Raw genomic sequence first — 60,948 nt, 5'->3', positions numbered from 1 at the left:
CTAAAGAAAATGCAATGTACATAAAGTATCACCTTTTCTAGATACTACATCAAATTTCCTTAAAAGAGATTGTTAAAACACTCTGTGGCATGCAAGAGATTCAGCATGCTACAATACATACTACTTTAAAATGTCTAAATATACGCTATTGTACCTTTTGTGACCTCCTGGAATCAAGTTGCTTAAGCACCAAAACAAGGAAAGGATGTGATTGATTTCTACTTAGTTTACCTAGAACTCCGATGGAAGTGTATTTATTTATTTATATCAGTTGTTCTTTGCTGATCTTAGCTCAAGAAGAGGTTATGAACCCATGTCATGAAAAGGACCTGCACATCACACAAGTGAAGAATCTTTCTGGAAGAAAGGAAAAACTGAAGTTCCATTAAAGTAACAACAAAAGAACAATTATTGACTGTATATTAATTCATTCTAAGCCCTAGTTTCCCCTAAGCGGTCAAAAAATTTCTGCCAGAATTTCGTAAAACTGATGTATCTGAAACTGCAAGATATATTGCTTTATATAGAAAGCGCTCCTGAAACAGCCTTGGCACAAGAGCCTGCCTTCCAAGAAACTGGATTTAAGCTGGGGCCGGGTGATCCAAAGGCAAGTCGGTAGGACAGTGCTGGCTCTACACGGCGCGGCACCGCCCCAGCCCGCAGCTGTGACCCGGGGGAGGCGGCGGCCCTGGCGGGCAGCGCCCCCCGGCGGCAGCGCAGGGCCCCGGCGGCAGGGCAGGCCCCCGGCGGCAGGGCAGGCCCCCGGCGGCAGCGCAGGGCCCCGGCGGCAGGGCAGGGCCCCGGCGGCAGGGCAGGGCCCCGGCGGCAGCGCAGGGCGCCGTGAGCGTCGGGCGGGCGGTCGCAAGCGCCGACCTGGAGAGTTCCGGGAGAGGGCCGGGCCGGCCCCAGCGCCCCCGGGGACCGCTCCCCCGCGGGAGAGCTCCGATGCTGCTCGGTACCAGGCTGCAGGAGCCTTGGTCTGGCACAGAGGTGTTTGGTGTGGTTACCAAAATCATAAACGACTTGCAAAACAGAACGCTCACTACTGCACACTCCACCAGCAAACTGGGCTGATGTCGGAGCCTCTACTGCAAACACCCAGCCCCTAGCACAGCGACTCAGGGATCCACAAAAGAACTCAGAAACCCAAATGACAACTGCACCTTTGTGTTCTTCACGGTGGAAAACAAATCAAGCCATTTTCAGCCCTTACCCCGGGACAGCTTTTCAGCTGGGAGCGACAGAGTACGGAGTGTGCAGCCCACCCCCAGCAGGACACCACCTATGCCCATTCACGTACTAGTAATACATTTTTATTTATTCTTTTAACTAACGAAGGTTGAGCAGGAAAATAATAATGCTCATCTGCTTTGCTCCTTTCCTCGATTTCAGATACTGAACTTAGTGAAGGGAGCGGGTTCCTGGCCAGTCCCCTGATAGAATCCCAATACAATCGCAATCACCCACAACTCTTCACAAGATGGACACAATGAATTTAGTCACTACATTACCACTATGTGTAAAATGGGTGTATGTTTAAGAGGTTAAAACTACTGCAAGGTTCAATTGCTTACAGAAGGGAATATTGAATATAAATAAGTACATTTGTATAAATACTTCTTCAAAAGGCTAAAGTTAGAGATACCAGATGGAGATCTGGTGCAATACTCTAAAAACGCAGCAACATTTTCCTGTACATGCTGTATTAAAATGGTAAACATGCCTGAATCTATGACTCAGATTACTTGAAACACTTCTAGGAAGGGTCACAATTATGTTTTGTCTGAATATCACTGAATAGATTATTTATGGCTAAACATATTTGTTACAACTAAACCATTAACTTTGATCCTGCAATAAAGCAAATTTAACAGCATTCACTTCATTATCTGGCATTGAGTACTCCACCTCCAGTCAGAGTAGCAAGAGCACGTGAGAAAAATAGACTGTACCAGATCTGCTGCTGCTTCCATTCGGCACCATTCTCTTTCTCTAATCTATTTCTAGTTTCACATTACCTCAAGAATTTCCACAGAAGGGCAGATATAAGGAAAACTAACACTGGCTTTCCTGTGTTGAACAGTTTTGCCTCTTCAGTTCTAAAGAGCTAAAGGTCATAGAAATCCCCACGAGTCACAGTTATACCAAAGTTCAAAGAATTAAAATCATTAACAATGATGTGTAAAATTGCAGTATGGTACAAACTAATCTGCTCTATGGCTTTTAACACAGTAAGTAAACTGTCAGTTGTTAGGCTGGTAATGCCGCAACTTCAAAAGAGCGTGAATGACAGAAGCCATAGTTGATTGTAGGGCACTTCTAAAGGTGCATTTGTGCAGTCACAGCTGCGTGTGCATGCAGACACTGTTGCACAGCACAGCAAATTAGCCTTTAAGAAATCTCCCACCCCCACAGGGCACATTACTAACAGAACACAAACCAGCTAGTTTAATACTAACTTGTGCATTTTTATACCTGTATACTGGACTTGCAGCAAATTCTGGACATACACATAAAACATCCATGGATACTGTGGGAACCAGAGGTGTTTTCTATATACAACAAGCATTCAGGGCCAAAGAGCAGCAGTATTTACTGACTGCATGGAGAATCTGCATTCATGAGTGAGCATGAATCAGCCTGAAAGCTCACTGGTTGAGTCAGATGGATCCTGCACTGACACAGCTATAACTAAGCAATTACACATCCCTTTTCCTGCCTGTCTTAAGGGAAAATTCAGCGTTCAGCCATTTAGTATGTGCAAATTTATGTTAAAGAGAGTGGAACCAACAATTAGCAACTTATTTTTCATATTACACAGTCAAATACACTATTAAAATGAAATCTAATGGCACAAAATGCTTTAGAACATATCTTCTGTTTCCAAGGTGCTAAATGTGGGGTTTTTTTCTTTCCCAGAAAATGTTTTTAATGAACTCTATAAACTATCACAGATCACCAGCTTCACTACTCTTTTTTTCCTGCTTTGGCCTTCTTCGCAACAGCTGTAGAATAATTCTCTCCCTTTGAAAAATCCACACAAGACACAAAGATTGTGCTCAACAGGTTTACTCAGACTGGACTCTTAAATGCTCAAGAAAAAGGCACAGATTAAAAGAGACTCTGATGACTCTTTTGAACACAGCAAATGGAATTTTGTTTATAAGAAAAAAAATACTGCTATGAATTGTATGGGCTGAAAAGTTCAAATATTATTCCCTGTTCCTAATTATTGGCCTTCATTAAAATGGAATTTAAATTAAATTGTATAAACATATGAAATAAAGTCTCAGTATTAGGAAGTTTTTCTTTTGTTTCCTCTATGTACAAATCTTAGTATACAATTTTTACTTTTCATTATACATTTACTACACACTCTTTTCCAAACTGTGAGAGAGCAACTGCAAAGTATGCGTTTCAAGAAAATGCTTTGCATTCAGAAAGAATCCACCTGCTTTCTTGGCCAGCAGTGCCAGTCGGAATTTAGGAAGAGATGACTGGTTAGGGAGAGTATCCACTCAAATGTAATCATCCTCTACGGGTTCACCGTTGACATCACAGTAATGGATGAATATAGCCACCACACGTTGGAATACACCTTTTTTCATCTGGCGCAGTTCAGAGATCTCTTCTCCTATTGTTTCCATACAGATGTCTGCAGACAATTGTCCTTTCCTTCGGGGTGCATAAATAGTAGCTGTGGAAAACACGTAAGAATAAAAACTAGAATCTTTCCTATAAAGAAATTCACAAGGGAATCTGTTTTGCATTAAATGAGAGAAGTCTTGGAAAACAAAGCAAACAAAAATCTTCCACTGAGCAACCACATTTAAGGAATACTGTTCAAGCAGAAAAAGTATTCTGCTTCCATTGGAGCACATTTCAATAGCTTCAATCCTCATTTAATGTACACAAATTTCGCATGTCTGCGAGTGAAGGGAATCCCAGAGCATAACAAAGCCTTGTCCCTGACATGCTTTCAGGTTATTAATTTCACTGATCACATGTTTTATAAACAAGAGCAATTAAGGATAAAGCAGCAGCCTTTTCTTTATTTTGTAAGCCTTTAACATCATGTTTAATCTAATTATTCTTTTAAATCAAATGCATATCAATTTCTTATAATTCAGACTACATACTGAACTATAAGCATTAAATCTTTGAATCAGTTTCAAGTAAAATAAAAATTAAAAAAAAAATAGTTCAGAGAAAGGTATAGACAAAAAAGATTTCTTCCTCATCCTCTTGACCTTCATCTCCTTTAACTGGAGCTAGATAAGAATATCCAAACTAATGTCAATTAAAAATACATTTAATGAAGCAGATTCCAAGATTTTCCTAATTGAGCAGTGGAACACGTTTTTCCCTGCTACCAAGTAGAGTTCTTAATTGAGTCCTAGGAATTGCCCACTATAAGACAAGCTCCTAAATAGGAAGAGGCATATCTACCCTAAGGCACATCATTCCTGTTTCAGAGTTTTCAAGTCCAGTTCTTTCCTCTTTTCTCCCAAGTTTCTGAGTCTCCCATCTCCTTGCTGGACTTTTCAGCCTGCCTTAACAACCTTTCCTAAAGCAAAGCCAGAGCAGTAGTCCAGCTGAGCTTTCAGCAGTAATGCCAGTAAACTCCACAGACCTTGAACTGCTGGGACCCATACATCACACCAGTTTTGTGTGTTTTAATTCTACTCATTCTTCTGGGTATGACAAACCCATCACATTTTTAGGCTAAGCACCAGATTGGCCCTTTGATTTTATCAGTATTAGGGGTCTCCAGCTGGCTGATACACTGTTGTAGTAATATGGCCCTCTCCTCATCCAGCTCCCAACACTGCTACAAGTAGTTATTTATAGTCTACCAAAAATAGCATAAGAATTAGAAAAGAAAAATAAAGGAGCGCATTGTCAGCTTAAGATCAAACAACAGTTAAAGTTCTTTGAACACATGAAAAAAGATTACTCACTTCTCTCATCATCCTCAAAGTCGTATCTAGCATAGCTGTTTGGCTCTGCTGTTCTCAGTGATCTCAACCATGGAAAGTCCGTAATCATGGAGTAAGGGGCGCCATCCACAATGCCTACAAGACAGGATGAGGATACAAAGAGGACAATGTCACTCCTGCAGCATCAGTACTCTTTAAGTACACTGGTCACTGATGCAGGAAAAGCACCTCCTCACTTCAATTCCCCCACTCTGTGCCAACAGTCCTCCACTTTCCTGACAAGAATTATTATTCGTATCTCTTGTAACTTGATGCAAAGTTACTTATCTTAGCAAGAGACCGATCACCAGCTTTCAGCTCTCTATAAACACTCACCTTCTAGAGTGTAAATATCTCGTCCCCAAGGGTACTTAGTGTATTTCTTAAGGTCTTCATCAGTTCGTGTAGCTTCAGGGAAGAACTCATATTTAATAAGCTCTCTATAGAGAAGGAGGAAGAGATTACAGCCAGTAGTGATAGGAAATGTGAAAGTGTGAGGGACAAAAACCAAATGGGAAATCCTATTACACAACCTTTCCTTCACAGAACCTGAATCCAGAGAAACGCTCCCCTAAGACCCTCATGCAATCCCTTTGCTTTTGAGAGTAACCACAGAGAATATGTATGGTTAAGATGACAAACCAATTAAGCTACCTTTTAAGCACAGCTTTCTATCTACAAGGAACAATCCAACATAGCTGCAACTAAACAAAACTTCAGAAGTAAATTTGTTCTCTTTAGTCATTTTAGTAAAAGAACAAGACAACAAAACCACTGGTTTAAAACAGCTGCATGAGAGCCACTGTATACAATTCCTTGCTGCTGAGAATTCTCGTTCCTTAATAAGGAGCTGACAATGACTGCACATCATCTTCCCAGAAACTAACATGATTTCTTGGAGTAAATCAGTCTTTCTCTTTTTTATTAAAAGAAACTTGTCTTCAGATTTGAAGATATTCATCAGCCATCCTTACTACTTCAGTGTTCAATTGCATTACTGCTGGATGGAAGAGAACTGGAGAATTCTACAGTATTTTTCACAGTTACGTTAATCTATGTTTTGTATTAAATACATCTTGACATTGAAATTCTATATCAGAATTCTACATCTAGAATTGAAACTTTGCTAGTCAACAAACCTTTTTTTTATCTGGCTAACAGAATACAGCAAGGCTACAGCCTGACTGAAGCTGTAGCGGCTGAATCAGAACAGATTACCTTTTCTGTAAAGTTACTGAAGGGCAAGTACTCACTGGTTGATATTTGCTATTGTGTCCATCCAGCTTCGAATGCGCACCTTATTGCGGACATTAGGTGGGTTACTGAATTCATGAATTATGCAAATGTGGTATGGATAAGGGCCACTAAATATCTTTTGCTCAAGAGTCAACGTGTCAACCTGTGAAAGGCAGCAGACAAAGACTTGTAATCAAGACAAACAAAGATGTGATTTCAGAGTCAATAGCAGACATCTACCAAGTCCCTCAAATTCTGGGGGAACAAACATGTGCAGTGAAAAGAAATTTTAACAGCATACATAAGCAAATACATGATTAAGTGGAGTAAAACTTTCTCAGTGTAGCTTTGCCAATAAATTTTCTCAAGTAGTGAAATGTGATGGGAATTGTCTATTTTCTGATGTGTTTCACAACTCCAATATGTAAGTAAACGTTCATAAAATTACATAATGATCTAAACTACATTCATGTTCTCAGAATTTGTCTCTGGCTTAGGGGGAGGCATTGGGTTTTGGCTGGGTTTCCCCCCCCCCCCCCCTAATATTCTTACCAGTGTCCTCTAAAGCTAAAGCAAGAGATCTGGTTTCAAAGAAAAGATAGTTTTTATATCAAATCAGCTTTCCCTCATTGGTCAGGCAAACTGAGCCAGAAAAAGCATTACTTTGCTTGGGAGAAGCAGCATCACAGTCTAATACAGAATGCTCTGGTTAGAGTGATAAAGTCAAAAAACACATTCAGGATCTTAAACTAAGCCCTCTTAATTGTCAAATGACCTCAACAATTCAGCTAAACGTCAGTGCTTGTATCTCCTACACATAATCTGGGGGAGGAAAGGGTGGCTCCCAGTAGTGCAACTGTCTTGCAACACTGTTCAGCATCAAAAGAAGATGGAGCTTTCAGCAATTTAATATTCGAAACACTAACTCCTTGTTACTATGTCTAATAGGACATGGGTTAAAGATTTCAGATACCCATACCTATGTCATGCTTCTGCTTATACATAACTACAGGCTGATTTAGGAGCATCTAGGCTCTTACAGTTAGTTATTCAGTTTGGAATGAATTCAATCCATCATGATTTTCCTAATGCAATTAATATTGGAGACGGTAACATTAAGTCTTAAAATTCAGTATCGTCCAAGTTTCAGATTCTGCAGTAAAAGCCTTGATGGACTAAAGTTTTAATAAACAAGTTTCTCAAAGTTGTGTTACTGTAACATTTACATTTCTTGCATTAACTGGAAAACACATGAAGCCAAGAGTGGTGAAATACAGGCAGAACTTCAGATCTGTTCATGATTAAATGAAAGTTGGTTGTGTACCTGCTGCATCGGACGAAGATAAATGATACGGTTTCTTTCCGGTGGCATCCTGAGAATCTGATCCAGAACCTGATCCATGTTTAACTTCTTGCACTGGGCATAATCAAACCGATTGACAACTGGTGCATTTTCTACTTTTAAGTGTTTCAATACACGGCACCTTGTAGCTATAAATCAACAAACAAAATTATTAAAAAAAAAAAATATAATACTGAAAAGATCTTAGGAGCCTCCTGTCAGATATTTTCAAAGCTATTTTGAAAGAAGGCAAACAGTAACAGACAATTACTGAGGTAGTCTGGATAGCTGGCAACAAGTATAGTGAAGAAATAGACTAGCTGTTCATTTTTCCCATATTATGATCAAACTTTTAATTTGTGAATTTGTAAGAAAAGTCCTTTCAAAAGGCCATGTCAAATTTAATCTAACAATAACCTTTTTCTCCCTTTGTTTCCTTTCACTAAGTCCCCTGAAATGGTCTGTGGACTGCCACAATTGAAAAACCACTGAATTCAAAATCAGATACAGAAAATTGTGAGGTCACACAATGTAAAATAAAGCTATTTCCTTTCTAGTAACACTGCTGCTGTAATGAAAATTAGTTCAAAATTAATGTATGTTCTGAGAAGTACTCTGGAATAAAGAAATAATTTCTTCATTTTCTGCTAAACAGAGATACCTCATTTCAGAAGAAAAAGTGTTATTTAGTATAGCTGTTGCAGAAAACAGCAAATGACCCAATGCTTCAATACAGGACTAGTCATACACCCTGGCAGCTGAATCTAATGTAACTTAAGTGCCATAATTTAAAACAGATTTTTATCGTGTCAAGGAGGAAAGTATCATCACGTCAGCTAAATAATCTATGGAAGCACGATGAAATGAGAGAAAAAACAAGGTACTCTCAAACTCATTTCATCAACTTCCAATTATTGTATTATCACTCTTCAATAAACATTGCATCTTCCTGTCATATAATTTCATCTGTTGATTTTCAGATATTAATCTTTATTAAACCTATTATGACTTATAAGGAAAGAGGCATTCAATCTGAGAAGCAGTCTGATTTGCTGTTCTGAGCATCAGTCTGACATTTAGCAAAGCAGCTGCTGAATACAAAATAAGCAGTGGACTGTCTTTAATTCTTTCAGTAATTTCTAATAATGCCAGATGGAGGAGCTACACATGATGTTAATTACATACCATGTATGAACATCATTTTGGGACAGTCTTTCAGTACTAAATCTGTTATTCCACAATTGGTCAAGGTGATTCCAACAAGGTTTTTCGATTTCAAAGTCAGTACCTGGTGAAAATTTTAAAGAAATAAATAATCTATGACAGGGTAAAGACAAAGAAAAAAATTAAAATAAACTGAATTTTAAAAGACACCACAAGATACAGAAGGATATTAACTGGATACTAATCAATATAATACAGCTTCTGTTCACAACAGGTATTTGAGACAACTAAGGCTACTGACAGCAAGGAGGAAAGAAAAAAAGACTGCATGATCAACAACATGACAAAACACAAAAGAAAAACTTCACAAGATTAAAAGAGAAGTCATATCAGAAAGGATAATTTTTACCAGAAAACCTAAGTATCATCTGTCAGGAACTTAAAATTCTCTACTATTCAATTTCTATCTTTCAACCACAATGACAAAAATGTCAATTGTGGACAGTAATACTTGTTTAAACACAGAAGGAAGGTACGGCAGAGAATCATGGTTTGAATTTCTCATACCAATGTATTTTACTAGTGCTATCTCAGATGAAAATCTCCCATGGAGGGTTGAAAATTATATATATAATTTATTTCATTCTCTATGTCCACTACTAGTGTCACAAAAATAAAGCATGCATCAAGCTCAAGCAGAATCATTTCCAATAGCATGAGCATAGGGAGAATGTAGTAAAAAAGGATCTTTTGGGATTTTTATCTGAATTTTTCAAAGTTTTATCACTAAAATTCTAGCAAAATTTAGCAGCCCAAGAATGGCCAATTATAAAAATACGACTAAACAGAGTTCTGTCACAGCAAAGTAAATATGTGTAAGTAGAAAAAAAAAAGCATTCTGCAATGGATTCTTTCAGTTCCAGCAATTTAAGCTGTTTCTTGTAACCACAGATAGTCAAAAATAAATTAAAACCTCACAATACTGTTCTTTCAAAATGGCATATTTTAAGAAGAAAAATCATGCACCCAAAAATACCTTTTATGCTAGTTACAAAAGCTGTAATGCATCCTAGTAACCAGAAAAATATTATGGGACACATTCACAAAAGCTATCTTAGATCAGTGAGGCTAAGTTCTTCACTGGACAGAGAGGGGAAAATAAAAGCAGGCAGGTTCCTCTGCAGCAGAACTCAGAAGAAAAGCTTAAGTTAGATGTTCAGTCACCCTCTGAAGCAATCTCATGCTTGGCTAGAACATGAGCTGCAGGTAAACAGCCTCAATGCAGTGAGACCAGACCTTGCAATTTCTCCTCCCATGACTGATCTTCACTGCAGAAGAATTAACTCATGTTACTTACATAATAAGAGAATCCCCAGCCTTCAAAGTAACAGCTGAGTTGCTACATATCCCATGTTTCTTTTTAACATCCATAGCCTATGCTGTCATTTCAAAAATAAATGCCATAGCGAATGAATTATTCCCCTGCACATCAAGAAGGACACTGTGGGAAAGCAGGACTTCATGCAGTACTATAGCCACGAGCATTTGACAAACTTTACGTTTAGCTTTAGCTTATACTTTGCTCTTCTCAGGCCAGTCAGAGTATCACTGCACCTAACAGAAATTTTCTGTAAATGGTTAAGAGCAAAGAGCAGCAACATCAGTTATAACACATCTGGCTCTACATGGAAGACAAGTTTAGAATTACATCATTGTTCATGAGCATCCCCAGCTGATAAACCTGTAACAAGTGAAGAAAAAGACCTTACTTGAACATGATCATCTTCAATAACCGGGTCACTCGTACTTGTGGACTTGTCAGCTGTCCTTTTCCGCTTTGTGGTTTGCCGTGGCTTTGGCTTAGCCACCTCTGGAAACAGAAAAACAGAAAAATCTTTCCTTTGTTTACATTTCAGGATAACAATAGAGGCATTTCCTAGCCGAAAACATTCAATAAGAACATACATTTCTTACACAAGCAGATCAAAATACCTCCCTGGCTTGAAAACAACTATATCCCTTTTTCTTGCACAAAACCCACTTTCAGGTTTGTTGCTCAGAATCATTCATACTAAATAACTTGAGGCAGAGGGATGGGCTGTTTATAGATGAAAACACAGGAACGCTGAACCTACAAGTTCAACATCACAGAAAGATGTGGAGCCAAGAAAAGAACAGATGAACTGTTAGGTTACACTTGGTTCTCCGCAGCAAACAGAACATTCTTGACAAATACAAGAACCAAAATAGCTTTAATGTTTTAAACAGTAGAAATAATCTCAAACTACTTGAAAATCTGTTCTTTATAACTGTTGCTAAGTTTTTCCTAATATTGCAAAGGATACCCAGGTATAAAATACTTCGATGTTCCCAAGCTGCTTTTACTCTCATTTCATGTGCCAGTGACATTAAATTCCTGCTTGATTTAAAAGATGAGGTTTTGAAAAGAAATTATGATAGACAACCACCCTTACTTTCTATGGTAAGAGAAAAAAAAATTACCTAGAATTAATTGTTTGTGATTAACAGATCAAAATGAGAAATTATTTTACTAAAACTGAGCTTCCTTTGACTTTTGTTAGAACACATGGCATGTTCACATATACAATCAAGATAGAAGTGCAAAATATTAGAGACTATGTATGAACTACTCCATGCTATACACCCATTAACATTAAAAAAGATCCCTCTTCCTACTTAACATCATCAAATTCCACCACTACCTGTGAAGTACTAATTAACATGTGACATTCAGTGGGCCTATTATGAGCTCCAGAATTCAGGCTACTCCTTTAGCTGATCCACAGGTTGAAAGATGTAATATTAAGTACCCATCTTGTGGCACCCATGAATCATCATCCCCAGGGAATTTTTTCAACAGTTCTCGAGTATCTACAGACAGTGAAATACTTCATGGCTATATTATAGCAAAAACTTTCCAATTTTGTGTTGAATTGTTCAAGATGTAGCCCAAGGTGAAGAAATCTTTACAGAAGGTTTAACATAGCATGCATTTTAAAATGTGAAAAACTTGCTTCACTACAAATGCAAACTAAAACAAGTTTAAAAAACCCCTCATTTATTACAAGAAAAAGTGGCTTACATTTTTACTAAAGTGAAAATCAAAATTACACACTTGAGTCATCCTTTAGCCAGCTAGTCTGTGGTGATAATGATTTTAAAATTTTACTGTCTTTAATATCCACTGTTTAATGAGTAAATAATGTAAGAGAAAAAAAATTACTTCTACTATCAAACACAGTTTGTTACAGAAGCCAAAACCAACATCATTTAAGCTAGGATAACAGAAAGCAGTCATATTCAAGGCACATTTTTAGACTATTTATGGAAAAACATTTCCATCTCTAACAAAGCATTTTCAGGTTATACTCTAATGAGTTGTATATCCTACCCTAGGGGAAAAAAAGCATTGTAACAGTCAGGCAGAAGCCACCTCCCTGTCCTGTTTTAAACACAGATTTCAAAGATAAAAATGACACAAGTCTCATATTCTGTCTCAAGCATCAGCTAACGTCAGATGCTTCAAAGAAGAAAGTAAGTGCACAAAGACATACACATAACTGTATGGAGCTGGGAAAACACTTCTGACTTGTGTAGGCTAAATATAGGAAATACTGAGACATTTTTCTCCACGAGCAGAACAGATCTTTTTTCCTGAAACAGGAAAACAGATATTTTCAGAAAGATACCCTAATTTAATACTTAGATCTGACTGATTTCACTTCATGTTTTGGTAATGGATGAGGATAGAGAGGAAATATTTTCTTTTGATTTTTGTGGGCTAATTAGTAGTCATAATGGAGCAAGGCAGAAAACAGACATTTTAAATTTAACAGCAAGATCATTTCTTCAATCTGAGATGCATCTAGCTACAGAAGAATATCCTAGGTGATTTAGGTTTCGTTAACACTTGGGAACATTAAAATAAACTGGAAAGACTAGGACATAACTGTGTTTAAATTTTCATGTTAACAGAGATATGAATTTTATATCTATCTTTTAGACCTCCAATGAATACAGTTCTGAAACTAGCACGTTTCATTTCACTTGCCAGATGTTCTCAAGGAATCCTGGATATATAAGGTAACTATAAAGTGTGCTATGCCAGACTAAGATGATTATTTTGTAAAGCAAGTATATTTGGAAGAAACAGCAAGTTCCCCTCTCACATCTTTTCTCCCAACATTTCTGGCTTCATTCCAGCCCTTCAGGATTTTGTTTTTATTTTATTGTTTTGTTTGTTTAACATGATGTGAAGCATGAACCTATATAATAAAAAGACAATTTTCAACAAGTTTGATCACCACGCCTTATACAATTGGAAGCAGAATCCAATATGCAGGTGCATAAGATTGGCTCAATTATAATTATGGCCTTCTTTATTGGCTGATAAAGTATCAGTTATTAACTTTTGCCTTCTTGCTAAGATCTGAGCATACCTGCTGTCTTCTTCCTTTTAAAGGGAGAATTTTAATGGGGGACACAGTCTTATGTTTCAATGAATAACAGCCTTCACAGGAAGAGAGAAGCTGTCAAAAGAAGTTGCATTTGGTTTTCAAATGAGTAAATCAAACACTGTTTAGTATGTACGGATAACACATACAGAAATACTTGCATGGAGAAAAAAAAGTCACTGTCACTCTTTCAGAGAGATCTGTTATTTTACCTGGCTATGGCAGTGAAGTCAGCCATTTCTGTTCCATCGATATTCTGACCCTTTGACAAACGACTTAGTTTTAAATTATTAACCAATAAACTTCACGATTAACTTCAGTATTATCTGTGGGTGTTGCAGGTGTTCAATACTGTCTCATGCTAGGACAGTAGTTCACTCAGTAATTAATATATGCATGTAGGTCATACCTGACTCTGACACCAGAGGGACATGGGACAGCTTGCTTCTAGCTCTTGTTAGTGGTCGGCGAGGATACTCTTCTTTATACTCCATCTCACAGCTCCTTCGCTGTGAGCACATGCTCTCCTCCTCACTGGCAGGCCCACAGGCACTCCCACTAGTCCTCTCACCACTTGTCCCTCCCGGAGGCCCACAGTTTGGCAGAGTCCTAAGTGCAAAATCTGACCCAGCGCTGTTTGGTCCATTCCTGCAGGCTCCACTTGTGGATGGGGATTCCCCATCGCAACACCCACTAGTCCTCTGCTGTGCATCTTGTGGCTTGTAGCAGGAACACCTGGAACAAACAGAGCTCTCCTCAGTCTCTCTCTCACTCGAACCTTCACTTTTACAAGGCGAGCAGACACACTGCCTGGATTCATCTCCGACTGCTGGACTGGTGCCACCAGAGTGACTATTAGCTGTCTGTGCACAGTCAGGACTAGGAGAAACAGCACTGCAGGAGCTGGAAGTTCCCGTTGATCCTGTAGCGTTACTGCAACCTGGGTAAGAATCTTTACTTTTGTTCCTTTCAGGCATGTCACTTGCTGCTTTCATGTCTGCTTTAATCTGCTCACTTGTTACTTGACAACCTTTCTCACAGCTGCTTTCCTCGGTATGGAACTGCTTTGCATGGCCCACTTGGCTGACACTACATCTCTTCCGCAGTGGTGTCTTGCCTTTACCGCTCACTGTAAGAGTTAAATGAGAGAGAACAATGAGACAACCTAATACACAGTTTAAATAAATGCTGAGTGGTACTCTGTTAGAGACTACTTAAAACAGAAGGCAGCCTAGAGGCCAGTGACAAATCTTGTCAGGACCATGCTGCTATTCACATTATGGGAATTACATTTCTAACAGTTCCTGAATCTCTGTAATGTCTTGCAGCTATTTCTGTAGTGATGTGCTGAAGTGTTTGTCAGTAAATGAGATACATATCTGACAGAGAGGCTAATATCTTCACAAAACAGTTAACTGGTTAAAAATGCCAAAGCATAAAAATATGAAACACACGCTGATCATAAGCTTCTGTTTTCTTAAACAGGAGGAATAAATCTGAGGAATTGAATAGTAACATAGATAGGACTGAAGTTTATGCTTTCAGCAGCAATCCTTAGCTCCCCCTCCTGGTTATGGAAAGTGGTGTAAGTTGGTAACAGTGGTCTCAGTTTACCGATGAGTAAAAAAAAAATAACGAATAGCTTACAAATCACAATTGGAACTTCATGTCTGCAGTTTTAATCCTCTCAGCTAATTACACTAAACCAAATCTGAAAAAAAATTATTGACAAAAGTTTATGCAAATTTTCTGCAAAACAGGTTATTTCACCCTCAAACCAGAACTGACATCTATGCTATAAACACACACTCTTTCCAAGTTGAAACTACCAGTCTTGTTAAAATGACAGGGGGGCTGATGTGTAGGGAGTATGCTAGTTACAACAGGAAGATATTTGATCTATTACAGCTTGGGTATGTCCTAGTCTTTGCAGAAATTAAACCAGTACTAAACCAGTAGTCAGTCCTTCACAATGCAGGATTTTTATGTTAACTGCTTAGCTAAATACTCATTAAGGTTTAGTACTGTATGTACTTCATCTGTCAATTACTCACAGATCACAATTTGACTTGGACTTCCTCCTTTCTTGTATATGTATGAAACTACTTCACTTAGAATACAAACTATAGGAAATAGCATGTAATCTCTGTTGTTGGAAGACCGTGTATCATAAGGCATCAGTCCAAGGACTTCGACTTAACGCCACAGATGTGCAGCTTACTCAAGAGACAGGCAATGCCCTTTTCTATGTCTCTCTACAGTTGTCATACTACCATCAAGTTCTAGGCCTCTGACTCTGATTGAGTCATAATAATATACATACTACTACTACTAATACATGTATACACATGCTATAATAGTAAGTGCTGTTCAGAAGTGAAGATGAGTACTGAACACCACAAGAATTCAAATCTCCAAAGCTCCCATCAGAGCAAAGTTGATTTTAAAGTGTCCCCTTCAGGGCACTCCCACAAGGGCCCCCTTCAAGAAAAAGACGGTGACAACTCTCATGCATTTGTCCCAATGGTCACATTCTGTATCAGCAGCAATGATTTTAACAGATGAATCATATAGGCAACATGGCTGCAAATTTGGCTTCACAAACAATAAATTCTGTGGACTTGGATATCCAAAAGAGAAGGAGCAGGTTTCTGCATGCAAAGCAGTGCAGCGCCATTTCTGTGCTTCTGTACAGTGACGATGTGATTGGAGCTCAGAGAGATGTGGCCTTACACCTTCATTCTAAGCAGGAAGAACAGATTAGTGGGCAAACAAGCAAGATGCCCATGACAAAGCTGGAAATAAAACTGAACAAGATGGAAAGACTGAAGCTTAACAGTGCCCAGGAACCCATCCGTTCCACACCTGAAGGTTCTCTGGTTTCCACTGGATCCCTGCTTTTCTCTTCTCCATCTGAGTAATTCTGTGCAATGCTGTTAGTGATGCAGGCTCTTGAAGTCCCCATGTTTTCTTCCTCATCCTCACTGTCTGAATCATGGACAGTAATAGGTGTTGCTTTTACAACAGGTTGTATGCCGCTTGGTCCTGAAAACAGTAGAAGAATGCCAACAGTTCATGTAAAAATAAGCCAAGCATGCATTAAAGGGCTGAAAAACTTTCAGGAGTGCTTGAAAAAATGTCAAGACATGAATTTGATTAAATTTAGCCACCCATTCTGTAGCTGCCTCATTAAAATGCAAACCCGAGAAGAGCAAAACATTGTATTTCAGAATTAAAGCAGTCTAGTTTGGAAGGGGAAGAGTGTGACAAAACACAAGTTTTCTGTAATGTTTCTCTGCTTCAGAACAGCTTAAAGGTCCTTCCACAATAGTACAAGTAACTGCACAACTATGTATTATAAGCAGTCCCTGAAACCTCCACCACAGACAGACATGTCGGTCAGAACATCTGCAGTTACCCTTCTAAATCCCACCACTAGAAGTGGGAAGGACAAGCACGAATTATCAAGCTTCAGTATAAACGTGCTTTGTTAGTTACCTCTCTTGGCTACTAACCAAAGGCGTTAGCCAATCACAATGACATAACTGCCAGTGAATAGCACAAGAAATTAAGTTGAGTAACCTTTTCAGGAGTTATCTTGAAAAAGTGAACAGATCCAGCATATGTGTATGTTATTTCATGGTTTGGGCACATTTAGTAGAAAATTATGTTGTCCAGCAAATAGTGCCTATAAAAGAAATCAAGACTGCCTTATGTAATTAATACAAATGAAATTCACACCGGAACAGGTTGTTTTGTCTTGAAAAAAATAAAAGGCAAAAAAGAATCCAGATGCTGCAGTGAAAGAAGTAAGGCCATTAACATCAACCTAAGAACATGGCAAGCTCATTCAGGCCTTCTAAGTCTTCTATTATTCTGGGCACAAAAATAAGGCTTTAAGATCAAGATATGTTACTCCATATGCAAAAAAACCCTGTGTACTGTAAAACAGACTTTAAAAAAACAGAATAAATTTCTTCACAGCAGTAAGCTGTGCTAACATCATTATTCTAAACACAACAGACAAGCCAGCTGAAGAAAACCATCCCCAACCAGGATTATACTGAAAAATTTAACCCCTCAAGAAAGGGATACTAAAAGGTAATTTCCTTCCAAAACCAGAGTTACCTGCTTGCTCTTCGTCAACCTCCATAGGAACAGCAGCTTGGCTGTGAGCTGGGAGCTCATTCTGGCCCTGCCCAGCAGCTATCCCTTCCTCCTGTGCCACCTCTTCCATCTCATTCAGTGCTGAAAAGATTAAGATGAGGTCAAGAAGAGGAAACAGAAGGAACAGAGCCCACAAACACAGGAGGAGTTCAATCAGCACCCACAGAGAGTCAGAGATCATAAAGAAATAAAGTAATAGCTGCCTTGATTCCTCCAGTGCGTCTCTAGGTTGCACAGTCTCTCCCAGATTTGTTCTACATCTCTTTTGCCAAGGCCCCAGCCTAACTTTTGGGATTTACTTCTCCCATATTTTCAACTCTTCCTCAAAACTATTGTTCTACTGCAGACAGCAGCATAACCAGGATTTACATATTCACATCCCCCAATGACTTCTGCCTTTTCTGGGAGAGTTTAAAGATATACCATCAGACACTGTGATGGACTCCCAGCTCTGACCAGAGGAGCCTAGAAAACACATCAGACTTCCAGAGGTGAGCACCAAACAAGCTCTACATTGCCAACACCTGTACTGACATATTTAATTGAGTGGTAATGCACCTGTAATGACTATTAGATACAATACAAAGGCAGCTTTTATCACCAAGGTATCAGAGATGTGCAGACAGTGCTCAGAAAAGATTAAAGTTGCACACCAGGAATTGAAAGAGCAACAAGCTTTCAACATATATTCATATCTTCTCTAGGAACCTACGTAAGTGGCAATGCAAATAAAATCACTTCCTACAAAGGTTCACAAAGATCGGAGATTACCCTCAGCTGCAATCTGCTGCTCTTCAGCTTGACCATCCTGCCGCAGCTCGTTCTCCTCATTCTGGTCATTTGGGTGTTGGTGATTGTTGTGGTGGATGTTTGGATTGTTGTTATTCTGGTGGTTATTGTTGTTGTCATTGTCATTGTTAGAGTTCTGATTGCTGACTAGGGCAGATGAGACACCAATTCCTGTGCCTGCACTTAGACCCACACGAGCACAACCCTGAAAATGACAAGCAACTATTAAGATTTGAAACCATGGACACATTATCTTGACAACATATCCTAATGCAAACAAAAAAAGCATTCTGTCAGTAGTATCTGGTATGGCAGAACAATATGCATGTGAAGAACAGGGAAACTGTCCCCTAATACTTTGTTATGCTACGCACTGCAGAGGTCCATCTTAAGTTTGGCAACCCAGAAAGCTTACAGTCAAACTCTTAATGAAAGGGAACTCCACAAAGCATATAATGTTACTTTATTAAATTGTATTTAATTTGCTATGAGATATTACATTAATACAAATAGCAGATTATACAGTCCTCCCAGAACACAGTAGCCTTAAGATAGAATTAATGATCAAAAAAAGTAGGTTTTTTACCTAGACCATTTTCATTACATTAGAAAAGCTGTTATAAGGTTTTGTGTTATAGTGTGGGAGATGGCACAACATAAAGAAATAAGATTCCTAGGCTTTGAAAGCATTCCAGTGGGGCAACAGTACCCCCATTTCACCCACTACAAAACCATAAATACCCCTTAGCATTGTAAACAGATTCCTAAGTGTGAAAAAAATAATATAAAAAACAGCAGCAAAATGATTAAACAGCAGAGATCTCAACAGAAACAGAATCAACGTGAGCCTTACTTCCTGGTCACGTATACATACAAGATCATATCTTGCCATCGCTCCTATCTGCAGAAGCAGCATAATTCTCCCTAACACATCACGATAATAGCAACTGCAAACCAGAGTCATTTATTTACCAAGCTATTTAAATACAACTTCTAAAAGAATGCGTTAACAGCTGGAGCTCATCATATTTCCAACAAGCTGGCAACAATAAAAAGCAAAACCATTCCCTGAAAGACTCACCTTAGGAGGTTCACGGAACATCTGGTCCAGAGAAATAAATTCTAAGCTTGGCAATAACTCAATGAACTGACTAAAAGAATCTAGCTTTATTGCATGGCATCGCACCAGGGTAAGGTCAACCAGTCGGGTCCACCTTGAATGATCTGCAGAAGAGAAGAGATGCATTTCCTGAAGGATTCCTATCTCACTTTTCGTTATACCCTTTTCAGATTTGACAGTAGGCATCTGTATCTCCATTCTGACTGTTACTAGCATCATTATGGTTCCAAACCAAGTATCACCTACTGTACTTACTAAGAAATAGAACAAATAGTACTGTGAGCAGTAAAATTCTACTTTAATATTACAGCAGTTCATTTAATAGCTATAAATTTCAAAGGTGTGCAATACCTGTGATCCAATTATTTGGGTTATGTAGATGCGGGCAGTTGTAAATAACCAGATACTTGATGCAAGAAAAAACTTCATTTACAGCTTTCATACCAATATCTGTAATAATTCCTGGATTTTCAACCACATCAGCCAAGCCATACTTCACTAAGTCTCCATTTGTCATTTTGCCTATGAAAAAGCAGCAAACACAGCAGTAAATTTCAGAAACTTGCCTTTTATAGCATGATTTTCTAACTCCCTATTTTAGTCCAATTTTGCAAAATGGATCAGATTATTACTTCAGCTCAATCAAGCTGAGACTTTCCCAGTTTCAGTGAGTTTCAGGAAGTTAAAAAAACCATATTTGGCTGTCTGAGATCAGCAGCCTCAATATGGATACATGAATATTTTTAATCACTCTTAGAAAATGACTGATAATACATCAACTTATTTAATCTTTATATTTGTCAAATATTTTATGTATATAAAAAAATGTCTTACACTGTAGTAAAAATTCATCAACATATCCTAGATGAAGAGTTTCAAACTGTGGGAATTCCAGTTCAGCCATCTTCAAAGCAGAAAAAACACCATCTTTGGTCAAGGAAGGCTGGATCCGCACTTCATGCAACCTGAATGCAATTAAGAATTGTTCCCTATTAAAAGGCGTGCCAAAACACAATTACCATAGAAACCATGCAAGAAGATGCTCTCTCATAATAAAATGAAGATATTATTTGAACAATGGAAGGATTAAGAGGATATTTGTTGAATCTTTACAGTATTTGGCAGTTACACAGAAATATACTTGTGAGACTAACAGCACCACACTTAGCAGATATAGGTCTAAGGAGGCAGCTTATAATACAAAACGATTCAGAAACAGACATAAGTCCAGTTATTTTAACACAGAATACTCCTGTTACATAAAGTTCAAATGTTTATTCCTTAAATTTTTGAAGGTTGTTTTGCTTCTTCATATTCTTGGACCCGATTACTAAGATACTTATTTTGAAAAAGGAGAAAGAAGAAAAGGAAGATCTAAAAGCCCATACCTTCGTGCAGCAGTTATGATGAGGTAGCCAAGATCCACTTCAAGTGCATTCTTGCAAGCTCCCAGAACTATAGTGTGCAAATTTCTAAAACCACCTGACAAATAAAAAAAACATTCTTTCACTTCAGTCACATATCACAACCTTAAGCCTTGAGTATTTCCACCAGTGTTGTCTTGACAAGTGAATTAACAAAACAAAGTTGTTAGCAAATCAATAAAACACATATTTGCACCCAACTCCCCTCCAATCCTGCTAGTTCTACTCACTAACAAACACAACTGGAAGGTCAAACTGGAAGGTCAAACATTAATTACAGTTAAGAGGTCAATACAGAGCTATACTTAGCACCATAATCATACTTCCAAACTTGATACCTTTAATAATGATCAAGAAAGGATATGCTACAGACAAAAAAGCTAAATTTCACATGCCTCCAGTATTTGCTAATATTTTTATTTATTTCTTTGTCTTAAGTATGAGGGATAGGAAGTTTCATACCTGATCTCCAGCTATCTTCTACTACATGCTGTATAAGTCCTCCAAGAAATGGAACACGAACCAGTTCTAAATGCTCCAAATTTCGAGCGGACGCCAGGCCCGTCACTAGGGGAACATACTTCAAAGAATTTGTGGGTCCTACATAGAACAAATCAACAGGCAAAGAAGGTTGTTCACTTAACACTGAATGTATCACGTTAAAGAATTGAAAAGTGTACACATATATCCATCTAGACCAGGAAGTCAACAGAACTACATAGCACCAAATAATGTGCAGGAGAGGGATACATTTCCATCCAAAACCATGAATAAAACAATGACTATTTTCAGAATCTTGTCTTCTAAGATTTCTATTTACAGTTGGTGTCTATGCAGGTTTAACAGAATTAGATTTCCTAATCTAATTGTACTAAAACATCCACGCCATACACGAATCCCTCTTACCAGCACAGTTCCTCATGACAAAAGCGCGTAAACTGATACAAAGGAAATCTTTAAAAGGCTGTGGTTTCGTGAGTCTCACCCACTTCAGATAAAGGTGCCTCAGCATTGGGATACAAGGAATCTCAGGGACATTCACCCCTAATAACAAACAAAACAAACATTTAAAACAAGCTTTAAACTATACACTCTAGGATAAATTTATTTGGATTAACATTCTGGCTTTAGAAAGGAAGTCTCTTCTTTGCTATATGGCATGTGAGGAAAGCTGTGAACATTTTAAATGTAAGTTCTTCACCTCAGTTTGTCAAGTTTTTTAGGATTTGCCCTTTGGAGCTGCTATCATATATATAGCAAGTAACATTTCAAAAATGCCACATGCCAAATTCCCTCTCTTAAAAAGAATTACAACCTTGCAGAGTTTCAAAGCCTTTAAATTCACCTGCATTAAGGCCAACTACTTCATTACCACACTCACCTACTAAGTGCAAAGTCTGAATTTTAGCTCCTATAGGAATTTTCAGCTTGTTCTCAGGAGGAATTGGAAAAGCACCATTACGATTACGAAACTTCCCTAAAATGTGAACTTGTGGCATGTATGTCCAAATAGCTTCCACCAGCTCTAAATGAGAAGTCTCAACACCCTGGATAAAAGGAAGCAAAGCAAATGCTCTAACACCAGTTCAAGCAACAACATCCTCTTAACCACGTAAACTTCTCAGTAACACACTATATATAATGCAATGTGTTATTTCACTTTTAATTTGTAGCAAGACTTGCCTTTTTAAAAGCAGAGGGATCAGAGTTTTAATTTCTGGACTTAAGAGCACCTGTGATTCCCACTGGTGCAACTAAAAATAGTACTCATTTGCAGATACAGTCGCAATTAACTGCTACTCTCTACAGCCAGATCTGAATACAAAGCATCACCTCAGTTGCTGAAGAAGGTTCTCTCTTGAGTCTAAGCACTCACCAGCAGATTTGGACAGGCCTGCAAAGCCTCTAAAACTCCAGGAATGCTGAAAGCTTCATGGCCACGGACTCTGCGTCTTTCAAGATACCTGGGATGAAGACCATAAAGTTGTTCAATGTCTGGCATCTTCCTCAGCAGCGTTAGGAAACTGGAATCAGTGAAACCTAAGATGATAACAACAGATTTGGTATATGTGTGACAGCAGACACCTAGCTGTAAAGGGAAAGCCAAACACATTGTTCTCTTTATATGGTAGTATAAACTCTACAATGTTGAAAGACGTACTGAGAGAAGCAATAGCTTGTCTTCTACTTGCAGATTCTAGAAATCATGACCTACATACTCTTTTGCCTTGAATGTCTCAGGATTGCTGCAGGTTTCCTTCAGTGCAGTTGCATGGCCACAGGGTTAACTATACTTTCTCCCTTCTCAGATGAAGCGTCCCTGCAGACTTTGTCTCTCTGTCTTTCCTGGAATTCCATTTATCTACATGGCTCAAAAATGCCCAGCTGGATCAGTTATATGTAGTTCATGACTTTTCACCACAGCTCACAATTCTCAAAGAAATCAGACAGTTTCTTAAAGCAAAGGATTCGTTTTTTCTAACATAAAACAACACATAAAAATAATCTTAAACTAGTAAATTACCTATATTTACATCTATCTTAGGTTAGGTCTAACCGTCTACCTGATATCAGCCATAATAAATCTAACTTTGCAGATCCTCTAACTTTTAGAATTCATTAATTTTAGCTCTCTTCCCCAACAGATCCCAGCAGCGTAATTTAAATCCAACAGAAATCCTAATACTCACAGGGTTGACCTAGGTTGTCAAATTTATCTATTGATCTGAAGATGGCTTGAGGTGTGACATCAAAACTTATTTATTCTTACATTGTTAAGTGTTGGCAGATGAGTTGCTCTCTCATTCCATTGTATTTTTTCCTGCCTGCATGCAAACAGCCTCTTCTCGGATTAACCCTTGGATTAACTCCCTTACAACAATCAGACAAACATAGATTGTATTTACAGATTGCTACAGAGAATCTCCATTTCTGCTACAGTAATATCCAATATATATACACACACACACACACACAGAGACACAGATAAATTTTCCAAACCACATACTCCAGAAAGCCACACAAATCTCACAAAAGTCAAAAGGAATTGAACATCTAACCCTTTTTACTGTTTTTGAAAATCTACCCTGCATGTCATTATAAATACCAAGACAGCACAGACAGTTCTGCTCAATACCACTTTATTGCCCTATCTTGAGTGAGTGCATTACTCACCAGTGGGCATGTATTCCCACCAACGGCCTGCACATAGATCCACAACCTTCACTACTCGCAGATAAAGAGTGACTGCTTCCTTCAGCTTCCGGGACAGGCATTCCATGCACATGATATCCTGCAAGGGAAGGTACCTTTGGGAGAGGAAAAAACACTCCTCTGATTTATCAAAGGTGGATCCTTTTCAACTTTTTCCAAACTCAAGAACATCCCAAGCATGACTTCACTAATTCATATATTTCTAACAACTAGAAACATTAATTCAAACAACATTTTTAGACTGGACTCTAATAAAGCATGAAATTTAGCTAAGCAGAATGACTCACTAATTTTTGACACTGAATATCAGATATTTAAGGTACAAATATAATATTAAAATGGAGAGATGCTTTAGTTCTCCAATAATACTGCTGACCAAACCATTTGCCACAACTGTTTCTACATGGTTTAGTTAAAGGTACTTTCATTTTCTAGTACATTCTACCACGCTCAATCTGTAAACATTTTTGAGAACTACTGTTTTTAAAGAACTTGTTGATAAGGCATTATGTTTTGAATCTAATAGGCATGAGTGAACCTCTTGGAGGACTGTGCTGTAGAGATTACATACTCATTCAAACTCCCTTCTACATGCTATGAAGCAGATGCAACAATTTCAAAACATGCACCTCAACTATGCATTACTACCTGAGATACATTCCTGCACCGAATTAAATCACTTATTTTTTACTTTGTTCTACCATTCATGACATTCATATAAATTAATTTTCAAACTATCCACATGAATTCTGTGCCTGAAAAACATTTATCACCCCTATTTATCCAGGTTTTATCCACCAGTTCACTCGTGGGACATCTACACTTCCTGAATACTGTGTGATACAAGCATCAATGCAGGTAAGATTGGGAAAAAAGTATAAAACAATATCATAACAAACAATAAATTGACTTCTGGCAAACTGCTCACCTAAAGATGTGGCAAAGCACTTCATGAGAGAGTTGATTCATGTAATCTTTTGGCTCATCAGCTTTGGTAGATTCAGAGCCTTCCCTGTTCATTGAGCATGGCTTCACATTTTTCCGCCGGGGACCCATATTTGCAATTATTCCTGATGAAAGGAAATGTTCACAATGTTATGCAAATTCAGTGCAACTGAAAAAGAAAAAGGACAGAGAGTAGAGGAGGACACACCAGTTAAGCTTCTTTTACCCCAAAATCCCAGCAAAATCCGCCGATAAAGACAAGTCCCAGTACAGTTGAACTGAGTTAAATAAGAAACAGACAAATTCTTCCAACAAGTTATAGTTTGCCTAGCACATGAGGTCTCAGACATAACCTCATGATTATTAGATAAAGTAGAAAAGTCCCTCTAAACTAAGGGAAATTGACAAAGAGGAAAATCACCACAGATTTAATCAGAAATCAATTATTTTGCACGAATAAAATGTCTTCAGAGATACCATCCACACATTAGCTGATCAAGACAAATCACAGGAAAGCAGTGCAAAGACTACAGAGGTTAACAAGCAAACACCAACTAGACAGGTTCCAGTGAAAAAGAAAGCCCAAAGCCTCTAACAGAAAAAGAATTAATTTTCCTTTTAGAAAAAAAAATGGACTCCTACTGATCATTCCCCAAAAATGCCCTATTAAAGGTCCTCAAACTAGCTCTTCTTAGAGGTTAGAATACCAAATAAAATATTCAGGTTGCATAGTTAAAGATCAAAGTCCCAGGAAAACCTTGCCTCAGCAGCAGGATGTCCCCTCCTATTTCTCTTTACTGAATGTGTTCGTGTCTACATTGTTCCTGAAGTACACATACAGGCACAGAAAGACAATAACGTGTTAATTTAAAACATACAAATTGATTACAAGAAGTAACAAATAAGTAACTAAAATATGAACTTGATGTTAATATTATAACAACTGAGTTAACAACTCATGCAGATGAATGGCATGAGAAATGTCTTCACTGCTGCTATTTAGCTGAGGAATGCTTTCTGGTAAGCAGGGTAAAGCATTATTAACTCAGTAAACCTGTTTAACAGGTTGAATACCAAAATTCAGTGGATGAGGAGAAACAACTTCAAAAAAAAGACAGATTTTGGAAAACTTGTCAGAGATGCATCTATTATGGCATTCACTGCGATATAAACCTACCACAGCGTTTGCTTCACATTATGTGGAAGTGGCAACTGAGAAGAAAAACGAAGTACCTCATGCAAATGACAAAGAAAAATTTTTCCTTCAACACAATTTATTTATATGCCAGCTCAAAATCTGAAATATTGATTGCTTCACTGTGATCTAATTATTGAAAAACATGTGCTTTCACACGTTTTCATACACATTTTAAATTAACAACTGTATATTGTCATAATTAATTTTATTTAAAATGGCCATATTAAAATAACTAAATTACCACCTTCTGCCCATGAATAGCATGAAACATCTCTCTACTACTCTTTGGATTGGCTGGGACTTATCCAGCCAAAGCTAAAGACACTGAGTTTGCTTTCTGTACACATACTACCCTTCATTTTGGTGCACACTGGAAGGGTTTAGTATTTTCACAATACTGCACTGTAATGTTTTTCAACTTCATGAAGCCCAAAATTGACACCAAACTATTTATGAGATCGGATTCCGATGAAAACAAGTATTAACGCGGGTTCCCAGTGAATGTCACCTGATGACTCAATTTGAACAGAGGGCAGGATACAATGCAAAAATTCTAGATTGATGCAGACACATGATGGAGTACAATACAGCAGTATTTAAATGACAGCATTAAAAGGATTGTGATATAAGGTAAGAGAAAGAAAGATATTAACAGACCAGCATATAGGGAAAAGTCACAAAAGGATCCTTTACATTTTAAATGTAATGGGTACAACCTGCCCTCTCAGCCTGGACTGTAGCTCAGTTTGGCTCCTGCCATTAAGTAAAGGGGGAAAAAGAATGACCTCTTATGAGGCAGCAGTTTCTGAAAAATATGTGCTCTTCTTGATACCATTTTGAGCTAATGTGTGCAGCTTTAACATCTCATTCTACATTAGGAAGCTGACCCCATTTAAGAAAAAAAAAAAAAAAACACCGCAAAACCTTCAGATGTTTAATACAGCTGACAAAACAGTTTTGCTCTCCCCAACTTAACTAATTCACGAGAGTCGTCATATGAAACAACTGCTCGACGAGTTATCTTCTTGACTAGTAACTACTACATCGAAGTTAAAAAGCTTTTAAAACTACAGGGAGACCCGCGCCGCCCCGCCGAAACGAGCACTTTAGAGAAAAATGCGGAGAGAACACCTAGGGACGGTCTGGCAAGTGCTACTTTAAGAGGGGTGTTTCCTTATGGGGAGAAGGAAAAAAAAACACAAAACAACAACAAACCCACACAAGTTTACTTTTGCTTAGATAAGCGATATAAAAGCAGGTTTCCCCACAGCTCTCTTCGCTGCAGCCAGCCCAAGCGCCGCCGTTCCCTCAGAGAGGAGGGGGTGGGGGGCGGTGGCGGCAGCCGCCCCTAACGCGGCGGCTCAGGGCTTCCTCCTCTCCCCCGCAGCAGCAGGAAGGAGAGCAGCGTTTCTCAGGGCCTGTCACACCGGGGAACGGCCCTCGCCGGCCCCAGGCCGGACCGCCCCAAGGGCCCCGGTGCCGGACAACGACAGCCCCAGCCGGCGAAGAGGGACAGCGGTACCGCTGCGCCGCACCAGGCCCACCCGCCGCGAGGGGACGGGAGGCGGCAGCCTCTAGCTCATCGAGCCCCGCCGTACCTCCACCGGCTCAGCCCCCCGCCGCCGGCCCGTAGCTCCTTACCTGCCCCTCAGCGCCGCCCTGTTATTGTGGCCGCGGGGGGAGTGTTAACCCCGGCAGCCGCTTCCTGCGCGTCGCCTTCCGCCAGCGCCGCCGCGCTTCCGGCCCCACTTCCGGCGCCGGCTGAGGGCGGGAGCCGGGACGCCCTGTCCGCCGCCATCTTGAGGGCAGCGAGGGGCGGGGCTTTCCTGCCGACATCTTGAGTGCGGCGTCGCGTCCGCCATCTTCAAGGCGTCGCCCAGGGGCCACCATATCGGTGGTGGCTACAGTACAGCCGCGGCCGGCCCCTCGCCGCCCGCGGAGGCAGTGCCAGCCCGGCCTGCCACAGCCTCTGCCGCCCTGGGCTGATCTCACTCTGCGGCAGCTGGCGGGACGTGTGTCCGCACGGCCGGTGACAGGGCAGAGATCCCCAGGTCAAACCCCTGAGAGCATTAAATGCCCGCTGAGGTATAGGGGCATAAATTGGGTATTTTGAAAGAGAAGAAACCGTGAAAGATTAGTGAGGAGTTCTGGCACGATGACAGCAACTGCATGTGTGTGACAGCGTGCACCTGAAGTGATGTGGGTTAAAACAGCTCACAGGCCACAGTGAGACTCTGAGCTCACTTTGCACACATATGAAGGGGATTGTAATTTGTAAAAATTATAGCCCTCCCAATGGAGGACAAGCCTTACAAGAAACTCAGCAAGGGCAGCAGCAATCTGACTCAAACTGGCTTTGGTGCCCGTGTAAGACACCACCTCTCCCATCCTGAGTGACCGCCGTAACAGATGGAGCCCAAAGTCATGGATTAAATGAACTCAGTAGACATTTTGTGGACATTAGCAGACATTTCACAGGTGTAGATCATAGACTAAGGGAATTATATCTATGTATTATATCAAAGGGTAGGAAGGGTGGTGATAAGTAATGAGAATGTATTGGGTAGTGCAAGACCTGAGCATGATGTAAATGGTATTGAATAAGGTATGGAGAATATGCTGGCTTTTGCTAGAATAGAGTTAATTTTCTTCACAGTATCCGGTACAAGTTATGTTTCAGATTTGTGCTGTTAATAATACAGATGTTTTTATTATTGCTGAGCTGCGCTTACACAGAGTTAAGGCCTTTTCTGCTTTTCACCCCATCCCACCAGTAAGGAGACTGGGTGTCCACAGGGAGTTGGGAGGGGACACAGCTGGGACAGCTGATCCCAACTGACCTAAGGGATATTTCACACCATATGATGTTATGTTCAGCAATAAAATCTGGAGAAAGGAGGAGGGGAAGTTCAGAGTGATGTTGTTTGTCTTGCCAAGTAACCATTACACTTGATGGAGCCCTGCTTTCCTGGAGATGGCTGAACACCTGCCTGCTGATGGGAAGTGGTGAATGAATTTGTTGGTTTGCTTGTGCATGTGGCTTTTGCTTTATTTAAACTGTCTTTATCTCAACCCACAAGTTTTCTCACTTCTACTCTTCTAATTCTTTCCCCCATCCCACTGGAAGGGGAATTAAACAAGCAGCTGTGTGGGGCTTAGTTGCAGGCTGGGGTTAAACCACAACAAGGAAGCACTGAGACCATCTGTTTTGAAGGATCATACAACTAATGGATGCAGTAGCTTTCACATTTAGTCTGATGTTACTCTTATTTACCCAACTGTGAAATGGCTTCAGGAAGTGTTCCTGTTTAGCTTTTCCTCTTGCATATTAGAAGCAATTCTCATGACTACAAAAATAACTGCTCTGTGCAAGTCTGGTTTCTCCATCCCTCAGCTTCTCACATCATCACTGCTACCTACAGCAAAGACAACAGAAACATCTATTGGCTAATACCTCATACAATCTATGCACAACCTGGCACATTACAGTCCTGTAAGATTCTTTCAATACAGGAAAAAAAAAAAAAAAGTGGAAGGCAGCATACAGCAGTGTGACCCAGTGACAGGTGTTCATCCAGGGTAGACAATTTAAGCTGTGTTGCTGAAGGAGAGGAACTGGTGCCACTGATGCTATTGCTGAATGTAGAACAGTTGCTAACAACTGTGCAACACGGGGAGAGACCCTCTTCTTGGCAATCAGTGTGGATTTTAGATGTGTCCACAGCAGCATCCAAAAAAAATTAGACCCTAAAATATAGGCAAGTGAGACCCCCTCTGGGAAGAAAACAAGGGAAACTTGTTTCAACATCAGGATTCAAGTTTAGTAATTCTTGTTCCTGCCCCGCTCCACAAAGGCAGGGGCACACATTTAATGGCAATAAGAGAAGGTTGCCAAAGGGATACAAGAGAGACTAAACTGAATTAAGGAATTTAGGCAGTTTGGTTTAACTGTCATTTAAACTTATGTATAAATAGTCATAGTATATGACTAGTTAGATGGTTACAAGACAGCAGAAAAAAACCCAGTCTTTTTTTTCATAACAAACCCAGTAACATAATATAGATCAGTTAAATGTGAATCTTTGAAGGTATTTTGCTTGTTCTCTTTCTTTCTCTCTCCATTGCTACATATGAGAAAGTTCAGAGTTTGAGTTGCTCAAGGCTATCTAAATGAAAAACCAAAGCAAAATGATTAGAAATTAGAGATGCTGAACAGCCAGCAATAAATACTGTTCTGGTTTTGACCAAATTTGAAATTAAATATCACACTGCATTACATATAGCACACTACTGAGAAGTTTACAAGATTAAGAGGCTATTGTTTGTTTAATTAATATTAGAGCATGGCTTTGCTTCCTTTTATCCAGGGTATTGAGATCTCTCCTTTAGAGCTGGTGGAAGCTATTTGGATGCACATACAACAGATTAATATTTTGGGGAGGTTTCATAATCTTATTTCTGTAACACAAGTATTATTGAATTAAAAATAGAAGACCTGAGGGAATTAATGCATTCTTTTATGCTTTAAAAAAGAAAGTCCACAGACTCTTAATACTTACTGTTCTCCCAAAGAAATGTTGCTAGGCTTTAATCTTCTGAGACAATGAATGTTCACTATCCCAACAGATGATAAAATTAAGCATTAACTACATATGGAGTGGCTAGCAAAAACTTACCAACATTTCAAAACTTAAAGCTTCTAAGGGAACAACTTAGTAAATACCCACGTAGCTCCAAACAGAAACTTGAAGCTGGGAAAAATCTTCTAAACCCAACACATTTACTCTACTTATAAGTCCTTATTAATAATATATCATTTTTCTTGTATCCAGTCCTACTCCAGCAACATAATTATTAGAAAATTTCTTAACTTATCCAAAACCCCAACATATCACTAGTTTCTTCCAAGAAGAGTCTTTCTCTCTGTATTTGCAAGAAATTGGTACCTAATGTGTTTCACCTGCATCACTGAGTCAGCAGTTAGTATTTTGCTCCTCTTTCCACAGCTGCTACCTGATAAAAGTGAATCAAAGGGATTCTAACATACAGGGTTCCTCTTAAACGTCAGTAGTATTTTCATCAAGGTTTAAATAGCTAGCATCACATTTTTGTGTCTTCTTCACATAGAAATATTTTTTTTTAGCAAGGTTAAACCTTTAAAGAATGAGTACTATTTTCTGATATGCACATGTCCCTCCTTGCCTTGAAAAAGCTCAAGAACATTTTGTAAAAACTTTGGGATTAGCATAACACTGATACTGTGAAAATATTTACTTCTTATTGCTAGTACTTGCTGTTGTCTGCCTGTTTCATTGAACTGCCACCATACTATCTATGTCTGTATACCTGGATGTTACAACTCATATCTGCACTGGCCCTGTATTTGGTCATGAGACATAATTTAAATATAGAAGATTGTGGGACTACATGTCTCTTCCCTTTAGGGAAGGTGGTCTCAGCTTGGATAATTACATACCTGTTTGCAGTAGTATAAACTTACCAGATCCATTCTGTTCTTGGCAGTCATGGAAGTTTAAAAAGTCATAAAATCACTTCTCATTAATTCCTTAATTATGGAAGGATTTATAGAAAAGAATGATGCATGTATTTGTACAGCAGTTTTGGTGCTGTGAACTTGAAGTACATTCACAGGAGAAAGTACCTCTCTAGTGGCCCTTCTGAATTACTTTTACATTTCCACAAGTGGGAAGTCCATCTGTTGCCAAGGTGCTTTGGTTGCATTGAGTGGAACTGTCTCCTCTTCCCTGGCTATAAGCCACCCAGGGCCGTCTTCTGTTGACCTGGCTGATAGAAGCTGTTGTGATATCCTCCAGTGAGAAAAAGACAGTTCAGCTGCCCAGTGAGCACATCCAGAATATCCCTGTAACATGTTCTGGTTGTTTGGAAACATGGAGGCATTACTTAGAAATTCATATAAACTACTGGCTGTTGAATTTCACACAAGTGACAAGGGGTGTCAGGTTTTGTCAGTTCGTGGGAGGATTACAGGGAGCCATTCATGGTAGAATGTGCCTGTGTCTGCTAACAGTCACCAAGTGCACCTCTCCCCCTCCTTTAAGAGGGTGTGGAGTCTGTTAAAACAACAGGCCTAAGAGGCTGTGCTGCAAGACAGAATTCAAAAATAAAAACATCTTCCAGAAATACAATAAATTCTTAGTAAGGTATATAACAAAAAATCAAATAGTGTAGTATCTGTCTGCACTTTTCTCTCAGTCAGGCATAGGGTGAAAGGCAATAGGTACAGGGGTGATATTCTATGATTTCATGGATTTACAAATGGAGCAAAGGAAACCGTGGCCTCCCTTGAGGTCTTGAATTTTTTTCCTGATCAGACAGAAAAGCTACAATAGGCATTAGACTCAAAAGGGAGCTATAGTTCAATGTATATTTGGAGTTGAGAGGTGGAAAGACATTCATAGCCCTTTGCTTCAGGTTAGGTAGGGTTAGGATTGGGGTAGGGAACCGAGGGCCTTCAGAGCTGGAATTAAACTGGGGTCCTGCTCACTGTGGAAGATGTGTGAGAGCTGGGGCCATGACAAGCTATAATGCAACGCTTGTTGGGAACGGGGAGGAACTCCCTTGTTTTGTCACTCTCCTGTTCGGAAGGGTGTGAATGCTTTCCTGTCAAAAGCCTCAAGCTTTGCAGTCTATGGAAGCAGATGCAGCTTCAGTCCTTGCAATGATGGGCTTGTTCACTGCGGGAGTGGAAACCAGACACCAGAGTGGGTACAGCAGCAGAAACAAATCTGTTTCATTAAGTTTTGTGTCACATGAAATTATCTTCCTTCTGTGAAGGCCTTCCTTCTTCTGGCTGTGCTCAGAAAGGGTAGAGGTGTGCTGGTGGGAGGCCAGCAGCTGCAGATGTGCTGTGCTTCTCCCAGGAGGTGGCACCTCAGTGGCATGGATGGGAAAACAGCCTTCCCCATGCCCACATTTCTCTACCTTCAGGTGCTGCTTCTGGGAGGTGTGAAGGAACATGGTCACAGCGTGGCCAAATTAGAATAGGGTTTGTGTGACATATTTCTCTGTCAAGGGGGGCTGTGGTTCTTTGAGGAATCATTAACCTTTGCGAATGAGGTACTAGAGCTGTCATGTTTATAGCTGATGCATTCTGATTTCCTGCTATATCTGAGAATATCTGGGCCTAACGGGGGAAAGCTTTATAATTAATGATCCCTGTCACCATCTTGTGCTGGAATTTTAAAGTCCAGTTAAGAAGGGAAAGAACATTTTTTAGATCTTTTCAGTTCTTCAGATTTTAAATGTGTATCTCTATGTGTTTGCTTGTGTCTCAGTAATTTAAGACACCTCATGTCCCACAGAATTGGAAAAATATCCCTTTATGGATAGTTGATAGCTACTTCATGTAACTCATGGTATATATAACTTGTATATAAAGCTTTGTCTTACTAGAAAACATCCAGGCTGTCAAAGCATGCGTATTCTGTAATACAGAAGTTGAAAATCTTGTTACGTGCTTGTGAGTTGTCCAAGGACAGATAGATGCACAGTTTGGATTACTATTTGAATTTGATCATGACTCCTTCTGAGTGATTCCCAAGGGAGATTGTTACTGCCTCAGTTTCCCAGTTCCTCAGGAACTAAATCCCGGAACCCAACTGTTATCAGACTTTAGTTGTTTTGATTATGATCTATTTATCTTCTACAAAACAGAGAGGAAATTTTGCTTCTGCAATTATTTTTATCTGTAATATTTGAAACTGAGGAAAGGGGAAAAAGCAGCCAAAAATCTCTATATGGCATTTGTTCAGGTGTTAGTCCAAAAAACCAGAAGTAATCAAGTACACTAGTACAGGTAAGGATGGCAAGTTTGAATAATATCCTCTGAAGAATATCAGAATTAATTTCATTCCAATTCACTTTAGTATTAGTCTGTTTTACATTGATGATTGCCTCAGTTGAATTGGAGATTAAAAAGTGAGACAATGATTAGGGTCGTCATAGCGATAGGTGAAGTATGAAAACCTAAACAGAATGGAAGGAAACTAGAGATAATGAGCTCCATGCCACAGAGAATGGTTAGAATGGCCTTTTGGGGAAAGATTCCTGGGCAAGTCTCTCTGTGTCACATTTCTTGATGATCATCATGACTTTTTGTTTTGTTTTGTTTTTCATGACAGATACATATTTTTCTCCATGTGGCTTGTTAAACTCAGAAGACAACTCTCTTTTGTAAATGAATACGTAGACTCCTATAACCAGTTTTTCTTTTTTTAAAAAAATCTCTATTTCCTCAGTCACCAGTCTCTTTTCCTGCTCCTTGGTTAATACACTATATGTGTGTTGATTGTTGCTCATTACTGAAATATAGCTTTGGTACTCTGATGTTCTGCATGGTAGTTTTTAAAGCCTTGGGGAGAGAGGGCAACACATCTGTTTAAACAGAGCATGTGGGAGTCTGCATGTTTTGTGCAAAGGTAACAGGATAGCATTTCAATCTACTGTTAAAGGTGTCAAATCTGGTAGGAAAAATTATTTTTTCTGTCTTTTTCTAAGCTTACATACTAATGTTATCAGAATTAATTTAGCACCATATCCTGGTTGTTTACCCATTCCCTTAGCTCAAGACTTGCTTATGATTCTCTTCCATCTGTTTTTTTTTTCTATTGGAGCCAGCTGAAGAATGTTCCAAAGCAAGAGATTGCCATGAAAATGCAAATTCAATAAACACTTAAACTTTTAAGATGTCTCCTCCTTCTTGACACATGGCTGAAATAAAGAGTACAGAGTATTGAGAATTTCACTGGTAGTTTGGCAGTGGCTTTTTTTTTTTTTTTTTTTTTTTACCTTGGCTCTTTGCAGCCACAAGTTACAGAGTCTTACAGAGTAAGGTTGTGACACTAATGGCCTGGGTTTTTTTCCAAATACTTACTATTATTAAAAGATTCAGAAACGGCAAATAACTGTAGCAACTAGAAACACTCAACAGGCATAAGAAAACCTTTGAGCTGTTTAGTGTAAACATCCTGAGCAGTATCACACTGCTTTTAAATCAGGATTAGAATGCAGCTCTCCAGGCTGACCAGATACTGATACACCATAATGAAGCCAGTTGAATGTGAATTATATTCCATTATACTTCACCAGTCAGTCACCTGGTATTATCTTCAATCCAGAGACATGGGATTCTGGTCTGATCTAAAGAATGATTTATGCAATAGCAACTGTAGAGCACAGCTGGCAATTTTTCATCTTGTCCTTGATGTCTTTAAGATGGTAATTGCTAGTGTAGGAGTCAGGAGACCTGGATGTTGGTTCTGGCTCACCCATACATCTCTGATATATAAGAGGCTTTGATCAAAGTGGCTATGTTCCCCCTCAGCAGTTGGCTTTCCCAGTCGGTTTCTGAGGTGTTAGGGGCAGGGTCCATCTCTTATACTGAGCATTGTGGAGCACCAGTACTCTTCATCTGCTGTACTTACATGCTAGAACAATGACAGTAACTACAGTGTCAGAATAACAGTAGCAACAATACCAGAAAATACAGTGCAGGCTTTATGGACAAGTGAAGTAGCTTTTTTATAGCACTGGCATTTTTGGGGGGAATCCAAACCCATCTGATTTTCAGGCCTGTATTTCATTACCTCTTGTCATAGAAGTGAAAATGTCATAAGACTTTACTGTGAAAGCCTTTCCTTCTCCACATATAAACAGATACATCAATGATGTATGAGTACCTTTTCAGTGCAGAGTTTTGAAAACTCTAATCTTCAAAGAGTGCAAGGAGATCTGTTCTGTTTTCCCATTCAATGCCAATATCTGGCTACCTTTATTTAATTTTCTAGTGAACAGAATCTGAGCATGTTTCATCAGCTCACTCAAGCTATGTACATTTTTCCTTCCCCATATTTCTGTGATGTTCCATCACACAAACTTGACTGTCCAGATTGTCCAGCCATTTCAGCATTTTCTTCAGATGTCATTTACAGCAATTTGCAAATCATGTTCTTTGTTCTGGTATGTGTCAAAAGGTGGTATGCCTCTCAGCGTTATCTGCAGCTATGGGCCAGCACATGATGCTAGCAGGAGCTGATAAAAAGCACACACACTCCATGTTGGAAAGTATTGCTCTCCAGCTGCTCGTCTCCTGTTTCATGTCAGAAATTATCAGAAAGAAATTAGAGTCCTAGGGGTATGTGGTAGATGCAGGGGTCTATGGTAGACTATTTCAGACCTCTAACTTACAGGGCTCTGAATCACCCTTGTGGATGTGCATTGGACGCCTCGGAAACTAGGTATGGTCCACAAACATAGCTAAATATCTTAATATACTAAAGCAGATGGTGTGCATACTCACTTAGGCTATAACAAGCCAAGCTAGGAGGCAGAAAATATCTCCAAATTGTCTGCTGGATTTTCTGACATCATGATGAAACATCAGTTTGGCTTTGTTTCCTCAAATTGATCTTTGTTTTCTCATTTTGATCATTCTTAGCAAAGACACATTCAGGGCAAGACAACCTGTTGTGAGAAACTTTTTAGGCTGACTGTCCAGAGCCACAAGCCTTTGAACTATGAGAAACTTTTACAATATTATCTTGTTCATTTGCATTCCTACTGCCTAATTGCTGAGACCTGGTTTCCAGATAAACATAATTCATTATATTGATGCCTTTAGTCTGTGTCCTAGGATAGCTAGAAGAATTTTCTGCCAGCGTCCTCCATTAATTCCTCTCATTCGATACTAAGAGAATTAGGTTTCTTACCTTCCTCAGCTTCTCTCTTTTAAGAGGAAACAACTCTAGCTGATGAGCAGTAACATTTCATACTGGCAAATTTTTTACTGCCACTAATTTATCATTAGTTGCAGTACCAGCCTACATCCTCATGCTTTATACATGTCCTAATCCAAAAGATAATAGTCATAGACATCTGACTAGCCTCTTTCACCAGTCCATGAACACAACCCTTAAGTCTTGCTATTCTTGTGTCAGAGGTCATGAACACTTGTGGCTCTAACCAACAATTTATTACCTTACTACAGATTTACAGTTTATCTCTTTATGAGCAACATATCTAATTAATGCTTGAGGTACTAATGTGAGAAGTCAGCTAAAGAAGAAACTAAAAATGCATTGAAAGTATCTGAATGGTCTGGTAACCCAATGGAGGATTTTTATTGCAATGCTTTTCTAGTCAGATGTCTTACCTGTAACTTCAAAACATGGCAACTTCACTAGACTCTCAAAGATTTTTAGAAAGTATTTCAATTATATGTAATGTCCCTATCTTTGGCCAGAGAAAAATGGGAAAAAACCCCTTTAATATCAGTTTACATCAGTATTTTCATAATATATGTCACCATTCTAGTGTTCTCCGTCATTTATTCACAGAGTTCATGCTGAGTTGAAAGAGAGTGGGAAGATAACCATATAAACAGCTAAAAAAGTCTGCATGACTTTATTTGTATTAGAATTACAAGGATTTCCAGCCTCTTTATTTCACAGAGAAAAGAAAAAGATGCCATCTGCACATAACCCTTTATTAGTGTTTCAGTCAGCCTGTGGGATTCTTGAGTACATGGTTTAGCTGAATACATGGAATTTTCTCCACCAAGCAGTCATGGGAAAAGAAAGAAAGCAGTATGGTCAATGTGTGTTTCACTACAGATTTTTTCAGCTAACAGATGCATCCTTAGGAGTCGGCAAAGATTATGGTGCTCTGATTTGTGCACTGAAGTAAGCCTGAGAAGATAATGAGGAGAAGGAACTGCTCCTCCTGGAGCTCTTCCTTTAAGCTCTTCCTGGCTTAAAATCTTCCTTGAGCTTTTTTCCCCTGAAGGTTTCCTCTCATTTTTCCTAAGATTTGTAGTATTTGTTACGTTTCACCCTTAGTTTCCCTTGTGATGATAACGTATTTTACCTTCCATAAAAAAGAATCCTCTTTGACTTGAATTCCATTGCTTCTCAGCATTTGATATATTAATCTCCAGTATTGTCTAGCTACCTGCTATCTTCCTTTCTCCTTTAGGGGTCAAGGTAGGGGCTAATGGAGGGGAAGAGATGAAAAAATTCAAGAGATCTTATGGGATGTTACTCTAGTCTGTATGTGTTGATCTCTGGTGGATTCCTGTATCACATTAAAACATTGTCCATTGATTCTGCTTGATATTCACCCATCTGCTCATGGTGGTGTTACTGCCACCATCTGAAAATGCTTGAACACGCCAAGTTTCATCATCTGTCATTTGTCGCATCCATTCTTCACTAATGTGGAAGGGAGGTCTGCTTTCCAAAGCAACCATAAGTACAAATTACATCTGAAAATATGTCATTCTGATAACTTGTTTCAGCAGTTGGACCAGTCTCATTAAAAAATTATTTTAAACATATCCATTGGAACATAGTTCATAGCAACATAAACCTCCCACAGCCAGAAAATATTAATGATGGAGGGACTAAATAAAGAAATATGTGAGATAGAAACCTGCTTTCTGTTGAGACTCTCTTTTTTTTAACTATGAAATGAACATTTGGTTTCATGGAAATGGCCTTTATTAACTAAGCCTTTGTTAACAAAGTGCAAAGGTGAATGTAAATGGTTTATTTTGCCAGCTTTACTGAAATAGCATCGATAAGTTGGCATTATAGGAACTATAGTTTGCTCATAATGAACTGTGCTTTTTCTGTTTCGTGAATAACATGGCCCCTGAAGATGAGCCTTTCCACCACTTCTCCCCACCCACACCATACATAAAGTCTGAATTTATTGAGAGAAATATACTGAGCAGAAACACAGTCTGTGAGGTACCATGAAGAGAGTAACCACACTCCTTGCTCTAGGAGCTTTGTGTTCCTCACATACTTGTGTGACCCGGCATTCAGAGCAGTAGTCAATCCTTTGACACATGAAGATGCTAATTAACCCTGACTTCAGTTGCAAAGAGAAGGGTGCTGTAGTCTATGCAGAAACTCTTCATCCGTCTTCATTAATCTCTTTGTTTAAGTTTCCAATTTCATCTCAGCACCTGGCCAAAACCATTGTTCTAAACTGATAACCTCAATAGAACATCAAAGTGAGTGTCTCCTGCTTATGCATCACCTAGAAAACAACATGCTCATTTTCTTCTTTCTGACAGATGAGAATTAAAGCCAAGGTCACAGGTAGCCTCCCATCAGTTTCAGTGGCCTTTGAATGATCCAGAGTGTTGAGTAGATTTTTAATACACTAAGAGCACATGTTCCTTAGAAAGGAGTCTGAAGCCTCCCACAGTGGGAAATAAATCCCACTCCATCCTAAAAAACAGTCCCTAGGCGCCTGTTCTGCTGCCTGTGGTTTCATGCGACACACCAGTGCCTGGGAACAGCATATAATAATGTTAAGAAATCCATCTGGCCACAATTTACGTAACATTCGGTAGCTACTGCTGTACCAAGATATGCAATGCATTAGGGAACTGTACAGTCAGGAAAAAGAAGTCACTTGTTAAATACACTCATTATTTAGTATTATTTGACATAGAAATGCAGAGTAGTTACTTTTTATGGTGTTTGCTTGGTAGGAAAATAGCACTCCATTTACATACTTAATCTAGCATTTAATTAATCCTCAATTTTTCCTTTCATTTTTTGTTGTTTTCAGCTCTATCATTCTTCCAGATGTTCCAGATGTACTGAGTGTAATAGGCAATTAGTGTAAAAATAGTTCAGCCAGTTCACATTATAAATAAAACCAGAGACTAGGGTTACATCAGTGTGTACTCACAAATTAAACAGAGCCTCTCACATCCAGAGGCCAGCTAGTTGAGCCTCGTCACCCAGAGGCTAACTAGTTGAGTCTAGTCACATTTCTGCTATGAAATTATTTTAGCTTCTAAAAGGAATAGTCTCTAGCTGTCCAAGATGTGCCTGAGAACTGTCGGGAAGAATTTTGATCCAAGACAGGATCATGCCAGGGCCATGCTAACAAATTCAAAGTAAGGATGATGGGGTTCTAGTGCTCACAGCTGTGTCCTGGCACTGTTTAATTCCTTGGCAAAGAAGTAGCCTGTGAAAGACTCTCTCTTTGGTTTTTAATCAGTGTCACATGAAGTCCAACAGCCTCTTCTCCTGTAACAGGGCATGAGATTGATGTTCTCAGCTCTGCTAGGAGAAAGAGCATATACTAACACTGTAGATCAAAAAAGCCTCTTGGTCCATCCATTAAAGAATGCAGTCTGCCTGGTGCTACAGCCAGCAGTGTAATGGCTAGGCTTTTTGGTGTCTTGCCTTCAAAGGCAAGGACATGAACTTCTTCCCTCATTTTCCATTCTTCTGAAGTATGAGTCTTACCATAGCTCAACTAGACTACCAGAGACAGAAATCATCAAAAATGATACCCATATTCCAGTTTCAAAATTTTCTTCATATGTAAGACCAGTAAACTCAATCATTCTTAAACTTTAATTCAGGGTAGATATATTCCCTTGACTGACTATTCAAGTGTAAAAGACATAAACTAGCTTAATAATGAAGATAATAAAGATGTAAGAGCAGAACAGAAATTTTTTCAGGTCTGAAAGCAGCCAATTTATCAGATGTGAACAGAATCATTAATGATCACATTTAAATGACAGAATTTAACAGAAACACTGCTATGAAGCTTATACAGTCTTACAGTTTGTCAGAGTTACTTCATTTGAAGGAAAAAAAAGAGCCAGATTGTAGGGTAAATTCCAGTAACATGAGGCCATCTAGTGCATATTATCAGTGTTACAACATTTGTCTTTCAGGCTTTGTTTTTTTACCTCTGGCCCTACCTCCTGCTCTATGATTATTTTCTGTACCTTGGGAAAGATTTAATTTGTGAAAAGGGATGCAGTAAACGTATTCTCCAGAAAGGTCACAATGGACAAAAAATGAGTCAACGTTTATTTTAATAAACATGCAAATTAAGTATCTAAACAACATATATGAATCAGAATAGTACAAAGTTAGAAGAAAAATGAGAATTTAAAATTTAACTACAATGCAGAGTCAAAGCACTGCCTAGGAAAGCTGAAGCCTTTGAAAAGAAGCATCTGCAAAAGTTTCTGGGTAAATGAAAGCAGACGCTTCACCAACAAGGAAAGCAGAGGCAATGCCTGCACTGACTTGTGTCCACTAAAATCAGGTGGCATTGTCAGAAGATTTGAACTTTAACTGTGGAGACAAATATATAATGAAAGGCTCATGTGAAAAGCAACTCACTACAGAAAGAGGAATGCTCCTGAGAATCCCGAGGAAGCGCTTTGCAGGGGGGACAGAAGTGTCAGTCCCAACACTCTGGAGCACAGAGAAGCAGCAAATGACAGAGCACAGCTGAAAAGCCTACTTTGTGCTTTGTTTGCCATTGGCAGAACAGGCAGGATGAATGAAATTAAATGAAGAGATTGTGATACGGCAGTGTAAAGCTGTTCTCAGCACTCTCCTGTGTCACGCAAATTCATTCAGCATGCCCCTGCTTGCTTCATATGTAAGGCACCTCTACTTCGCCTGCAAAGGAAAGGAAGGACATAGACATTGGCAGACAGTAAATTTAACATTATGAATTAAAATCCCTCTGAAGTCTTCAGCCAACAACTTGCTAACAGAGAAGACACTATAAACATTTGCAGCAGACAAGAAGGCACCGATCCATAAACAATTTTCTTTTAAAAATTATGTATTTTATCCATAAAAGCAAGGTATTTCCAGTACATTGGACCTTATTGGTGGGAGAAGCAATTAGTCTATAAAGATTAAGCAAAGAAGCAGAGGAACGGTGACCCTGAAAAAAATTATAGCACTTAGGTGGACTGGAAATACCAGGTAACTCAGCTAACCTCAGATTTTGGCTTAACCAGGAGTAATTACATAGTATTGTACTTACAGAACTGCTTTGCAGAAAGAACATTTGTTGTTATATGTTTTCCCATCAGAGCCGCAAAAAGGTTGATAGAGTCTTTCACAGTAAATAGGTCTTCCTCTCTCTAAGCTCTTGTATTCACTACAGTCTACCTGAAAATAGAGTATAATTTTTCTTTGAATCCATTTTTTTCACATTCTCCATTCATCTACAGAAATTACGAATATATGAAGTTTTGGGACAAGCTTGTCAGCTGCTCTAGAGCAGCACAGTCAATGGGGCTCCACCATCTATATTACCTGAGCCTAAGCCTCAAAAAAGACAGAGATGTGTGTGATGCTACCCATGTCAGGTACTGAGGACCTTCAGGGACTTCGCTGTCTATCTGAATAAGAATAGAGTCACTGGAATAATACAGCCGCTTTTCCATCTACAGAAAAGATGAGTCCTAATATTTCTTCTACCCAATTGAAATTGTCAGTAAATTCAGCTAAGGTTAGTTCTCAAGGGTGTGAAGGGTTTCTGTCTCTTTATTGCACAAGTATCAGCTCTTGAATCTTTTTACACTGGTGAAAGGATCTGCCCAGGTGGAATTAAGTCAAGTCCTATTTAAGTATTAGCATGAAAAGAAATTATTAAAAGGCCTTCATCTGGTAGTGGGACTGTATTCATTACAGACATATATAAAAATGGGAGTACAAACTCATAAAAGAAATGACTGAAAGTGCTCCTGTTCTGATTTTGGAGCTCAATCTTCTCCTGTCAAATGAATGTCATTCCTGGTATTTGACAAGCAAGGAGTTCCTTGTGCAGTGCACATATTCTATTTAATGTGCTGATTGTCATCCTCAAAAGCCGGGCATTTGCTTGCCTAGGAAATCACCTGTCCTTATAGGTGCTGCTGTAACTAAAATTGGTTCAGCTCTTTTTGCTGCTAGTCTAGCGACAATCTGAAGCATATTAGTCTTTGGAGGGACACTGTGATTAGAGCTTTTCCTTTCTGACAATCTAGCCAGAATATGTATTATAAATGTATATATTTAAAACAGAACCCAACCTTGCTGTTCTATTGTTATGGCCTGATTTTTCCCCCTTCATTCCAACCCTTAGTGAAGAACAGGAGTACTACTTCAGCAAACCCTGGAATTTATTACAGATTATATGATTGGTTTTATGTTAGTCATTGCCCAGGGTTTGCAGGTGGGTGAAGTGAGGAGCTGTGCGTGGTCAGACGCTCCTGGAGCCATGGCTCAGCACAGGCTTGAGAGGTCTCCACTGACAAAGTCATTAGCCAACCACTCTTTTGGGTATTACAGGCTTAAATCTGTTGTCACATTAAAACAAACAAAACAACAACAAAAAAAAGCATATGAAATGTTAGTTTACCTAGGTTTTCCCTTCATTTAGTCCTTTCCCTCTCCTCCAAAGCTCTGACTGTTCACACATTTCGAACTCTGTGGCTGGAAAGCAGGAGGCAGCACACCAAGCCCCGTGGCAAAAACAGGTCAGAGACCTGACATAGCTGACAGGTATCCACAACACAACCCAGCACAGGCAGTGGCATGGGAGGGAATCTTTGTGACTTGTAACTTACCATTTTAAAACTGGTCAACCACCAACTTGTGAGAAGAAAGGGCCAGCTAATAAAAAAAGCTAGAAACTAGGTGAATTTGCCCCATATATGTATGACAGCTAGTAAAATGGGGAAGATAGTTTGGTGTGAAGAGTGGAGCAAGCTTTTCCTGGAAAAGTATGTATGTGTTGGTGTACCTTTAGGCATCAGAGGCTGTATATGTTGTGCCAGTATGGGACCAGTTCTCTGTGTGTGTGAATTTCCGCTCCCTGCTACTGTCCACTGGACTCCAAAAGGGCTTCTCTACTCATCTAAGTAAGGATTTTTATTGCTTGGTGTCTCATTTCTTTCAGAGGCTGACCCCAGGATGGTCAGAGAGAAATTAGTTTCTAGGTACATGATTTAGGATCTGAAAGTCACCGAGAAAGCCTTATATGTCATCACCAGAAAAATATTTTTAAAATCTTGATTTCTCTGACTTAAAAGTTGACCTTGCCCAATGTCTTGCCCAGAATGCATTACAGGTAAAAACATCTAGGAGTTGTCAGGACAACCGTATGGAAATCACGTATCTCAAACTCAGGGATTTCTCTCGGAAATCTCAATATTTTGGCAGAATTCAATTAATGTTTAATATAGTTTTTGTGTCTTCACAGACCTTATGTTGTTACAAAGTATGTATTTTGATCCAGAAATAAAGGAGAAAATTACTCACCTCATTCTCTTTGGCAGCATCTGCAATATAAACAGAATCACAAAAGATAAAATTAAAAACACTGTTGATAAACATTCAGTTTGCAACTGGGATGATTTCTTTAGTACCAGCTCTTCCAGGAACATCTCTCTTACCTCCTTGAAAGTAAGTACTGACATTGTTTTTCAGTGTTTAATAGGATACAGGTGTCAGAACATATTAAACAAGCAGACCTTACTGTATTGTTTACCTTAGAAATCTGTGTCAGCAACTAGAATGGCCTCTGTTGTGGGAGGGAAGGGAGGCTCTTGTTCCTCTTTTCACCAGAAAAAAGGTTGAAGACCCAGGAGACAATATTATGTTCAATGGCCAGGCTGTTAGGATGAACTAGTTGTTGAGCATGACTGGGTTTTAATTCCTAAGTTTATTTTTTAAAAAATCATATGTGTCTATAAGCAAATAACATGGTGCATTTATACTTTGATTTTCTGTCAATAACATGGATAATATCTTCATTAAAATATAATACTATGTATAATAATGATAATGCAATTTGGATCATAACGCCACCTAAAAAAGTGTTTTCCCCTGCCAGTCAATACAGATTCTAAGCTATTTGGCAGAAGAGTTGGCTCCTATTTTGTATACACATGGCAGCTAATATAATGGAGCTCTGTTCTCAGGTGGGGCTTCAAAAAGCACCTTCAAAACAGTGATAATTACGCCTCCCAGAAAGTAATCAAGTAACATTGGCATGTCTCCATTATGGTGACACATTTGTTACTTTCTTTAGGAATGTATTTTGTTCTTCTGTCCTGTAATGGTCATTCTGTGGCTTCCAAGGGATAAAAGTTATCAGGCAGAGGCTTCTGTACAGAAGGAGCAGGAAGAAAATGTATTATGTTATAAAAGGCAATACAGCTCTAGCACTTGTCTTCCTGAACAAATGTAGCTTTTTGTGATCTTTAAATCCATTAAGCTTTCTACTGAAACTTCCTTTCATGGAGCTGCTTATATCTTTCCATGAAATGAAGCTGTCCAAGGTAAAGAAAACTAGCATAAATAGTGTTCCATGTTAAGTTTCAATCTATATCACCAGAAATTTGACTGAGTTTTCATTATTCTGGAATTGGATCAAATTGAATGAGATGTTATTTTTTCTCTGGTAACCTATTAGTAGCCAACTAGGTATTTGGGAGTGAATACAAAAAAGATGTGGCTCAAAAAGTATTGATCCATAAATTTTTTAATGCAGACAAGACAAACTAGAAAGTCCAAGGAAGGAATCTGCTGGAATCCTTATGAACATAAATATTTATTTCTTCTTCTGCAGTTAATGAAACGCTGTTTGAAGGAACAGTTTTCATCAAAAGCATGGCATTTCATTGAAACTGACATTTTTCATAAGAATTTTGATTTTGAGACCATTTTCAAAGCAAACTTTTCAGAGCTATTCAAAATGAGAAAAGATTATTTTGTTTCATAATTTTGGTTTTGTTTTAACATTATCATTGTTTTGCTTTTTTAACATTCTTAATGCTATCGAACTAGTATACTACTAGCAGAGAAGATTTGGACTCTCAGTTATTCTAAATCTACTTATTTTTCTATATATTTTTTTTAATTGCAAGTTTTTGTTAAAAATAATTACCAAGTGAAGGCTCAAGAATTCCTCCCAGCTCCCTATTTATCATATAGCAACCAGTGCCTCAAAGCTCTCTTGAGCCTGGCAAACTAACATTGTAAAGAGGTCATTCACAGCCATGTTACATAGCCTGTGCAAAATCAATGTCTCCCGCTTGCTCAGTTTGGCAGGAGAAGGACCTCATCACCTCCAAGCTCCCTGCTCCAATGGAAAAAAAAAAAAAAAAAAAAAAAAGGTAAAAATCGGCTTTAGTTCTGAGGCTTTACAGTTCACTTTTTAGTTACATTGCAGAATAAGGCTCTGATTCACACCACCATCAAGGAATAGGTTTCATCTACTCAAGTTGGCAACTGTGAAGCTGGTGCAATATTGCTTGCTAAATAGTGCACAAGCATAACATTTCACTTGCTTTCTGCCACCCAAGTGCAGCAATCATTGCCTACTATCCCAGTAGACTGAGAAGCTTGCAGTGTTTGAACATTAGAACCATAACATATCAGGAAATAAAAAAGGGTACTCACTTGCTAAGCAAAGAACTGCCAGTGTGAGGAGCAAAAAGGCGCCTATTATCTTCATGGTAGACATGGGTTCTTGACCTGTTTCACAGCAATCTGTGCTCTAAGTATTCCAGTACACTTAGCTTAAATGTGTATTTGTGCATCTGCAAGAGCTGATATATATACACGCACACACAAAGAGCAGGAACCCTGATGATGAAATCCCCCTTGTAGAGAAGATAATTAGAAGAAGGTGTTGCCCATGGGTAGTATCAATAAGAATGTCTTCTCTGCAACATGAAGGTCATAAGTACAGGGCAAAGATGAGCGTCACAGCATGCGTTGTGTTGATAAAGGAGATGTATTGTACTTTGGATAATCCCCTTGCCTAATTAACTGTTTCATCTCCATTAACGAGTTCAAGGAGTGACTCAGTAAGGTGGTTACTTATTGCTGTTCTGCTATTGCCATATTGACCCTTAGAGCTTTTCCCAGGGAAAAAAAAGATCAATCTTACCGGGTACATGCCAAAAGATTCACACCCGTAGAGCTAAAATGTTTAATTCATATTCTCTTGAAATTTTGGAGACCCTTGTCACTAACTGTGGATAGAAGCGGTGCTGGTTAGTATGGCCATGCACTGAGCCTTTTCAGACTGCTCTGTGGTAGTAGCTGCTGCTTGGAAAAGTCTGTGTTTCACATGAATGCCTTCATCTTCACACACAGCCCAGAAGATTCCCCAGTCTTTCAGTGTTCTTCTGCCTTTAAAGTTCCACCTGTTTAGAGATCAGAAACAAAGCTTTGTGACAGAAGGAGCAATGATACTGCATTGCACTGCCTAGCAAAGAGAAGCGAGGAGTTCACGGCCATTGTGCATCCTGCTGAGTTACTGCCTAGTTTGCTGTCATGGAAATATAAAGAAGATCCCTGTGCTTGCCCATCTTTTCCTTTGTTGCTATTTCCAGCACAATAGGTGTCATATCATGTGGGATTCTTTAAACAAATCCAACATACCTGTGTGTTAGTGACTTAATCAACAGGCATAATTTTCTTGCTTTTATAATACAGACCAGGGGTAGAGTCACAATGGGAAACTCACATCCAAGTCTTCATTTTCATAAAGTTCAAAGTAATGTGGAGTTTTGAGCCTATAGTTTTGTTTGAACCCATCCTTCCATAATTGCCTTCTCTTTAGTGATTGACAATGTAAATGTGCAAATTGTGTCAATATGAAATAGCCCTGCACACCATTACAATTCACAGCATTTCAGTGATCACCTTCCCTACACTGCAAGATAGCCTGTGGGATTTCCCTATGCAGGAGTTAGGGTCATCTATGCTAATTTCACTAAGACAGAAGGACTGAAAGTTCTTGAAGAAAAGGTTGTAATAGGTCAAGTAGACCTTGGGCCCCACTGACCCATCCCAAGAGGGGTATGGATCATCTTGCTTTTAAAGAATGTAGGTAATACATAAATTGTTAATTTCTCATTGCTTAATGGGACCAAAAAAGAAAAAAAATAGTTGCCATCAAATTCCAGTTCCAGAATAGGTAAAGATCTGGTTTGAGGTAGATAGAGGCTTGTAGATTTATTTTTTTTTTCAAATGCCCTTACTTCAATGATTTAATTTTAAATTTTTCTTTGTTCTTAACTTGAATATATGCATATTCCTGTGAGGTGGAGATCACAAAAGACAGGCTGTGGTTAAAATTTGGGTTGGTCTGGATTCTGCTGCTTTGGGATGTCAGTGAAATTTTTGTTCTGGGAAGCACAAAACCATTTTGAAGAGCCTGGCACAGAGCGTGTATAAACTGATGGAGAATATTTAGGACATGTTTGTTGATTGATGGACAATTACCAACATTAGGCAACAAGAGCAAAACCTGAAACAACCCAGAAAGTACTCCTAGTCTGAATAGTTCTGAGCAAACAAGACACTTGAGGATATCTTGAAATTATAAAACTGCAGCTTGACAGAACACGCAGGTTCCTTGACACTGGTATGAGGAAATCTGTCACTTTGGTTACACTCTCTTGCCTAATATGGTGCTATAGAGTGTACTGTCTGATGCAACCTCTGCATCCATTCCATCCTTCTAATGGAAGAATATAAACATCTGTTTGTAGTCTTCTGAGTTGATGTGGGAAGATTTTCTGAACACTAGTGTAGAAAGGAAGAGAGGACTTTCAGAGGTTGGAAGGGGCTAATGAGGGAGGGAGATTTTGGATCATATTTTTCTTAGAAGTTGAAAATTACCTCATGTTCAAAGGATTCCTGATACTTATTCTATGCCCCATAGCAGGAAAGTCATGGTGCAAATGTTTTCCTTCTGGTAATGTTTAGGTGTTTTGATTACGGCTTTTGAATCAAATTAAGATTAATTTTCTGGGCAGTGGACCTTAAGCTTTGTAAGGCTTTCTCAGAATGCTCAAGTAGGAGGGATACAGTTCTGATGAGAAGCTCTGACATATTGTAGGGTGCACAAATAGGAGCTCACTACAAGCAGGGCACAGCAGGGGGTCAGATGAAGTTCTGCAGATTTTTGCATTTTGAAATATCAAAGCTGTCTTGAAGCTTTGATAAAAAAAATTACATACACAGAAAGCAACAGCCTGTTTCATTTTCTGTGAGGTAATACTCATGTGCAAAACCTCAAAATGAAATTTGGAAAAAAACAATGCCACAAAGCACTTTTTGCAACTCCAGTTCAAAAGGATATTGAATTACCTATGTATCCATATGCCTAGCTTTAAGAATGGGCAGAATTCACATTAGCCAACTGGAGAAAATAGTCACTGTTTGGCTGAAAAAAGGCTTCATCTGAGGTGCCTTTCTGTCAAGACTTGCAGAGGCTTGTTTGCCCTGGTAGTCTTCATACAGAGCTGGTCTGACAACCTGAGACCTGTCATACTGAGGTAGGCCAAAGGTTCATCTAGGTCAGAGTGCTGTCTTCAAGAACATTCACCAGCAGATTGAGAATAGGACTGTTCTCCTGGTGGACAAGTTGAACATGGTTTGCCCCTATACTGAACAAGTCCAGCTCTGCACACTAGGCTATATTAATAAGAATGCAATTATCAAGTGAAAACCATCATTGTTTCCCCCTGTTCAGCACTTATGAGGGTCCATGTACAGTTCTGGGCTCCCCAGCACAAGAAAATCTCTGAAATACTGTGTGAAATACAGCAAAGGACCACCAAGATATCTGTTTAGAGGGATGAAGCGCATGTCATAACTAGGAAAGATTGAGAGGAGTGGTTTGTTTGGTTTGAAGAAATGAGGCGTCTCCTTGTTGTCTTCAGCTTCTCTATAGGGGCATAGAGAGTACAAGAGCCAGCCTCTTCTTAGAGGTGCACAGCGAAAGGAAGAGAGAGAATAGTGCAAATTACAACAAAAGAAATTCCAATTATATGTGAGGAAAACAAATTTCACAATGAGAGTAGTCAAGCATTGGAACAAGTTGCCCTGAGACATTATTTGAGACATTAACAAATGGATCTGTTCTAAACTGGCCATGTCTGGTGGTGGGGTGGGGATGTGGGGAACCTCCAGTGGTCCATCCCAACCTGAACTGATTCTGTGATTCTCACAGGTGAATGTCAACTGTTGCTGGCAGTCAGCTGCTTAGGGACTTTGTGGCATATTTTATCTGTCCTTATGAGTTAACACAGTAAATTTGACAAAGTGAACACAGTTAATAGAGTAGCACATTGGATTGATTTTACCTCCTTGAAATAAATGTTGTTTCTTGGAAAACAAGTATTTAGATCTGTTTATTAATAGCTGCTTCCCAGAGTTGGATAAGTAAAGCCTCTTTACCATACCTAAAACTAATTCCATACCTAAAATTGAAATTTGTGGTAATACTCTTTTTTGGATTGAAAAATAATGAGAGAAATTTAGGTCTCATCAGCAAACTCATACTGGTTTCCATTGAGCTGGGAGGAACTGTTTGAATGCATGTATGTTGATTGTGCGTCTCTGATAGTTTTCTACTTTTATCATTGTATCTTGTATTTTTCCAACTTCTTACCTCTCCAGATTGTTATTTTGAAGAAGAACAAGCAATTACTTGGTGAACAAATGTTTATTCACTCTAATGATCCTGTTACATCTGATAAAATACTACTGCATATTTTTCTGAGATAACATTTATCACAATTATTGATATATTGTTTTTATTTTTGCAGTCACGAATGGACCACAAATGTGATGCCAAATATGCTGCTGCAGCGTGTCATTAATTGAGTTATTCTGCATGGGAGGATGTTATCTGGCTGCATTCCAGGAAGAGTTGATGCACAGTAGCTTGTTCCCATTCATATGATGGAGGGCCTCACATTGAGGACATCAACAGTGCTAAAAGAATGGCACATGAAATAGCTAAAAAACATATTCTCAGACACCATGTATACCTGGGAAGAATATACAAGCCAAGACAAGATATTGATATGGCCATGAGTGGGAATTCAGACCTCTTAGTGATTCCAGTGCATGTTTATACACAACCCAGTACACAGGCTCCTTCAATTTTATTGTGTGTGGGTGGTTAGGGTTGTCCACCCATGTGCAATTAATATATCAGACTTTTAAAGTCTTGCTCAATGGAAGATTTGAGAACCAAGTGATGTATTTCATAAGGCGTCAAACTGTGCCAAAACATTTGGGTATTTGCCTGAAGGAATGTGAGTTTTCCATTTTCCACACCTCAGGATCAAAGGAGCCTTTCTTTAAAATTGCAGGTATCAAGCTGGGACAGATCCCAGCTGAAGGTTTTATGTGTTATTTTAGAAAGTAAAAAAAAAATCCCAACAAACCATGACTCTCTGCAAAGGCTGGATGTAATCTTTATTCTTTTTCTTTGTATCTTCTGATCTCTTTAAGATAAATTACAAGGCTGTGATACCTACTATTGTGCAACTAGATTATGAATCCTTTGAATTACTTAGTGTCATACCATTCACGTTTCTGAAAGACTTGATTCTTCACAGATATACGCAAAACAGGCATTAACAGCTTAATACTTAGCACTGAATGAATTGGACAGTGAGCATTGAATAGGGCTTATTTTAAATGGCCTTCTGGTTTGTATTTTAATATGTAATTTCCAGGTGTTTAGCACTTTGAAGTTCTGTCACACTGAAGTCAGTTAAACTCAAAAATTTGCAGAAAAGTTTCTTAGATTTTTTTCATGTCTTGGGACATAAATAGATTGGGTTTGCCTCTACTGAAAATAAAACTTTTATTAAAAAGAAGCTACAACTTATGAAGAACTGGGAAAAGATGACGGTCAACATGGAAGGAGGGGTGGATGTAAAGCATTTGGACCTGAAATCTAATATTTGTTCTCGCACAGAACACCTAATTAGACATAAGCCCTTTTTTTCCCCTTTTTTGCTGTTAACAGGTGCCTGCTTACCCAGCTCTAATGGTTGAAGCAGGTAGAGGATAGCAGACTCCTACTGCAACCTATTAGTGCTTCATTAAATACACCAACTATTTGTAAAACATTCTTTAAGATGAGGAGCACCCACAAAAAGCCCTGGAGGGAATTAGTCAGTCTCCCTTCAGTACAGATTTAGGGAGGTGTGGTAGGCAAAACCTAAAGCCACATGTTGAAGGATGAGTATGAATAGAAAGCTCTCATAGGAGCTATGAGTCTGCTATGTGTCTATATGATAAATGACTCTCATACCATAGGGGCCTCAGGAATAAACTTAGTTCTCTTTATTATGTTATTTCAGAAACTTTGACTTTGCAATGTAAAGGGGGGGGGGGGGGGATGGGGATGGGGAATTTTGTACATTGTGCAGCCTGATTGAATCTATGCATTGTGACATTTATAAGAAGGTTTCCAGATTATTTGCAGTGCAACAGGGAGAGGAATTAAGAGAGAAGTGCAAGAATTAACTGACACATCAACTATTATTTTCTTGACTGAATGGAGTATGTTAGGAAATGATCTCCAGTGTATGGTGCCACTATAGTGAATATTTGGGCTGTGATATTAACACCTTTTTATACACTCTAGAGTTCCTCAGAGATGAGAAACTCTGACAATTTCTAAAGCAGATATTTAGAGGCACTTGGATCCATGTAAGGCCCAGGAAATGGGTAATCAAGGATTGAAGCCAACTTTATGTCTTGGAGAGCAGCCATCTTACAATTAACTTGATTTCTGCACAAAAAGGGGCAGTTTCAAGCTGTGCTTTGTTATTTTTTTGAAGAATCTTAGACAATTACTTTCATCACTATGGACTCCTCATTACCTCATGATCTCTGCCAGAAAAGCTTCCTATAGGGCAGTTTAGCTCACCTCATGGGATCATGGCACAGAAAGGCATATTCCCCTAAAGGTAATAGATCAGTATAATCTTTGTCAGGATACTTGTAAATTTTGTCTGAGTATTTTTGAGAGTGAAAACTGGGCTGAATCAAAGTTAATGAGAGGTTTCAATGATTGGTTTCAATGGTGCCAGGGTTTCAACCCAGATATCTGAAGAACAGGAATGTCCTACTGCTTCTGAATACTGTACCAACAGTATTAGAGAGAAACCTCAAAGACCTCAAGATGTCTGTCAGCCTGGTTTCAGTTGCAAGCCTCCTGACCACAAAGGCCAGTGAACTTCAGTGTAGTCTTAGACTGCAAAAGAACCAATCACTGCAGAAGAGGGATTTAGAAGACACTGTGGACTAACAGACATCACTTTTCTGTGTTGTCCTGTACAGATTCATAGGTCATGAATTTGGTATCATTAATCAGTAGTATTACTTCTCCCTACAGACATTGCCTCAGAAGTGTGTAATATTCTGGTAGGAAAGTGAAGTGGTGATATTAACCATTCTTCTTAAAAGATCACATGTAAACCATATTTTTTTGTTTTCAGATGTATTTATTATTAGGTCCTTTGTAAAACAAGCATGGTAAATTGCATTTATAGCAGAAATAAGATGCATACACTTAATAAATACTAACAGCACTTGTAGTTAGATTATCAACATTTTTCTGAAATATCAGATACTTCCCACATTTCAATGTTTAAATATCTTAAATTACCACCCATTTCTAAGACTGGAAAAAAAAGAAGCAGGGATTAAGCCTAAATTGTCAAAGACATTTTAATGTATTTTGCCCTCCTGAAAGTCAGGACTTAGGTGATTTGGCAAAAGTGAACAGGCTTCAACACATGCTTCTTCTTCTTTCCAGACCTGGGGACTTACACTGTAAGCAGTTCAGAACCACGATTTGAGGTTTTTTTTCCTAAGATTCTTTAAGGACACCTAGGACATGTTTAAGTAGTAGGGAAATACTTTTAAAATTAACTATAAAAATACATATTCTAAAACTCTAACTTCGATTAGATGTTTAACATCCACATATAAAGCCAGTTGCCAAATGCTCTCTGAAATATCAGATACACTGCAGTTAAACTTTTAAATAATTGAAGCTGCCTTCGTTTCAGTTGCAGATTCCTGACTACTTGTGCTCTGTGGTTTTGCCTGTGGCACAGCAGGTCTGAACTAATTTTATTGTCAGAAAACTCCACTGCAAGAGATGCGCTGGGTACACACAGGTCACTGAATATAGGGCCTCTAATGATCACAGGCATGAAAGAAATGGAGTTTTGTTTAGAAGGTGTTATATTTAGTTATTGGCTCCCATTTCGCTTCCTGTTCATGAGAAGTGGCAACAGGACTCCTCAACCACAGCACCTTAAAGCAGCCTCCACACCAGCACTCCTGTTGCTTCCACTGCAGCTTGGGTTCAGCTGGAAGTGTAGGGCTTTGAGAGTGGTTGATTTTATGCAACAACCATTTGCAGTGTTCACCAGCTGGGCATCAACATGATGTAAGCAAAGACAGCTGACAAAATGCAGCAGCTAACATTTTTAGGACTCTGAACTTGCAATTCCTTCTTTTAATAAAACATCTGCCATCAGACAGGATGATGAGGATGGCCCTCATGCATAGCTAGCTCATGTAGCCAAGGCTTTCTTTGCTGATGTGTCTCAATAATAAATTTATAAATAATAAATTGATAAATTAAATAAATAAATAAAAAATAAAAAAAATAATTAAACAGTTAAATAATGGAATACTAAACCAATTCTTTCAGTAAGTTACTTTCCAAATAAATTAACACAGTTTGAATAGCAACTGCCATCATCTGGCATTGCAAGTCATGTCAAGTAAATAAAAAATAATAAATAAATAAATAAATAAATAGTCAGATAAATAAATAAATAAATAAATAGATGCAATACAATAATATGCAGAACCTTCAATAACAGATGACAGCAATGTATCAAAATACTAGACATGTTAATATAACATGATATATGCTAAAGGTGTTACTCAAATCTGGGGAATTGAGAAGAGCTGCTAAAGTCAGGACCCTATTAATCTAATATAAAAAAGATATGGCTTCTTAGTAATCTCAAATGCATATTTTTCTTCTAATTATGCTTATGTTTTTGTGCTAATTCATTCTTTGCTTTCTTTAGGAGCATTGTGCCAGTCTTCTAGAATCTCTTACTGGTTATCTGTAAGATAAGAGAAATGAAATTTACATAAGAATTAGCTTTATTTTCCTCAGACCTAGATTGATTCATAAACTATCAATGAATAGAAAGGATAAAAATCAGCATGGGTTACTCTAGCAATGGCCAAATGATCATATATTTCTTAAATAGTACTTTATAATTGCCTAGTTGGGTAGAAACCTACCTATGTCCATGAACCTACATCCATTGTTTCCTCTCTGATTTAAATGGATTCTAATTGTTTCCTCTCTCTCTCTCTCTCTTTTTTTTTTTTTTCCCCAGGGAATCATCTTTTAGACAGCCCAGTACATTTACATGTTTATACTCTTACAGACATTTCATTTAAAAATGTTCAGGAGACAAAAAACAGTTATGAGGAAATGTGAAATAAATGAGTATTTAAGAAGCAGAAGTTCATAGACTCCTTACTCTCCTAGGTAAGGAATCATCCCTGCCCCTCCAGTAGAAGGTTCTTTAACTCTCACCTGCAAAGTGAGGACCACTCACTCCAGGATGAATTGTAATAGCGATCCCTGGCCTGCACAGAGATCTTGTCTTCTGGCCCAGCTGTTGGAATCTGCATAGACTGCTCATCAGTATCATAGACCTATGAACAGGGCACAGCTCCATCAGCACGTTGTAAAGGCAAGCCAGAACATACAGTACCGTGCCACATAGATTGCAACAAGCACGTGTAACTCAAAACACCTGCTGGTAGTCTGTTGTTTCAAAGGCACCACCTATCTTCACCCACAGATACCAAAGTCATGAGGACTTTTGAGAACTTGAGACTCAGTAGAAACAAACTAAAAAGCCCACTTTCCAATGAAGTTGGTGCTGCAGAGTGGTCCAAACCCCAACCAGAGACAGTCGTTAAAACAAAGGGTTGATTTGATTATCTGGGTTTTTATCTTTTTTTTCTTCCCCCAGAGTGGGAACCCTAAAAGGCAGAAGCTGCTGCTTTTCGGTATTGTTGAAATTTCCACTGAGGACTTGTGGCTAATACAAGAAGCACTCCGTAGCCTCGCCAGTTTCTCTACCTAACTGTACAAGACAACTCTACTAAAACCGAGGAGCCAGCACTAGGAGAATGGCCCCATCTGCTGGTACAGGCTTGCTTTTTTTTTTTTCACAGAGAAAAAGACATCCTCTAGTGTCTTTGGTTTAATCGGTTGACAAACTGGAATGATCATTACATTTGTTTACTTTTTGGTTGCTGGACCAAAGAAGAGCAGCACTGCAGTGAAGGACCTGCCCTGTGGTCAACTGGTTTGTGTGCCAGTTCTGCTGCTGCTTTCCTTCCCAAACTAGGCAAATCGCCATGCTGCTGTCATGTACCCTTTAGTGTATCCATGCACATTAGCAAAGGAAGCAAAACCATTTTGTGATTTAAAGCTAATACAGAGCAGCAATGTTTAGTTAACAAATAACTAATAACTGGAAAGTGAGTGGCAAAGACTACAGTCTCCACAGAAATGCTACCAAATGAGTCACTGATTCCTTATTTGCCAAATCACCTATAAAGAAAGTCTGAGCTACCGAGGTACAAAAAAACATACAAGGAAAACAGTGCAACAGATCCTAGGCTTCTTGATTTGGAAATTGGGATTTTCCCACATTAGGACCCACACAGCGTACTAATGCATTAGCAAATACTTTTCTCATGCTAGCACAGCTATGCAATGCTGGGCACAATTTTATCTCCCCAGTTACATCAGGGTTGCATCCACAGTGTGTTTGGATCTTACTGCTCATAGAACTGGGAAGGAGGTCTTTTTCTGCCAAGACAGAACCTTGCCATATTTGGGTCTTTTTTTAAAAAGCTTTTAGTCCATGGTTCTTGCATAATGAGTTTGTATTATTTATACTGTCTGTTCAAGGAAGAAAATTGTATTTCAAGTGTTGTATCTCTACCTGGCTTTCGTGTTTCCTTGTACTTTCAACTTGGACCCTGAAAGTCAAAGGGAAGTATGACTTTGGTGTGCTCCATGTTCTGGGATATGTCCAGGTCACTGTTCCATTTGTGGCCACATACTGACATTGGGGTGGGTCGGGTTTTACTGCAAGAGAAAATATAGAAGGAATTAATTCACATTAGCAGCACAATATCAGATGTTGGTGTACTACTGTTGATAGTTTTATAGGAATCAGCTTTGGGAGCCTCCATGAGACTAAGAGAGGAGCAGGCATGATGTGCAAGAACTGCCTTGTACGCTTCTTATGGAAAATTAAGCACTCTCCCAGAGACTCTCTGAGTAAGATCCTTCTTTTTTCCTGTCTGGAGAGTTGCAGAGGGCTCTGTTGGACACCGAGGAGTATGTTCAGCCCTTGCAGACTGTTAAGGCATTTAGCAAAACATGTTTCTTTAGGATGCTGCTTCATTTTCCTGTGCCCTGTGGTATCATGGTCACAACTGGTCCTCTCATTTCCTGTCAGTTTCTACCAAGCTGCCCTGGATGCCCATCTGTAAGAACAGGGCAGGAGAGAAGCATACACAGCATTAACCATTATCTGAATAACTCTGCAGTTCTCAGAGAAAAGCCTGGCGGGTTATTGGTTTTTCGCTGACTTCTCCCACATACAAGTTCCAAAACATGTCCATCTAATAGAGAAGGCTACAGAAACTTCTGGGAGATGTGGGAGTGAGAGGGTTGGAGGTCACAAGCTAGGGAGATGTTGCTTCTTCACTTCCTCAACCTCTTCCGGACTGCTGCTATGATTTGTTTTCCCCTGTTCCTGTAACTGGAGGCTTGATACAGATTTACAGAAGAATAGGGCAGGGATTCCCAAGCTTGGTTTGATCAGCTACCATTGTTAGTTCCACTATCAGCAGTAAGAATAAAGCTAAGAATTAATCATGATTCCTGGTCTACTCACTGATATCTCTGATGAAGAAGCTGCTGGTGTAGTTCTCATATTCCACCTCGTCAATGACCTCCAGGAACATCTCAATTGGTTGGTGCTCTTCAGCAAAGGGACAGTAGTTTTCTGTCTGGCATTGGGCTGTATATTCAGTATATTCAGTCACTGATTGATCAGTATGAGCTACAGGGCTGCTGCAGGTTACGTCTCCTTGAGAACTGAATAGAGAACAGAGAAAAATACTGGAAATGTTGGTTTGTTCTGAGAATTTATTGCCACAGTGATAACATGCTGTTAGTAAGGTAATGTTTCGATGTTGCCTGTATCATTTTGTGGCTGCACTTCAACAGCTGCAGAAACAGTTCAGTGGGAGTTCTATCTCATTTCTTATTATCACTGTCCCATGACAAGCATACCTTAGTTCCTTAGCCTTTTCCAAAACCTTGCTGGAAGAAATAAGGGAAGGTTAAAATGTGTCCATTGGGAAATAAAAAACAAAAGCTGTCTATAAATTACTACCTGAATCTGGTTCTGTTTTTGCATTCAGCAAAATAAAACACTTTGCAGTTGTTTCTTCTTTAACAAATTCAAGTGACCTTTGTTCAAGCACTCCATGTTTTGGAGAAACCCCCAAGAATAGTGGGAGGTAGGAAATCCCCACAAGGTTCCCCTCACATATTTCCCTCACAGGTTTCTGTAGTGTTCCTTAACAGAGACTTGTCAGTGGACATGTGGCTTTTGCAGTGGGTGCAGCCTCCCACTCCCTTAATTCCGCTGGATCTGCTGTGAAGGGACTCAGTGCTATAATTGTTTCTGCTTTTGGCTCAACTTCCTCTCTCTCCCCTGCATAAACTGTTTTTGCTATTGCTTAAGTTATTCTGTGGCTGTACTGTAGCAGCTGTAACAGTCCAGTGGGGGTTATTCCATTTTCAAGTCTTTATTAATTTCAGAGCAACTTCCATGCCCTTATTAGTTGTTAGTCCCAGTGATGACTCAAAACATTTTGCAGATATTCAGACTCTGAAAGTGGGATTCCTCACTTTCTACACATCTTCAATAGCCTAAAACCCAGGATCTCCTACACAGAGTAACACAAAGGACTGTTCTGGCCTTACTATGAGGTTGTTAAGGAAAGTACAAGCTTTTACCCTTTTAGACTTCTGATTGTGAACTTCACATTTGGACTCTCATTTTCTGTCATCCATGAACATATGAAAATTCCAGAGTAGTTCTTCGCCTCACATTTTAGAAATGTCCTGTTTGGCTCTACATGGAAAAAGAAAGAAAACGTGATTTATTTACTCTTTTTGCAAAACAGTCAAAGCACAAAGAAAATAGACTCCCAATTCAATAGACTCCCATCTACTTTGGCAGGTGGTAGGTATGTAGGCAGACACAGCCTCATACTGCCACTTGGGCAGCCACCTGTAGTTAAAAACCCGTATAACACACAGTGGCTGAAGGCTGGTTTACATGGCACCACATTAACCACATCTACATGGTTAATGACCGGAGCTAGAGCATAGCCAAGCTGTTGCAAGATAGCTGCCAGTAAGAGATTTATAGACAAATCCATTGTTCCTTTCACAAAGAAACATTGCAACTATTCAGCTGGCAAACCTCTTTATTTGTTACCCCACACGTGAGAGTGCACGCAATGAATAATCTCACATCTTCACACACTGGGGCACTCGATGGGGGATGTTTCCAGTGTAAGAAGTGAATGAGGCCTCAGTATAGGTGTGTGTTTTGTTTCTGCTGCCCAGCACTGCAGACTCCCAACAACTCTATATTGTACCCTGGACTTAGCTGGCTACTGCATCTGATATGTGGAACCAAGAGCTGGGGAAAAAGCCTTGGAAATTCTAAGTTCCTGGCACTATAGTGAGGGACTGCAATATGAGACACAGATGAGTGAGGTTCATGCAGCAAATGCAAAACATCACAGGCTTATCCCAGTGGGTTAATTGTGAATGGAGAAGCCTAAATGGCAGCACTGAAAATCTAGGTCAGTCCCTGGTTCTGTCAGATCATGTAGCCCTGGTTTTTCAAACTCCTTCCTGAGTGCTGGGTGTGTGAAATGGAGGCAAAGCAAGTCAATTGCTCTCCCACCAGAAAAGCAGTGATGTGTTATTGACATTATCCAGCATCTAATAATTCCTACCATCACTCCACACTCCAGGTCTAGAGAGTCCTAAATTAATCCCATGGCACCCGATTCCTATGCTGCTCATCAGCTGCGCCATATACAGACCCATCAAAGTAATCATTTGCCTTTCACTGTTAGTAAAGCATTTGAAGAGGACCCATTTTGAAGTGGATATTTCTCATGCACTTCTCCAGAAAGCTCCCTCTGGTCCTCACAAAGCTCTAATGCACTAAGCTGAGCAAGATATATCACATCATCCTATGACAGTACCTTTAAAGCTTTTCAGAATTGACCTTATCATTTGCCCATTGGAGTCTATTTTAGTTATGAGGAAGAAATCATAACTGATGATTTCATGAGTATTAGCTGTCAGACAGGTGTAGTTGCCAGCATCTGGGAACTCTTTCACTTCGGCAATCAGAGTCTTTCCAGTTCCTTTCAGTTCGGTGCCCTTTTTCCAGTAAACTGGCAGTGCTTCATCAGATGTGTTACAGGTGAGCTCCAGTCTTTTAGCTGGTGTCTCATCATTCCATTCTGATTCAATGACGTACACTGGACATTGTGGAGAGAGACATGTTAGCAGCTATTCATACTTAATAGTGTGAAGATTGAACTGAGCCCTTCTTTTCAGGTCTACTCTGCAGGAAAACTGCTCATAAATATCTGGCTTTCTTTCCCAAGGTCTCACCATCACCTGGAAATCTTTATTATACGAAGAGGTTTGACTTAGAAATTTACAGTGTATCTAGAACCTGCTGATCAATAGGGATGACATTTTAATGGAAGAAGTGATTCTTTTTTCCCATTTTCCTAGAGAATCTTACAGCAATTCATAACATGGGAAGTAGGCAGGTACCTTTGTTTTAAAAGTGATGATGCCAGGACACACCGAGCCCAGGTGTTCCTCCTGCACATGACCTGTGGCCTTTGCTCACAGAATGGCGTGTAAAACCACTCTGTACTATGGTGCTTTGCTGTGGTGGAAAGCTGTGACACTTTCCCCTCTTCAGTGTCAAAAGTCTGTGAGTGACCAAGGGAAGGAAGGGAGCTCTGGGTAAGTGGTTTGTATTTGCCTGTAGCTGAT

At 39.2% G+C, this 60,948-nt stretch overlaps 3 protein-coding genes across 6 annotated transcripts in view; all 3 read right to left on the bottom strand.

The window, feature by feature from the left end:
• Window positions 1–3,059: 3,059 nt before the first annotated feature.
• On the bottom strand, window positions 3,060–27,798 carry FBXO38 (F-box protein 38). Of its 4 annotated transcripts, XM_074916233.1 has the most exons (22): window positions 27,694–27,798; window positions 24,838–24,979; window positions 23,871–24,004; window positions 22,573–22,736; window positions 22,078–22,243; window positions 21,603–21,740; window positions 21,159–21,296; window positions 20,661–20,754; window positions 20,107–20,237; window positions 19,624–19,794; window positions 19,234–19,376; window positions 18,135–18,357; window positions 17,325–17,444; window positions 16,062–16,241; window positions 13,606–14,325; window positions 10,491–10,591; window positions 8,743–8,845; window positions 7,540–7,706; window positions 6,233–6,378; window positions 5,316–5,419; window positions 4,962–5,075; window positions 3,060–3,697 (listed from the first exon to the last, which is right to left on the bottom strand). In XM_074916233.1, the coding sequence occupies exons 2-22, from the start codon at window positions 24,963–24,965 to the stop codon at window positions 3,519–3,521; spliced, it is 3,564 nt and encodes a 1,187-aa protein (XP_074772334.1). In that variant the 5' UTR covers window positions 24,966–24,979; window positions 27,694–27,798; the 3' UTR covers window positions 3,060–3,518. The 4 variants fall into 4 exon arrangements, with proteins under 4 accessions (XP_074772334.1, XP_074772337.1, XP_074772338.1 ...); XM_074916236.1 differs by lacking the exon at window positions 27,694–27,798 and having other exon boundaries at window positions 22,573–22,660; window positions 23,871–23,988; window positions 24,838–24,974; XM_074916237.1 differs by lacking the exon at window positions 27,694–27,798 and having other exon boundaries at window positions 22,573–22,660; window positions 24,838–24,972.
• Window positions 27,799–41,500: 13,702 nt separating this feature from the next.
• Window positions 41,501–46,395, bottom strand: SPINK9 (serine peptidase inhibitor Kazal type 9). Its single transcript, XM_074915742.1, has 4 exons — window positions 46,332–46,395; window positions 44,187–44,206; window positions 41,923–42,050; window positions 41,501–41,546 (listed from the first exon to the last, which is right to left on the bottom strand). The coding sequence occupies exons 1-4, from the start codon at window positions 46,393–46,395 to the stop codon at window positions 41,501–41,503; spliced, it is 258 nt and encodes an 85-aa protein (XP_074771843.1).
• Window positions 46,396–55,334: 8,939 nt separating this feature from the next.
• IL12B (interleukin 12B) overlaps window positions 55,335–60,948 on the bottom strand; it is a 7,119-nt gene continuing 1,505 nt past the window's right edge. Inside the window, exons 2-6 of the mRNA XM_074916300.1 lie at window positions 60,135–60,416; window positions 58,864–58,981; window positions 57,731–57,933; window positions 56,768–56,913; window positions 55,335–55,460 (exon numbers count right to left, since the gene is read on the bottom strand). Of these exons, the coding sequence (XP_074772401.1) occupies window positions 55,335–55,460; window positions 56,768–56,913; window positions 57,731–57,933; window positions 58,864–58,981; window positions 60,135–60,416 (875 nt within the window). The remainder of the gene's footprint in view (window positions 55,461–56,767; window positions 56,914–57,730; window positions 57,934–58,863; window positions 58,982–60,134; window positions 60,417–60,948) is intronic.

This window comes from Athene noctua, chromosome 12, assembly GCF_965140245.1.
Source record: "Athene noctua chromosome 12, bAthNoc1.hap1.1, whole genome shotgun sequence".
NCBI classification, from domain to species: Eukaryota; Metazoa; Chordata; class Aves; order Strigiformes; family Strigidae; genus Athene; species Athene noctua.
Note: the sequence above shows the minus strand (reverse complement) of the source record. Positions and strands in the feature narration are given on the sequence as shown.

Excerpts from the sequence above, each read along its gene's own strand:
- FBXO38 (XM_074916233.1), bottom strand. The coding sequence starts at position 24,965 with ATGGGTCCCCGGCGGAAAAATGTGAAGCCATGCTCAATGAACAGGGAA. Across the intron at positions 22,244-22,572 it reads AGGCCTGTCCAAATCTGCTG|GGTGTTGAGACTTCTCATTT; the intron begins GTGAGTGCTTAG and ends CCTTTTATCCAG. Across the intron at positions 21,741-22,077 it reads TCAGACTTTGCACTTAGTAG|GGGTGAATGTCCCTGAGATT; the intron begins GTGAGTGTGGTA and ends GTTTGTTATTAG.
- SPINK9 (XM_074915742.1), bottom strand. The coding sequence starts at position 46,395 with ATGTCTACCATGAAGATAATAGGCGCCTTTTTGCTCCTCACACTGGCA. Across the intron at positions 44,207-46,331 it reads GGCAGTTCTTTGCTTAGCAA|ATGCTGCCAAAGAGAATGAG; the intron begins GTGAGTACCCTT and ends TTTATATTGCAG. Across the intron at positions 41,547-41,922 it reads TCTTTCTGCAAAGCAGTTCT|GCGAAGTAGAGGTGCCTTAC; the intron begins GTAAGTACAATA and ends TTTCCTTTGCAG.